Source organism: Myotis lucifugus, unplaced genomic scaffold, assembly GCF_000147115.1.
Source record: "Myotis lucifugus unplaced genomic scaffold, Myoluc2.0 scaffold_7, whole genome shotgun sequence".
Classification (NCBI taxonomy): Eukaryota; Metazoa; Chordata; class Mammalia; order Chiroptera; family Vespertilionidae; genus Myotis; species Myotis lucifugus.
Window position 1 is genome coordinate 4443339 of NW_005871055.1, and position 72089 is coordinate 4515427.

The window sequence follows — 72089 nt, forward strand, 5'->3', positions numbered from 1 at the left end:
AGGTGTGGTTATGTTATGCAAGTGAGTTCCTCAGGGGAGGGGTATTGCGGCACAGTGCCTGAGGGAATGCACGTGCAGTGCAATACCCAATTGGAAAGTTCTAGACTGGCAAGAAGCATTCTCTGGAAACAGGTCAAACCTCTGGTGCCACTGGCTGTGTTCAGCAAGATTCAACCGGAAGTGCTCAGACAAGCAGATGGCTTGTGGGGCCCAAAATTTCTTGAGACTTGGGGTGAAGATGGTTCTAGCGCCAAGGACATTCACGATTCAGAAGCTAATAGGAAGACTGTCCTGGTTCTTTCTTGGTGAAAGTGTTTATGCTCTAGCTATTTTGGAGGTCAGGCCTTACCATCAGAAGTAAGGCTTGTCCACATACAGTGGTCCTGGCAAGGCTTACAACACGGAACACCTCCATGGAGGTTCCTGCTCCCCAAAGAGGAGGGTGTAAAATAAATGCTGATGGGAAGGTTCCAGCACTGGAAAAGGTTGAAGACCGCTGTAAACACTGCTGCTACAGCTATAACTCCTTCTGCACTCCTTTTCTATCTTGGTTATAGACTTCCATAAAAAGGTGAAAATGTGCTGCTCTCTACCCCACCTTCTCCCATGTTAACTCATTCTTCCCATCTGTAGGAGACAATATTTGCCTCTTAAAAAATGTCATATAGAAATCCTTTCCTAGAAGGGAGGGTTAAGCTTCTCAAATAGAATCTGTTTCTACTCCAATCTTCCAGACCAAGGACTCATTGGCCCCTGGGAAAGTAGCCCATTTTTCTAACCATGGTTGTATCAACATCTAGACCCATATGACAGGAGGTCTATAAAAATGTTGGAGAGCTGAAAATGTTGTGGCAACGAAACATGAGTTATCAAAAACAAATGATTATTTAATAAAATTCCTATAAGTTTTGTATCATGACAACTTTTCTAATTATCAAATTTAATACTCATGTTGACATTATTATAGTTGAATATCATTTGTAAGTGGGGCTTTCTCACTTTGTAAATAATTCCTGAGTCTGAACAATTATGGAGAAATCAGAGCTTGTTTTAAATAAAAGGAGTAACTTGTAGGCAAATAATTTCAAAAGCAAAATTATAAAAATCTTGTCCAAATGTCAGATGTAAGTGCATTCCACATGTTTGATATGTGTGGTGAAGTCTGCAAAAGTAAAGCTGCTGCTGCCTGAGCCCACGGAGGCTAAACAGCTGGTCTGAGGCACCGTCTGTGTCCTTCCTGCCTGCTACACGTGGGATAAACAAATCTATTATTCCCCCCAAATTCGCCAAACTTGGATGAAGTGCTATCCTAGTTATTTATTCATAGATTACTTACAAATTATCAGGGGAAGGTGGAGAAGCAAGCAAAAAAAATGACCCTAAAGAACACAGACGTGAAAGAAAAACATCTGGCCAATGGTACCAAATGTAATTTCATGTTAGCTTAGTGTAATCATATTTATTTATGGTTTTATTATTCATAAAAAATTAGGCTGAATGTGCTTTGCGGGAATGACAGTATGTTGCTATTGCTACTGTGGTTTATTATTTTCACAGCTAGATGGCTTAAACTCAATCTAAACAAATATTGTAAAAGAATTCCCACTAGCATTGTCACATTTCTTCCTTTTGAGTCGATGAAAAAGACCTGTTTTCAAGTCCTGTGATGTTCTCACTCTTGTGCAATTCTAAATTTTATGGTTGATTATGAGATACTATTTATTATAAAATAATGGCTAAGAAAACAACTGTCAACTAGTGGTGGTTAAACAGTGCGGTGTACCAAGTGATGGCATTTGAGAAGTGCAGTGGCTGTCAACTCCAGGCCTTGCACATTGAGCCATTAGGATAATTACTCTATTACTTGCACAATGAAGTAGGCATGTATTCATGTACTGATCCAACATATCAACCTGACACACACTCTACAACACCAATAGTTTTATTAATAAGCTAAAAAAGGTTGACATAACAATATTTACATAATCAACCTTAAACTAAATGTAGCATTATTCCAGACTTCTCACAGTGCAATCTCTGCACACCAAACTCTTACTTGAATAGCAGACATCATCTTCATTCAGACATATTCCCCAAACTCTTGCTACCAATCCTAGCTACCAGCTAATTTAACTGTCCTTTTGTCTAGCAGTGAAATTTGCATGAAAATACAGTGACACAGTTCTTTTCAATCTGAGAACAAACATTAATATACATTAGGTAGATGGGAACTAATATTCTTTATAAGGACATTTTAATTTTAAAAGGTATCATTACTAACACTAATACTTGTAATGAGTTAAAAAGCTAAAGTCATAAATTACAGGAGAATATCATCCCCTTATCCCTTCCCCCAGAGGAACCCACTGGGAAAATAGCTTACTACATAACAGTCCCACATAAATTGATCTTATGAAAACTCACAACAACCTATGAGATAGATGTTATTAGCAACTTTTTACAAAAGAAGAAAAACAAAGATTCAGAAAGGTAAGACTTTGGGTCATTTACCCAAGGTCACAAAGCTAATGAATAGTAGGGCCCAGGGTTCTGTTTGTCTTGGCCTGGACCTCTATTGTTCTAGATTTGGGGAACGAAGGTTTTCTCCAGCAAAAAGGCAGACAAGGAAGTCCTTCTTGGTTTGACTGGCTCTAAAGGGAGAGGAGTCTGGGGTAAAAGGATTAATTTCTTGCCCTGGGGATGCATTCACATAACAGATGTGTATTTAATGCTTACTCAATGCAGATCACTGTGCTTGAGATCCACTATGTAATGGTGATTAAGACATAGACCCCGGCCCTGGCTGGTGTGGCTCAGTTGGTTGAGCGTCATTCTGTGCACCAGAAGTTCCCAGGTTTGATTTCCCATTAGGGCACATACCTAGGTTGATCAATGTTTTTCTCTCTCCCTTCCTTCACTCTTCAAGGTGTTTGCAAATTCAAAAGTGTTAGCAGACTTGAGCTTGCTACAGTGTGCATAATAGATACTCACAGGAGCCTGCCTCGTATAAGAAAACAACAACTAGATTCTGAATATAACTACTTATTAATGTATTGCTGGGCTTGCAGGAAGGAAGGAAAGTTACTAAGATTACTCCATCCCCCTTCCATTCCCCACAAGAAAGAAAGACAAGTAGAGGAGGAGCTGCTGTGAGCAGTAAGGAAACATGAAGCCAGAGTTGCTTGGAGGGAAAATGCCAGCATCAGCACTGCGCCAGGAGACAGCCTGCGGTGGCAAGGTAGAGCCGGCTGAGGATCCCATGTGACCAGGACCTGGAAGCTTTGTTGTCTTTGCATGGCCCTTACCCCAGGCCCGGTCAGCCATCCTAACCCCTCTACTTCAGTCATAAAAGTAGGCAAGGAAAAGAATCTGAGCAAATCAGCACAAATCACTGCCAAAAAACATCTCAAGATCCATGCTTTATTGAGTAGCACATTTTTCTTAAAGTCAGAATATTGATTGCACATTAGAGAAAAGGAGAGGGGGAACAAATGCATAAGACGTCCACCTAGGGTTGATCTGTATGTAGCCTGGGAGTTTCAATGGGCTAGAGTTTATCAGAAAATCTTACAGACGCCTTAGCCCAAACTGGGCTTAATTTTGTCTGAATACATCTATTGAGGGTAAATCTGTGGTTTAAGCTGAGAGGTTGGTATAAACATCACTGCCATCAAGGACTGCCTGGAACTCTTCTCCCTGTGCAGACAGCTCCTTCACCAACACCAACACTTCTCTCCTTAACAAAATATAATAGTGAGAGATAGGAGGGCAAGGTGGGAAGGCTGGTCAGGGCAAATGAGTGGGACGCCTGGGAGGTAAAGTCGGATTACTAACTCCTTTTCCCCGCTTTGTGCCAGAACCCCTTCCCATCCTCGTCCCACCACTTCTCCCCAACACAGTGTCTCTCACACAGCCGTCTAATTACATTGTCAGCTAGCTACACGGCAGGCCTGGCCTTGTTCTCCTTTCTGCCAGCCAACAGGAGCTAGAGAGTAGGAAGTGGAGGTACTGTGGAGCTCGGCAGAGCCACGAGCTAAGTAAACCAGAAATCCCAACTTCTAATTCCTGTTTCAAGGAAACACCAACCTACTGGAGGTTCTGGAAGCACAAGAGTCTATGTTATTGTGGGATGTACATTTGAATCAAAGTCTCACTGTGTTCTTATCAGATTCATTACCATTTGACACTTAGCTTTTTCATTCCCAGGAAAGACATTCTTAAGCCCTGAGAGCGGATGTGGGGACATCCCTTTTTCTGCCTCTCCTATTAAAAGGTGCACAGCAGTGTGGCAGCACAATTTGCATATCATAGGAGAGCTCCTGTCACAAGTTCCCTGTGGGCCAGTTTCCTGAGCTTTTCCACTTCATGCCTTCAACCCTCCTCTCACAAGTTATTTGAGGGGCTAAACGCATAACGCCCTTTGAAGAGCTGAAGGAAATGACACGTAACTGGCAACACTGTCAGACATTTTGATAGTTAAATCCAGCCCTTTAGGTAGGTTCTCATACAGGAATTCTTTCCATTACAAAATAGCAGCAAGAACCCCACCCAGGACAATTTCGTAAGCATATCTCCCCCCGCCCCCCCCCGCAAAGTACATATTCTGATCTCTCTGGTTTTTTTCTATCAGCATTTTGGTTTAATTCATTGTTGGTGCAAATGGCACCAGACTAATAAATTAGGTGGTCTGAGCCTTTGTGTGGCAGGGTTTCACTGTAGCATCGCTGTAAACTCCTGTGGTCCAGTAGCTCAAACAGAGGGGAAAGCTAGTAATCTTGCTGTCTTAATCCAGCAAACAAAATTCAGAACAACAGCCAACAACGGCAGGACATTTTGGATATGTTTTGTGCCCTTAGATCACACACCTGGGAACCAAGGAGATGAGCAGACCATTTTAGGAAGGGCAGCAAATTAAAGAGAGACTGTGAATTAATACTGAAAACGTGATGCAGAATAAAATAGAGGTTATAGTCCTATCCTTCCAATCAGAGCTGAATTGAGCACAGATTGTTTCTGAATTTGCAAGCGCCTTGTTGCGTTAAATTGCAAAATTTAGTTTATATGAGGATAAAGGTGACATCCGAAATATATTAAATGTAATCCAATGGTTATAAATTTATATATGAAATCCAGAAACGTCTATTTCCTCCCTGCCATGTGATCGCAGTTTTGGTGTATGTGCAAGCAGCGGGGCTCAACATGGAGGTAACCAAAGCAGTTGGTGCAAAGGATTGCTAATCTTGTCCATTGCAGCAGACAACATGCACAGTATTAGTAAGTGGTAGGTGACTTATGTCTCTCTCATGCGGATGGAGAGGTGTTAGAACTAGAACAGAGAAGTAGCTAAGTGAGCCAACTACTCTTCCGTTTCCTCCCTTTACTTGAAACAAAAACAATGGAGCAGCTATTAGTTAATAGCACATTTAAAGTTTGCTGAGAGGAAGAAGGTAGTAGCAGTAACAAGATGCTGCGGTTAACAGAAGATGGTCCATTTACCTACATACACTGAAACTAAATTGGTAAACTGCAGCATATTGGGTCAGATGGTCTTTCTATTTATAATTTTTTTCCTTTTTTTGTTCTTCAAAGAACACCTTTGTAGATATGGGTGTTTTAAAATTCTGATCAGAATTGGCAGTAGGAAAAGAGCTGGGGAAATAATGGAGATTCCAATACTTATGTGATACATTCACAAACCCTATGAATTTTTAATGAAGGAACCATGTCCACAATTAGATTTGAAATGAGCTTTTCTTTATGGGTGCTCTTATGGTAAGTGAGGTGTGCGTAAATTTTACTTTATATTCAGTAAATGACACAAGTGTAAAAAGCACCATGATGTAATAGAAAATAAAAGCAAATTATTGATTGTTCACAGATTTTCCTTCTCCTAGATTTACAGAAGTATGGCAGTTTTTAAATTTACATTTCATTTTATTTAAATGTCACATATATGCCAAGGAACTCAGTGCATTTTCAAACAATCATGACCTGAAGCTGTCCTTTTGTATCATATGGAAATTTTTTTTATTTGTTTAATTTGTTTAAAACTGAAAAAAAAATGTTAAAATTTAGAACTTTGGGGAGAAAGATATTAAGCTTCCCCATTTGTAAACTGAGCCATCACAATGAATATAAAAATATTTAATAGTATAGAAGATAAGAAAGTAGAGTGGGGTGATGGCAATTTAATTTGCATTTTGAGGCTAAAGCTGATCTCTTGTCTTCAGATGGCTTAAGTTTCTAGCACCACAGAAACATGCACAAACAGCTTCCCATCGCTCTTGGACGGCCTCCAAACTCCTTCAGAATCTGCCTTCTGGTCACCTTGGCAACCTCGGTTCCTACGGCTTTCTGTCCCCTAGAGCTCCCAGAACACAGGGCTTATTACTCTTCCTTGAGCCTGACAAGCATTGTCCTCCCTCAGTGACTTTGCACTGTGGTTCCTCTAGATACATGTACAACCACCCTGCTCGCTCCCCTCAGTCCCTTCTCTGCTGAAATATCACCCTGTGCAGGCAGGCCTTTCCTGACCTTCCTAAAATAGCATCGTCACTTACCTCTGTCCTTCTACCAGCTCTATTTCTCTATAGGATTTCTCAGTCTCAGAGGTCATATTACATAATTATTTCTTTGGTAAGTTGGTCTGCCATAAGGGCAGGCTGACTTTTAAAATTTTTAAATAGTTTTTCTGCAACATCACCATCAGCCAAAACAGTGTCTGGCACACAGATACCCATGCTCCCTCCCCTTCAACAAATTCACTGAGCAAATATTATGAGTGTGTATGTTGCATGTGTGTACACATTTATACATACACACACACAAACATATATATAAATACTGTATTAATTGTGTTTTCTATTTTCTGTATCTCCGGATGCTTTGCCATCTGGGGACTTGCTGACACTGGAGAGCTAGCCCATTCCTAGAGACAGCAAACAATGCGCCTGGAAGCACACCCTTCCAATGCAAACCAACTTTCCAGAGCGCATCCCCTCCATCAGCTCCTTTGTGGGGCTCACACCGGCCACTATCCCCAGGGCCAGGTCCTAGACATATAGAGTCAGCCCTGGAGTTATTCAGACTAGCCAATCCTAAACCGCATACCCTGCTTCGCCTCTGCTCTCCCTGGGAAGCCACAATAAGACCTCTGGCCAACCTTTTCCCATCACTCCCTCGACATCCTGACTAACCCTTGACCCTGGTGCCTCCGATGCGGCCTTCTGTGGTGTGGCAGGTCCTCTCCTCTTAGGAACTGTAACAAACTATCTTTTCTTTTTTTTGTTTTTGTTAATCCTCACTAGAGGATATTTTTTCCATCACTTTTCAGAGAGAGCAGAAGGAAGGGGTGGGGGCGGGGAGAAGGAGAGAGAGAAACATCGATGTGAGAGAGACACAGTGTCTGGTTGCCTCCCACACACACCCCAAACTGAGGCGGGGAGCAGACTCTTGACAGGGAATCCAACCTGTGACCCCTTGATGCATGGGCCAATACTCTAACCACTGAACACACCACCAAGGGCACAAAATATCTTTTCAACAGCAATCTTGTCCTGGTCTTTTGGCTTCACCATAATGAAGTCTGTATTTTAAAATGCACATATACAAATTTGTTGAATGACTCAATTAAACATGAAATTCACTGTATCTTTAGGAAAAGGATATGTAATCATCACCAGGAGTTATGGTTTCCCTGGACTCACAAGAAAGAAAAAGACTGTGACAATTTCAGGATTTATATGTAATTTAGCCCTCATCTTGGCTCTGAGACAGATTGTTTTTGTGGTTATTACTGTTGACTTCTATTTTGAACCTCAAGCTTTTTGGGGGGCGGGGGGCGGGGGCTAGACACTATTAACTCAAGGGAGCAGCAACCCTGCCTTGTTCTTTTTGCCAGACACAAATAATTAACAGTAGATAGCAAACACCAATAAATTGTCAATAAAACATATACAAGTTTATGCTCTTTCAATATAAGGAAATAATAAGGCCTACCCATAATTTTCTAAATTATAGCGAGCTCTAAAAATAATGAGGACAAGTCCCACCACTTGAAGTACTCAGGGAGGTTTTATTTTTGTGTTTTGTTTTTTTAAACACATCAGAGCACAGTTGTTCTCTTTTCATTCCAAGAAAATATAGTTCATGTTGTTCCGTGGCCCGTGGGCAGATGCCTCGATGTTCTCTGCTGGAACGCACCTCAGGCGGGGCTGAGCCTGGGCCTGACAGCTGTGGAAACTGATCCTGGAAACTGACCTTTGATGCCCCCTCATAGAAGCTCAGAGGAATGTGCTGGGTGGTTACCCATTCTTTGCACCTGGGAAGGTGGAAAGCCTGAGGCTGGGGTTTTCAGCACAGTCAGGAAGGGCCAGAGGGATATGAAGACATCCACAGGCATGGCAGAGAGAGCGCCCGCATGGGCTGGAGAGAGGTTCGCCCCTGTCAGTCGCTGTCTTTGGCAGGAGAGCCCTCACTGGGCTTCAACAGGCAGGGAGCCTGGCTCGCTAAGGGGGAACGTGCCATGAAGCCTCCCACTCTATGCAGCTGTCTTCCTGCAGGCACACCATTGCTCCCGTACTTACATTACACAGCTCTTTCCAACCACGGTCACCCTGCTGACAGCCACATACTCCCGATGGAGAAGCCTGACCTTGCTTAAGGTATTAGTAATATTAAGAGAATATCACCTTGCTTTCCAAATAAATTCAAGGATTAAGAATTTGCATTAGAGGAGACAGGAGCGTTCTCTCTGGCCCATCAGCCTTCCTTTCTCACCAGGGATGCACACTGCCTCCTACATGTCCTCACCCATGGCTGCTCCCTGTGAACATGGATCCCCCTTCTCTTCTCTATGCATCCTTCCCTTCAGGCTCACATCAAGGCCCACCTTGCCTGTGAAACCTTACAAACCAACTTGTTATGACTGCTTGCTCCTTCTATCTCCAGAATTCCTCAAGGGTGGTATGTCCTGGAATTTAATGTGTGACATGGAATCATTAATTTAATTTTTAATAGTTATGTTTACTTTGAGCCATGAAATTAATGTTTTCGTGGATTACAAAAATTGTCAAATATTGGCAGTTTCACATAGTTCAAATTAATATGTTCCAGAAAGAAGGGTAAGATTTTGCTGATATTACTGCTTAGAAAGAGGCTAAAATAGATACTTTCCTGAGTTTTATATAAATAAATAAGTAAATAAATATTCTATTGGTACAGATACAGCAAAAATAACTAAGCTGGTATCCACCATCAAACTACAGAACAACGGCATGTTGGCAAGCAGTGTTCTTTATGCCCTTTTCCATTTAACGTGACCCACTTTCTTGTGGTTATTTTCTATGTGCGTTTTCTCTCCGACTAGTTTCCCAGACATTGAAAGGCAGGGAGCAATCTGAATGATCAACTTCGTAGCAGTCACAGCAGACAGACCTGTGAGAGGGACTTGTGTGGTCACTTATGATGATATCTCTTTAGGAAACACGCTTTGTTCTCCTTGTTATTTATTCTCACACTGAAAACTGACGGGCCATGCTGTTCTGGCCAGGAAGCTTTAGACCAGAAGCACTTTAAAACTCAGGCCTCTGAGTAACTCAGCACGTCAGAAACTGCCCCAAAGTATTAAGATGCCGTGTGGTCTGTTGGAGGAAACATGAGTTGACCATCTGGACTCGCTATATTTAGCAGCATAATATGCAGTCTTCTCCACGTCCCAGTTCTAACAGACAATGTCACAAACAGGTGGAAGAAAAAAGACTGTGGGAGCCAGATCCTCCTAAAATATCCTCTCGGCACCTGTCCTCTCTGCACAGCTACTGACCACTGCGGCCAGCACCAGGTCCAGCTAAAGACTGTCCTGTAAACTATGCGGCCCTAAAATGTGGGGGGGGGGGGAGAATGACTCATATTTCAAGACATTAACTAATGGGACTCATACATTTCTCTTTTAAAAACGTATAACATTTTAAATGCAGTTGGTATTCTGAAAGCTATTGTAACTTATGCTGTTTTTCAAAAAATTCAGTAAAGAAAAACAAGTATTCCTATGAACCAGTCTTTATTGCCATTTACAGAATGATACGTCTCCACAGTAGGAGCCATCACTAGATGTTGAAACCAATTATGTTTTTAAGATATTGTAGAAATGCGTAATGAGGAGAAGGGAAAGCATGGTTTTCGTCTGGGTGTCAGGGAAGTACCACAGCAAAGACAAATATGGACTGAATGTTGAAAGATAAAAAAGACCTCAATAGGAAGAGGAAGAGGGAAAATGAGCAGGCATCTGAAGAAGGGACGACAAACCCCAAGGTGTGAAATAAAGAGTGTGTGGAGGCCACTGGGAGGACACAGCTGGCTCCTCACTCTCTCACATTTAAGGGAGCTTATTCAGATCACACTGCTCTTCATATCTATATAATGACAACGATAGCTTTAGTCTCTAAAAGGCTGCTTTGAGGGGAATGTCAAGGGATTTAAATTCATACTTCCTACATAAAACGTTTTTCTACATAAAGATGCTAGCTTATCAACTAGAAACCAAAGTGAGCTTTTTTATAAAAGATAGACTGAAAAGATTAAAGAAGTCTTGACAATATAAACATGTATTTACTCACCAACTCATAAAATACTAAAACTAGGATTTTACTGCTCAAAGAGTGAAGGAGATCATTTTAGTAGAAAGAAAATAAAGTACGTTTTTACAGCATAGAGAGTAATCTCAGAATTCATTAGCCAAGAGAACAAAAAATACACAAGGTATCATATATTTTAAGACAGTTTTAAATAAAGTCAGGGAGAACAGATTTAAAGTGGTTTACTTAAAAAATAGGTTAGGAATGACAGGAATCTGTTTGCAATATTTAAGGACTGGGAAGAACTACATAATAACTGTAATATTGACCAAGTGTAAAAAAAAGTCAATAACAACATGAAGATGACAGGACTCTTAGAAGAAAGTTGCTATATCAGCCTGGCATTCATAATAGTGAGGACAGATTCATGCCATTGATTTATGAAAAACACTTTAAAAAGTCAGCAAACTTTTATGGTCATAATGTAGTGAATGAAGAGGGGATGTCACTATAGAAATCACCATGTCTTTATGAGAACTTCTCTTACAAATTCTGATTCCCAAGGGAAAAAAAATAAATTGAAACAATTACAGAAAAGTAAAAACAATCACAAAAGGGCAGGAGGACAGGAAGAAGTCTTAGAACAACACTGGAGAGGCCTGGATCCAGAAGGACCGGGACTGAACATTTTGAAAAAAAATATCAGAGCTACTACTTGGAATATATTTTAAAATATCTGAAGAGAAGGAATAAGGAAAAATACAAATACCTTTTGGGAAGGCCAATAACAATAAATAACAAAGATGACAGAATTGTTCAACTCCCATTTTGTGAGTCTCTTTCTGCAAGCAAAATAATCCATAAACAATGCAATCATGAAGTGTCAGCCCGAGATGGTGGTGGGAGTGGAGAGAGGGAAGACGGTAGAGCTAGAAGCAGATATTCTCAGAACAAGCAGCAAGCTTACACTTCCAAGGTGATATGCTACTACGTCAAATGCTACTCACTCTCTTACAAATCTGAGTTTGCAGCACATTTATCAGGATTAGGTTATGAGACCTTGAGAACTGGCAACTTTGGAAACTGCCCATAATGACTATTGGAATTCCAAAGTTGGGTGTCAGTTTTGGAATGACAACTTACTAGCTTGTGACTTGGGAAAAAAAAAGATGAAAGTAATCTTCACATATTAGGAAGAAAGCTAATATAGGTGCTGGTCTAGATATTATAAGTAATATGCCAAAGAAGAATTAGAACCAATGAGTAAGGGAATGGCAAATTGGTTTCAGGTTCCTTCATTCTTTTCCCATTCACTCAGTGAATATTTAGTAAACTCCTTCTGTGGGTAGCACCATTTTAAGTTCTCTGCAAAACAAAACAAAACAAAACAAAGCTCTTTCCTAAAAAGGGAAGGCCAGACAGATAGGTCAGTATAGAGGCAGGTATGTAGGTAAATGGGGACATTAATTAAAACACAGGTTAATATAAAGAACACAATGAAAGAACCAGTCAACTCTGCCAGTGAAGTAATTTTAGATTTTCCTGAAGGATGGATGGTGAAAATCAGGGGCATAGGGATTATAAATATTAAAAAGAAATAAAAAGGTATTTTAGGCATCAACAACACTATGAGCACGGACACTTAGGCTAAAAGTGTATGGCATGATGTAGAAAAGTGAGTAGTTTTGTTTGGCTAGAGAGTTTAAGGGGCAAATGGTGAAATGAAGAAAAACGACACTGACATTGACCAGGGCCATGCTGAAAAGTTTAATTCCCATAGGCAACGGGGACCTAACAGAGTACTGTAAATCTGGAGTAACCGGATCACATTTGTAATTTAGAATGATAACCTTACAGAAATGGAGTGTAAACTCACAGGCAGAGAAGCTCGAGGAGATATAACCTTTTCCAGATAATTAGCAGAGAGCAGGCAAATTGAGGTAACAGTAGTGGAGGTGGAGGGAGCGAATAGATTTGGGAGATATTTCTGGAAATCGAAACCAATAGGATTTGAGCAATTGGAATTTGGCGATGATGGTCCAAGAAGGTATACTCAAAAACTATTCATAGCTTTCTCACTTGGGGACTTGGTAGATAAAAATAGGAGATTTCCAAGGCACAAGAACTGTTTTAAAGTGATTTCTTTAGTTCATTTTGGAATGAGGAAATGTGAGTTTTCTACAGAGCAATCATATGCTTCTATCACTGAACTTATATAATACGTGAAAGCATGTCTGTCCCCTAGCAGATATCCATTGTCTCAGTAGCCACAGAACTAGCCTCTGTGCCTGGTGCACAGCCTCTTAACGTTTCAAGGACATTAGAGTCAGTTGAGAAGGTTCTTACAAATACATATGCTGGTCTCCAGCCCCAGAAGATTCTGATTCAGTGGATCTGATGGGAGGTCCAGGTATTATTTAAAAAGCTCAAGGAGATTCTGATGTGCATCAAAATTTGATAACCACTGTCATATATATTCAATAAATAATTGATTAATTAATTAGAAAAAGAAATTGAAGGAGAGAAGGCTTCTGGAGTTCTTGAAGTAGCTGGTTGACCTATACTTAACAGTTTAGTAGTTTTTAATGTTAAATTATCTAATCTAATAATAGACAAACATGGTAATTGACCGAATCTTCGCTACGCTTCCCACTGGCTAATCAGGGCGATATGCAAATTAACTGCCAACTAAGATGGCGGTTAACCTCCAACAAAGATGGCAGCTAATTTGCATACTGCAGGCAGGGTAGGACAGCGCAAGCCACCATCCAGGCCCCGTGTGCGACCTGGGGGCGGGGGCTCAGGCAAAGCGATCGCTGATCGTCTCGCCGAGCCCTTGCCCGACCACCAGAGACACATCTCAATGTGATACGGGGGCAGGTGGGGGCTGGGGTGAAGGCAAGCGGTGCAGATCGCCTCACCCGACCCCTCACCCGCCCACTAGAGACACATCCCAATGCCACCCGGAGGTGGGTGAGGGCTGGGGCGAAGGCATGCGGTGCCCATCGCCTTGCCCAAGCCCTCGCCCGCCCACTGGAGACACGGGGCCCACTGAGAGAGAGAGACAGAGACAGAGAGAGAGAGAGAGAGAGAGAGAGAGAGACGGAATTTGGCACCCTGCATCCCTCCCTGATCGACCACTGCAATTCCAAGCCAGTGAGGGCTGCCTTCAGGCCGCAGCTCCAGGTCCCTCACCCCCACCCCAGGCCCGAGAGCACAGTGCTGGGCAGGGCACCCAGGGGTTCAGGAATGCAGCGTGAGGGGCCGGCACGATGTGGGGGGGGGGCTGTGTTTACACCGCCAAGTTCCCCACTTCTGCCCTGGCCCGTGTATGCCTCCTCCTTCCCCTCAGAGGCCCAGCTCCTGCCTACATGCTTGCTGGGCAGGCCCAACTGCACCGGGGAGTGAGCCATGGTGATCAGGATGGCCACTTCCTGGGATGGGATGGCCAGACCAAGGCGATTCATGAGGGCGATGAGGCCCGTGGGGCATGCGCAGCCCTCAGGCGGCGGGGGTGGCCGGCCAAGTTGAGTCTGGCTTCAGTGGGGCCAGTGGGAGCCCGTTGAGGCCACCCCAACCCTCACAGGTCCCAGGCGGATGGTGGCTCAGTGGAGAGCAGTGTCTCCATGCATGGTGCCCAGGGGTGGCTGTGAGCTGCTGCAACCCCACCCCACGCTTCAGGGAGGGGGAGAAGGCTCGCAGCCACCAGCACCCTAGGCTGCACCTCCTGTGCTTCAGCCTGCCCGGTTGTCAGGTTGTCAGGGTCCAGAGCAGGTGAGCTGCTCCCTTCCCCTAGTGGTAGAACAGGGAGGAGAGCGCTGGGTGCAGGGAGGGGACCTCGGCTGGGATCCTCCTGGTGTGGAGAAGGGGCCCAGCCTGGGCTGGGTGGGGAGCTTAGGAAGTCTGGCTAAGCAGGCGCTGGTTCATACCAACTCTTACTCTGCCATCTTCCTCCAGCTCTTCAAGCTAGCCCCCCTGCCCCACCTGTCTGGGGGAACCGGCTCTGGGTGACCTCCCTGAGCTCAGACTGTGGACTCAGAGACCTCAAGGAAGAGTGCAGGAGCTGGTGCAGAAGTACCAGGGCAGAGTTGCTTCAGTGTCTCGGTGAAGTTTGCAACTGACCCAAGGAGGAAACCTGAGAGGGGAAAGGCCGGGAGGCATGAATTGACAGCACTTTAGCCACTTGAAAACAGCTCCACTTGGAATGTGAGGCCTTTGTATGTTCAGCTGAGAAGTGAGGGGGCTGAACTCCACCATCACTGAGCTCCTGTCAGTCCGAGGCCCAAGCGTCCACCACGACAAGGAAAGAACAGAGTGAGGGGCCCAGAGGAAGGGAGGACAATTGAAGAAAACCGTGTCTAGACTTTCCCCAGCCCTCTCCTTCTTTCTGCTGCCTACAGGAGCCCCAGGCCCGGCCACAGTTCTGTCTCCACCTTTTAGTCCCCTATTCTCCAACCACAGAGAGTTGATAGAGTAATTTCGGTCTCTGAACGAATTAAACTCGTAAGTCAAGGCCCCACTGTGTATGTGTGTGTGTGTGTGTGTGTGTGTGTGTGATATATATATATATATATATATATATATATATATATATATATATTTAACTTTATTTTTAAATTACAGATTACATTCAATATTATTTTGTATTAGTTGCAGGTGTACAGCATAGTGGTTAGACAATCATGTACTTTATAAACTGTTCCCTCAGATATTTCCAGTACCTTCCTGCATCATACATAGTTATTGTTGACTGTATTCCCTATGCTGTACTTTACATCCCCTATTCTGTAACTACCAATTTGTACTTCTTATTCCCTTCATTTTTCTTACCCAGTCCCCCATCCCCCTCCCCTCTGGCAACCATCAGTCTGTTCTCTGTGCCTATAAGTCTGTTTCAATTTTGTTTGTTTGTTTATTTTGTTCTTTAGATTTCACATATAAATGAAATCATATGGTATTTGTCTTTCCTTGACTTATTTCACTTAGCATGCTGCCGCAAATGGTAAGAATTAAATTTTTTTAATGGCCAAGTACTATTCTGGTCTATGTATGTACCATGGCTTTTTTACAAACTTGTCTATTGATGGGCACTTGGGTTGCTTTCATATCTTGGCTATCCTATATAATAAAAGCATAATATGCAAATTGTCCCCTCAACCGGGACTTCGACTGGGAGTTTGACCAGGAGTTCAACCAGGGGACAGGGCCGGCCGACCAATCTCCTGCCCCCCCCCCTCTCTGGGCCAGTCCGGCCCTGATCGGCCCCAATCAGGGCGGGCCAGCCGGACCCACCTGTGCACAAATTCATGCACTGGGCCTCTAGTTGTAAATAACTCTGCAATGAACATAGGGGTACATATCTTTTTTTGAATTCATGTATCTGAAGAAACTCACCAGTATAGTATTGATTGGGAAATTTGCAAGATGACCTTTCAGATCTCCCAATCTTAAGGGTTCATGAATATGATGTTATGGTATCCCTGGCTTTGACTCTTACAGACAGAGCACTGGCTGGGTAATCATTAGTTTGATCAGATGAATCTTCCCTTACATCTCTTACATTATAATGGCCATCCTCTTTTATAGTAACCTGTTCTTTAACTACATAATATTTGTGTATTTGTCAATACATATTTTTCTCCATCTACAATTTTTCCGAATGTCTGCCTCTCATACTAGACTGAAGTTCCATGCATTGTTTCTTTTACTCACTATTGTGTATCTAGCACAAGGGTGGGAACCTTTTTTCTGCCAAGGGCCATTTGGATATATTTATAATATCATTCCTGGGCCATACAAAATTATCAACTTAAAAATTAGCCTGTTATATTTGGTCAAACATTTAATTAACTTACCCCTAATGCCTTGGCAGGGCCAGACCAAATGATTTCGAGGGCCTTATTTGACCAGTGGGCCAGGCCAGACATTCCCCACCCCTGACTCTAGCACTTAACTAGAAAAACACAGATTTCCAGTGAATAAATGATCGATGAGTCAGATTTTTCTTGTGAAAGTTTTTAGACCACATTGCGTCACTTTTAGTGGGCCAAAGATCTGTCCGTGAGTGAATTATAGACCCTGAAAATGGTTTCAGATAACTTAAAAAAATACAATTAGAGACAAAGCATTTTTAGATTTTTTTTGATGCTATATAAGACAGCTTCTTATATAAAACAAAAAATGGAGGATAGATATCTAATAGAGTAAAACAGGCACAGGTGTTTAACCTGAGAAATAAAATTTAAACCCTAGGGTTACTCCTTATGTAGATCTAAGAAACCTTAGCCTCAAAGTCTGATGAACCTAGGACTTTTGTATTATTTATAGGTTATTATTAGGCCTAACAATTAGGCACAAAACAAATAAATGAATAGAAAAACCAAAGCTCATATTAGTAGAATAATTAAAGTGAAAACAAGTGGGTAACTTAAGGAGCCTAATTGTGACCAATGTGCTCCTATACGTTTGAACAGTTAAATATTTGCTGCAGTACTGATTACAATATTTCACTAACCCATGACAGTTTTTGACATTTTACTTCCCTGAGACTGAATGTGAGTTTTTTTTACACAATAATGATCAAAATCAGAATTCCAGTTTACTTAAAATTTGCCATGCACCTCCCAAATACTACCACTTTCACATATATCATCTCATCTAATTCTCACAACAAATTTATAGACCAGGAACTAAAACTCAGAGTAACTTAGATGTAGGTCTAAAACTAGAATGCTGTAAAAAGTGTTCATTATAATTGTAAAAATCCTTGAAGTATCGTTTAAATTCAGATGAAAATGTATATTATATTTATAAAAGCATATTTTTACTAATACTAAACATAAACTGTAATCACTAGAATGGCTAGAATATTATGTTCTAAGTAATGATATAATTTGGACAACTAAAGAGAAAATACTATTTCAACTATATTATCAAAAAGATGTTAAAACTAGTAATAACATATATTAACATTATATGCACCCTTTGATAGAATACACTGAGAAGGGTATATCACCTCTGTGGTATTCTTGCCAAAATTACATAACCTCAACTTAATCATGAGAGAACATCAGACAAAAACAACTCAAAAACATCCTACAAATGACTAGCCAGAACTCTTGAAAACTGTCACAGCCATGAAAGACAAAGAAATAATTCGTTTCGGATACTTCTGATATATTCAGATCATCATTCTGAAGATCAGTAGTCAATACACAGTACTGGATGTGTTCATGTAGGTTTAAGAAATTGGGATAATTCCATAGCATATCCAAAATATTAGCTACATCTTATGATACAAACTTCTTTTTACATTATTTGCAAGTGTCCCAGGACAATTACAAATCAAGAAAAAGATTCCCTATGAACCAGAGATTTCTGTGAACTGGTTGCAAATTACACTGAGTTAAATTTACAAATCATCTCTTACAAAGGCTGTATGTTTCTCTACATAAGTATCTCAGCTCAGATTATTAGAGTTATGATGGTTACTTCCTTTGGACAAACAGAAAAGCAGACAAAGAAAAGCAAAACAAAAGTGCAGTGTGTGTGTGTGTGTGTGTGTGTGTGTGTGTGTGTTGTGGGGGGGGGGGCGGGAGGCGAGAATTGAAACAAGAATGAAGGAAACACATTCATTAACCTGGGAATGCTACTAGATGCTTCAGGCTAGAAGTGAGCAGCTTGCTTCTAAACAGATTTTAATTTTTAATCCAGTGGAATAGGTCAGATGCAGCTCTCCCATCTGGAGGCCCCGTCCCAGAACCTACCTGCCCTAAGGCAGTACTGCGTGTCTGCTGGTAATGGTCACCTTTGGGTAAAAGCAATCTCCAGGCAGCCACTTGGCTCTGCGTATTCTGATCCCAAGGACCAGTAATAAAACTTGGATGAACTCTCCCAACGGGGAGGAGGGCTTCTCCTTAGATATATGTTAGGAGTGAGAAAAGACATAGCCAATAAAAACATTTCTTAAAATAGCAGTGGGGGGGATATCTATGTTTGAAATAAAATTCTAATAAATAAAGATCAGCTTTACCACTTAATTAAAATTGGGTTGAGGCATATATGCCGGTCCAAATGCGATGCTCACGAGACAAAAGCTCAGACATGAGAGAGAGCTCCTGGGAAATTAAGTCGCCTGTATGGAGGGAGTATTGAACAGAGCAGGCCTCAGAGCTCCCACGCATGGAACTAAAATAAGCAAGGATGAACCGAGTCTGACTGATTTCCAAGCATTTCCCAGACCTCAGATTAGCTGGGTATTAGTGCAGGCAGGTCTCAGCTGTCCATGAAAATGAGAACACATTTTAAAAGCTGTGTTTGAATGTTAAAGGTTCTCAACATTTCTAGTATTGTTTACTGAAAAAGGTCAACACTCTAGTGTTTGATTTATGCACGCAGAACCTCAGTCTAAAAGCACTAGGTTTCCCACATGGCATTTGCTGAGAGTGTGTTAAATGCATAGTTTCAGAGCCAGGAATATTTATTTCAGTGAATGCATTATTAAGGACCTCTGCTGTGCCCACCACTGGGAGACAGGAGATGAAGCAGCAGTGACCTGCAGTCTGAAGGCCAAGGGCGCTGCCTAACTGGGTCACTCACTATAAACTCTAACAGCAATAACCCCAAACCCACACTCCTCCACACCTCTCTTCAATTCCCTTTTTACCAGTATAGAAATAAGGAAAATGAAAATGTTCAAATAAAACTCATATAGAACTTTAGTTCCAAGATGGTGGTTTGAGCCTGGTGTCTTTTTCTATATCCAGATCTATAAGCATTCACATCAGCTCTTAGTTCTTGCAAATCAAGAGTTTAACATACTGACTCCTTCCAATAGATTTGAGTTAAAATTATTATATGCCCATGCAAGTAAATTTTTATTAATTGAACCGGAAATAATGCATACCAATTTTATGATAGTGAGAGGAGTTATTCACCGTAGTAAGCCAAGAATATATGTTGTATCAATTAAAAACTTTCTTAGGAGTAAGTCCAGTGTTTTAATAGACTATGGAAAAGCATAAAATGAATGTCAGGTAAATTTTGACTGGAACACAGGAGAGCCTCCCTTTATCATTCTAGAAAACATACTTCTCTAGTACAGGCAAATTCCCTGATAAATTCAGACATTATCCTTTTTATAAATACTTTTCACTTGGAAAAGTGTTTTCTTTAAATTGAATCCTTAGTACATTTTAATACATAATTCGGTTTATACACACTAGACTTACATACAACTTTTCTAGAACACATTGTTTGCATAAAGCCAAGTGAACCTGTGATAAAAATTTATATCCCATTTAGATGTGGGGAACAGTACTCTCATATACATAGTAACATATACCTAGTTTTATATAACAATTTCTCCTTAAAAATAAGAACATAAAAAACGTAAGTCTCAGGAAATTTCAGAAGACTGTGGTGTTTAAATTATCCTTTTACTTGATACATTTTCCAAAACCTCAGAACCCTTATATTAAAGAGGTGGTGCTGACATGATCTGATTCAACCCCATGAATATGTACAGAGCCTCCTGTGCACTTCCGCCCCTGTGCTCTGTTCAGATGATGCAAGATGAACCAGGCACCGTCCACTCTGCCTGCCTCAGAGGAGGTCACCCTGGGTTGGCAGGACACACACACACAACCGGTTGTAATGCCCTGGGATTACACGCTCGTGGTATGAATAAAATGCTCTGGCAGCACAAAATAGAGTGAAGATTATGGAAGGGACATGGGAGCAGAGAGGGTAGTGCCCAGCAGAGGAGATGACATTTGAGCTGGATCTTGAAGGATGAATGGGATTAGAGCAGACAGAGGAGAGGATTCCAAGTGTGTGTGTAGGGGTGGGAGGGGAGGGGGGTGGGATCAGCCCATGCATGCCAAGTTCTTAAAATTTGACTTTTAAAAGTGTTTTACTCAAAAAAATAAGTTTTCAATGTCTGACATAAAATAAAAATCACAGACTAAATGGTTTCTCACTGGCCTGTGCTTCCTCCCAAGCACCCTACGTGTACTAAGAAGAAGGAGAGGACTTCATGCACCTGAGCCCGGTAGGCCTGGGAGTGAGGAGTGCTACCACCACTAAAAGGAGAAAAAGCAACTGCAATAATCACCTGTTTTCAGTGAGACTGAAACACAAGTTAAATTAATCTTCATGAGAAAGAGGGTCTGCTATGAAAAAAAAAAGAGTCTGCAAATCAACTGCAGGGTTTATAAGAATTTTGCTGTGTGCTGGAGAGCAAGGAAAAACTGCTCATTTTCTTGTATTAATTTAATCAAACTGGTACCCTGGGTGGAGATAAAGGCTGGCTCCTCTGCTGGCACAGAAGGAAAAGGAAGGAGGGAAAGCGAGCTCCCCTGGGTAGACCTGGAGAGAGAAGTTCTGGGAAGTCCTCGTCTTCAGTTGGGTTCTAAGTAATGGCTCTAAGCCCCAAGGATTCTAATGCTCAAGTGAAGATGACAGGTATGTATATGGCTGAGAGACTAAGACAAGGCCAAGACTGAAGGGTGTTCACAGTGCTTAGAAGCTAACTAGAGTACAATCCTCAGGGAGCCCTGGCCGGGTGGCTCAGTTGGTTATAGCATCATCTCATATACCAAGAGGTTTGATTCCTAATCAGGGCACATACCTAAGTTTTGAGTTGATTTTCAGTCAGGGTGGCAACCAGTCAATGTTTCTCTCTCTCCCCCTCTCCTCTCTCTCTCTCTCTAAAAACAAACAAACAAACAAACAAACAAAACAAAAAAACTAAGGGAAATTTGTTAGCTAGAATCCAAATATAATAAATCATATTTTGTTTTTTCATATTTTATCTAATGAAGTTCATTCATATTGCTATTTTTCAAAGATGTGTACATGTATGTGTAAGTACACCTGTGTGTGCAAGAGAGAGAGGTTAAAAAAATAAACAAACCAAGTATGTATGTAAATTATGTTCACTGTTTACTTTTCTTTGAGCCACCTACATGTAGAGTGAAGCTGTAGGAAGAATTATTTAGGAGGGCATGTCTTAGAGAGTTAACTCTTTGTTAACCCCCCATGTAAAAGAAGGCAGCTTCTGAGAGCTAAGCACTTGGGTTCTTGGATCCCCATGTTACCCTCACCGCCGCGCCCTGGGGGAAGCCTGGTGTGCAAGCTGCCGTGGCTTCCTGAGATTTGGGCTCCGGCCTCCAGTTCTGGGTCTGCCTCAGACTCAGTGTGTGAACATGGGCTGGTCAGTTTTTTCAGCTAAAAACAAAAGTCAGGGTTTGGATTAGGCACTTTTCATGGCTGTTTCCTTCTCCAATGTCCTCTGATTCAGTAGTACTATATCATGTCCTAAAGAAATGTTTCCATCCTTCTGGGTTTTATATATTCACATTTTAGAGCCACTGTAATAATAACAATGCCCCATCTAGTGCCAACACAGGGAACATTGGTACAGGAGTGCGGAGGGGGGAAGGGCTCTCTAGCTTCGGGGCTCAGCACGGCAGTCGGCACACGTGGTGGCCCGGTGAGCTTGTTATGCCCCAATGACCCAACCTGGTGATGCAGGGCATCTTTTAAGAGACTGTGTTTTACAACTTTTATGTGTGATGTACAACACTAGCACAATAGGACTTTTATTAAGGTTGCACGAAATAATCATTCCTATTATTTTTACTGGCAGCTGCCACCACAAACATAAAAGAGCCTCCAGGGGTGGGGATCGGCAGGCAGTACCTTCCTGAGGGAAGATGAGAAGGGACACGGGCTGAACCTCAGCCAGATTCTGGCATCTCACCGAGGTTTTTCAGACAGGGACCTGGGAGTTCAGCAAGGTTTTAATCCTTCACCATTCCCTTTTTATTTCTTTCTTTCCAAATGCTCTCACAAGGAAAACACTGCTGACTGGCTAACACCTCACCACACACTCTTAGAACATCCTGGGTTCCACACCACGCTGTCCCTCTTCTCACTTGATGGCATTCACAGGAAAGAAACCAAGGCAGGGAACAAACACAATTACTGTGTTCGTATGTATCATTTAAACAAAGGATGCACGTAGTTCCCCTGTGCTTATTTTTCTCCATTCAGTGCCACGGTAATTACTTTAAACTTTTTGTATTGCCATGTAGAAATCACTTTATTTTGGAACCTTCCTCCCTTCCATCTTCCCTCCCTCCTAGAAGCCAGGTGCATTCAGTGGAATATTTGTGGAGTGTCTACCGCATGCCAAACATCGTCTTAATGATGTCTGGGCTGAGAGAACATAATGAGCCCAAACTCAGAAATTCTCCATCATGCTGCCAGTCCTGCTCACAGCCCTGTGACCTAGATTAGTGGAAGCACACTTGACTTCTGGTGGCCAAACTCTCAGTGGCAAAGAGTTTTCTCCTTATTACCCCTGATGCTGATTCTTTTAATGGTTGAACCCATCCAGGAAGCTGCTTGTCTCTCAGAATACTCCCATGCCGACTGGGCTAACAGCTGGCTCTAGCTCACCTGCTTGTTAACCTGCTTTGATCTCTTCTAACCTGCTCCCTCTCTGTGACCTTCATCACCAGTCTGCCTTCTGTCCTTACCTTCTAGGGCCTAGAATCTAGGCAATCACTTGGAATTCTACCATCTAGCCCAGTGATGGCGAACCTATTGCACGCGTGTCAGAGGTGGCACGCAAACTCATTTTTTTGGTTTTTCTTTGTTAAATGGCATTTAAATATATAAAATAAATATCAAAAATATGTCTTTGTTTTACTGTGGTTGCAAATATCAAAAAATTTTTATATGTGACACGGCACCAGAGTCAAGTTAGAGTTTTTCAAAATGCTGACACGCCGAGCTCAAAAGGTTCGCCATCACTGAATTCTAGCCCAATGCCACTTCTCCCCAACCCTCAACCTGGACTTGCCAGTTTAATCTGCTTCTACTGTGATCCACATTCCAAAATCAGCTTGATCCCAGGTGTCCCAAATTGTCCTTAATTCCCTCATTACACAGCCCAATATTCCTGCACCATGATCTTCATGTCCATCCTGAGGACAATGCACCCTTTGACTGATGGTCAAAGGTTCAGAGTGATGGTCTCTGCTCAGTTCCACTGATCTCAACCCAGGTCTGGCAGCTGTGGTACTCCTGAGTACAGCTGTTACCTGGTATCCAGCAACTGAGGTAGCTCAAACTTCCCTGGAGGGCCACCAGAAGCTAGTGGTCTCTTAAAAAATACTAAAGAAAGGAAACATATAGAACAGGGCCCGGTACATGACAGGGCCTCAATTTTTTTTTGGCAAATTATGTAAGGGTATCTTTTAAATAACAAATTGCCAATGTCCAGAGTTACGATTGAATATTGTAAGCTTCAGGATAGGAAATCATTTTGGTTTATGTCTCTATCCCCAGGACCTTGCACAGTGCCTGGCATAAAGTAGGGTTGATAAACATTTGTTGAATTAAAATGACTTTGTTGAGAAAAGTATGTCAAAGCACTTTTGGAGGGTATCTAATTTCCCAGGAGTTTAGATGAGACACCTGAAGATGTCCAGACAAAACTATCAGATCTTTTGGGCCCCGACATCTACATGCTGCGGCAGTAGCGTGTGGGAGTCTATCCCACGGGCATGGACAACACAGGAGAGGAGTGAGAACTCTGCAGGACGGCCTGTGGCCTAATGTCCACTCCCTTCCTGCTGGGATCCTCTGCACCTTCAGGTTTGGCCTAGGTTGTGGGAGGTCCTTCTGATCAGCTACTTACTCATAAATAAAAACAAGAATCTGGGTTTGGCCAATCATCTCCCATGTTTGAAACACATACGAGCAGGAAACAGCCTGCTAGAGGCCCTCTAATGGAGCCCAACACAGCTGCCAGAACAGCTGGATGACAATGGGCTAAGAACGTAATTCTCTTAGTGAATGGTCTGAGGTCAGTGGAGCATTTAATTTTTTTTTTTAGTTCAAACAATCCAGAAATGTAGAGAACACTATACTTAGGTCAATCAAGGGGGCATGATTTTCAAATTATATTAGCACTCATTTCACATTAAATATAAAGCATTTGTTTTTTAAATGCTCATAGCAATCCATGAGCAAAAAAAAACAAAAAAAACACACATATATAGATACAGAAATGTTTAGTCCTAGCTGTGGTTCCTGATAGTCATCTTGAGATAAATTTCCACAACGGATGTTGCAATTAAGACAGTAATATTTATTGAAAGGTAAACCATAAATGTATAGCCCCTTGAAACATTATCGAACAGAAGTAATTTATACTACAGCTGGCGCACTGCATTTTAGCCCTGCTTTGATTTTATCAGCATTTGTCAATTAATCAACTTGAGCCTTGTAAAACATGTTCTCATATTAGTAGAAACAAGCAATTGCTTGCAGACTTTGAAGGAAAGGTCGTTTAATAATTTGCTAATTGTGCAAAGATAGATTTAAATTTTAAAAAAGGTAAACACTCATTACCACAGAGTATAAACTGCACTTTGTTTCAGATTAACCTTGCTAACTTAAATATGGTCAATGGTTTCACTTTTTTTTTTTTTTTACTGAATAGCAGACAAATTTGACAGAAAGAAATTAATCTAGCTTCAAGTTTTTAAAATTTATTTTAAGAAACTTTTTTGTTGTCACCTTTGCCATTTCAATATGTTGCTAGCCTTGAGGCTATGATTATAAACAAATCAACCATATTTTCTTGGCAGAAAGGTGAAGAGAAAAAAGACAAAGCACAAGAAATGGGAAATGGAGAAGCACAAAAGAGCCATGCAGTGCCAATGTTCCTTCTCTTCCCTTCCCTTCCCTTCCCTTCCCTTCCCTTCCCTTCCCTTCCCTTCCCTTCCCTTCCCTTCCCTTCCCTTCTCTTCCCTTTTCTGTTCTTTTTGCCTCAACTCATCCTTCCAGTAGATGAGATGTCAGCTCCCTGCTTCTGACTGCTGGTTCATTTTAGGTTCAGTATGTGGGAAAGAAGCCGAGTCAAGCTTCTCCAGCAACCCATGCATCAGCACACTCGCCAACGCTCTGGCAACCAAGAAAGCACTTTAACTCACTGCCACAGCATCACACCACCAACCACTGTGCAGTCATAAAGGACTCCACGAAGTTTAAAACGTACCTCGGAGAGCAATGTCTACACTGGGGTCTGCAGGGCTGAATCGAGAAATCCGCACCATCTTAGAAGCGGAAGTGGAACTCGAGATGAGCTGGCCTGCCTTCAGACATTCGTAAGAATATGAATTTTTCAGGGAGTTTACAGAGACAATGCTTGTTGAGTGGAGACGGGTCTTGCCAGACCCAGTCTTGGCAAACTGCTTTGCTTGCACAGCTCCTTTTATAAGAGTCCTAAGGCCCAGGGTGCTCTCTGCCTGCTCAAACTGGCTTATCAATCCATTCCATTCCATTCCATTCCATTCTGGTCTCTCTTCTAAATAAGTCATTATTACAGGCACATTTCCCTAAGCAGATGCAAACACTCTTTCCCCGTGCCACACTCCCTTGGGCAAATGAGGTTTCTTGGAAAAGGGTCAAGGAGCAAACAACATACCTACTGACAAACAAGCCTGTGGTTTCAGGGGACACTGTTACAGGCCACCAGTCAGACTGTAGACACTGCCTGGGCAGTGCAGTGACTCTAGTAGGGCCAGTTATGGGGAGCAAAACCTGACATCTGCAGCCAAAGTTTCTTTTTGTGGTCATAACAAATAGGTTTCTTTACTTATATTTTCCAGTTTTAATGAGGTATAATTGACAAATAAAAATGTATCAATTTAACGTGTGCACATGATGATGTAATATACATATACTGTATATTGTGAAATGATTACTGCAATAAAGTGAGTTAACACATATATCACCTCATGTAGTTACGTGTGTGTGTGTGTGTGTGTGTGTGTGTGTGTGTGTGTGTGTGTGTTTGTGTGTGGTGAGAAGGGTTTATTTCTTATGGAAACAATTCTGATAGTCAAGGAAATGAAAAATTTCCTTGTCTAATATTTCTAATTAAAAGCTGCTAATCAAATTCTAATTACTTAATAAGGTGGCAGCAAAGCTTTTATAAGGGAAATGTTACTATAAAATTACTATCTTCTGTTCTCATCATCTTATCTAACGAATATGGAATATTTCTGAAAAAGATAATCCTTATTGTATTTTTTTCACTTTGAGTCATAGGGAGAAAAGTCCCCTTTATCTTCTTTTACCATTTGCTTTTATTAACCTCTGCTTCAGTTAGCTCACTGCCACATACCAAGAATCTTTTCAAAACAAAGGAGATAAGAGGTAATGCCCATGTGGGAGGGAGGCGGCATGGCGACAGGAGACGTGTCCACCTAAAGCACAGATACCATATTAAGAAGCCACAGGGAAAATGAATGGATGTGGATGGCAGGTTTTCATTTGTTCCCTTAACACCGCAGAATACTGTAAGTAAGTTTGTGTGTTTCCATTCAAACGGTTCCAATATCTTGAAAGTCTTAATCATTTCTATAATCGCAGTTTCTGAAGTGTTCAAAGCTGTGCTTAAGGAGCATTATTGGTATTCAAAGTAGTCACACTACATTAAGCAGATTTACAGCCTTGTTCATGGTTATCCTTGATCATCTTTATTTAAAAGTAAGTTTAGGCTGATGAGGTGGCTTAAGCATCCTCCCATGTTTCAGCCTGTTAGTCATGCCATGCCAGAACATCTGGCTCTGCTGGGCACCCTCACACTTCTTCAAATGAAAATGAAGCTGGCAAGTTAAAGGGGGAGGGGGAGCAGGTGGCAGTGAACTAGGAAAAAATGTAAAAGGGCAGCCTTGTTTTAAAATGTACCTGGGATTTGGTTTTATTCAAATTATGGCATGTTTGCCACTGAAAAGATAGTTTGCTACTTACAGTTCCCAAGAGGAGGGGGGCATGCAATACCATGCCGAGCCACACTGGGCCACAGGGGCAGGCGCCAGAGTAGGTCAGGAGCAGAGGGAGTGAGGAGAAAACATGGCCAACAGCCTTTACTGTGGTTTCCACAGAAAAGGCAAAGCAAGGCAAGGTAAGAAGGTATAGGATTGGACAGTTTCAATAATGTCAGTGTGATTCAGTTGGTTGAGTGCTGTCCCATTCACCCAGAGGTCTCCGGTTCAATTCCCTGTCAGGGCACATGCCCTGAGATGTGGGCTCGATCCCCAGCAGGGGGCGTGCAGGAAGCTGCTGATCCATGGTTCTCTCTCATGGATGTTTCTCTCTCCCTTCCTCTCTCTCTCTAAATCAATAAAAACATTAAAAAAATAATTTCAGTGGGTTGGGGTACAGGAGTGGTTCCTGGTTTTCTAAATACTAGCCCTCTGGTGATTTAGGGAGGGGGATCATGTTCTGGACTGCAGGAGCCTGATAAGGTGAGGCTGGTGGGGACATAGACTCGGGATTGCTTGGTTTGTTTATCTAAGTGTTTGTGGTCCCAGTGTTTGCTATCTCTAGAAATTAGGGCACCCCGGGAAGGATCGTGCCTCTACCTGGGTCGCCAAGGCCCTAAGATAGCAAGTATCATAAAATATGGAAAATAAATACATGAATAATGTAAGCCTGTCTGGAACACTGCTACAAGAAGCTTAAAAACACCTGCTCAGACCTTACTGTGTGTAAGGATCACCTGGGTATTCTGTTAAAGTACAGATTCTGATTCATTAGATCAGGCGAGGCTTGAGACTGCATTTCTAATCAACTCCTTGGTGATATTGGGACCACACCTGGAGTAGTTACAGCCAAGAATACATCACTAAGAGTCTTCTATCTGAGGCACCTCTGCAGGGAAAGGGAGCCCCGCCTTGAATGAGATACTGCTAGACACTGAATACACAGACTCCATTCTGTTTTGCTTGGACAATACCCTTTGTTCATAGGAAAAATTATCCCAATTTTATAGGCAAGGAAACAGATTCAGGGTGGTAAGTAACCTGCCTGGCTCATCTACCTGAAAGTTAGACGATATAAATGTATCTGATGTAAACAACCCCCGCCGCAAGCGTAGCTACAGCTGGCACCACTGTGACAAAGAAGTGTCTGTTGGTAAAGGTCTCCTAAAACATAAAGTCCATGGACTTAAATCGTGGCCCACTTACAACTTGACTTCTACAAAGAAGAGAGATTGTGAATAGTGTTCATTATCTTAGACCCAAAAATAACTAGCGCTGACTAAATAACCTCTATTTCATTATAGCCATTTGAGGAACACTTTAAATGGGATTAAGCTAGTGTTTTTATTTTAAAAAGCGATACACATACACTGTGAGATACATACTCTCAAAGTTAGTTAGTCTCCCACCCACATACTCCTAGTTCAACTGCTCAGAGATAACTACTGCTGGGCTTGGTAGACTTCCAGAACTGTGCTGTGCAAATAATAAACTTTTTTTCCATATTCATGCATCCAGTCATTCTAAGGCACTAGGAGGAAAAACAGTAAATAAACACACAAAATACCTTGTGCAGCTTGCATACTAGTAGAGAAGATAGATCATAAACAAATGAATAAAATATATATTATGTCAAGTAGGGATAAATGCTAATGGAGAAAAAGCCAGGAACAAGAGTGGGCAGTATTTGCTATTATAAGTACAGTGGTTAAGAAAAGCTTTATTGAAAAGATGGTACTTGAGTAATGAATGACATAAAGGGGGTAATCCTATTCCACACTAACTTTTTCCTGTTGCAATGTATGTTAAAGCCCTCCCTGGATCAGATCTCATAGATTCTACCTTATTCTGTTTAATGGCTCCGCGGCACTCCGCTGTTCATACACACCATAATACTGATGGTCATTTGGTTATCTGTATGAATGGAAAGCATTTGGTAATACTGGTATAATTTGTGAGGTGATAATTTGAATGGCTATAAAGACATGTGGGGAATGTGATATAAAGTGTGATGAAATAGGACAGGGCTGAGCTTAGGAAGCTGTGGGTGCCAGCCCGAGCTGCACCTCAGTACCTAGGTGACCATGTTATACCATTGAGTGTCTATTGATTCCTTTTTATATTAGTGGTCTGGCCTCACGAGAGGTTTCCCTTTTCCCTGCTACACCTTGAGCTGTGTTACTGCCCCTCAGGTGCAAGGGCATGTCCAGGAGCTTCTCTACCTGGAGGCCAGGTGATGTCCTGCTTGCAACACTTTCCTCAGTGCCAGGTACTTGTAACCCCTGCAGAGACAAATAAAAACATCAACCTCCAGGTGACAAGTGTTTCACGTTCCTCACAGAGGCAACATGAGAACAACTTTAGGGAGCAGTTTACCCTCTGGGTTCTGAGCACGATCTTCCCCCTTAGGAGAAAGCACATAAACTGTCTTAAAATTAAAACACAAAAACCTTACCTCCAGTCCTATTTACTTACATGGATACAGATGTTTAGCATTGGGCCATATGACTGAACAGATTTCACATTTAATGAAAGATTAATTTATTCATTCAATTAGTATCTGAGTCAATACCTGGAATATGCCAGCACTCTCCCAGGCTCTATTGGAGGAACAAATATCACTGCAATATGTCACCTTCTGGCTCTTAACAAAGACAGGACAAGTTCAAAATCTACTGTGATGCAAGGCTGCTTATGGTAAGTGGTGCCAAGGGCAATACAATAGTGTTTAAAAGAAAGGGAAAGTGCTATGATACATGAGCTGAGATATGAATAGGTAGGGATGGTGGCGGAACAAGAGGAGTTTGTGAAGGGATGAGAGAGAGAGAGAGAGAGAGAGAGAGAGAGAGAGAGAGAGAGAGAGGATGTGAACAGAAGGGGAACAATAACTGCACTATAAGGAAAGGCTCCGGTGAGGGAAAGCACAGGAGTTGGAAAGGGAACACAAAGTGGCCCAGCAGAGCTTAGACACAGCATGTGGGGAGCGGTTGTAGAGACAGGAGATGTTGGCTGGAGTGAGCCTGGCAGAGGGTCCTGAGGCCCCTACTTTGTTATGAGATAAGGGACACATAGATGAGTTCTGAACGATATCAAGAAAAACACCATCACCGTCTTCCTCTGTTTTTGGTTCTGCCTTTTTTTAAAGGAGTATTTGTGTATTCTGCTTTTATAACTAAGTTCACTAATTTTTAAAACCAACTTTATACTTATCCAAGTAATATATGCCTATAGGATAAAAAGGCAACTAACATTGTAAGGCCTATAACCCAAACAGGAAACCCTTTGATTCCTCAAAGGAAACCATTTTGTTGTTTGTTCCTATGATGAAAGGTATGTATTTGACAGACTGAGTAACCATCTATATGGGTATCACTTTTGCCCCAACAATTGTTCTCAGTTTGGTTATGTAGGGGCTTGCTTAGGGCAGGAAGACTAACCAGTATCTCTAACCTAACACTCCACACCCCCCACCCCGCCCCCACACACACATGCCCCCAGGGAGGTTGAATCCTGTCATGGGAGAGGGACCTGGAGAGTATTATGCTAAGCCAAATAAGCCAGTCAGAGAAAGACAAGTATCACGTGATCTCACTCATATGTGGAATCTAATGAATAAAATAAGCTATTCAACAAAATAGAAGCATGGAACAGATTGTTGAATCTGAATTTCAGAGGGAACGCGGGAGGGGGTGGGTGTGTGGGAAGAGATCAACCAAAAAACTTGTATGAACATGAGCATGCGCATGTGCACACTCCCCCCCCCACACACACACACTAGGATGGTGGAGGGGGGTGAGGGGGGGAGAAGCCGGCTATAAGGGGTCAATGGGAGAAAAAAGGGGGCATATATAATACTTTCAACAATGAAGATTTTTTTTAAAAAGCTTTGCCTGCTAAATAAACTTCCTCAAGCACCAAAAAAATACCCCAACCATTTAAAACTTTTAAAAAAATATATGTTTATTGATTTCAGAGAGGAAGGGAGAGGGAGAGATAAAGACATTCCCAGACATACAGAAGCTGAGGGATTTTATCACCAGAAAACCTCCATTTCAGGAAATACAAAAGAGAGTTATTCTACAGGAAAAAAGAACATAAGGTCACAACACTAAGATATTATCAACAAAACACTTACAGCATAAAAAGGAATAATTTGTGAAAACAAAAATATAAACCGGAAGGGGTAAAGGTTTGAACTACCAAAGGAGGATGAATCAGATCAGATGTACTCAAAAGAAAAATACTGAATATATGCAATATGAGAAGATATTGAAACCTTAAATATAAAAGTACATCTTTTTTAATAAATAGTTTTTGCTTCCATTTTTTGGCATCATATCACTGATAAGCTGGTCAACTAGAAGCAGTCATCAGCTACTGAGGAGACATGAGAAAAGTTCTTACAGGCAATTAGTGAAAGCAATGTGAAAATGGGGGAAAGAAAGCCTGGAAAAAGATTAAGGAAAGTATTTGACTCAATATCAATTTTTTAACCTTTTTGAAACTGAGTTTACTACAAAATTAGAAAGTTGGATGAAATCCCTCCAGAAGTTCACTCTAAAGAGTTCTGTGACTAGATAATTTTGGAACATGCATGTTTTGTCTCATGTCCTCCTCCCTCCCCCATTCAATGCACCAGTTTAATTTTGTTTTACCTAGCATATTATTAACTTATTTGCCTACATATCCTCCCTACTATTTTTTTCCCTTTGCTACTACTCATTAACATATTTTAGAAATGAAGCTTACGTTGACATGCAATTTCCCATTCTACAATATGTTTCACAACTTCAGCTAAATGTTTTGGTTACAGGAAAAAAAGGAAAACATAATATATCAGAAGTTTTATTCACTATGCTTTCTCTTATAATAGCATAGAACTTTTAGAGTGGGAGAAAAATCTACCACAATTTCAATGAAACTAGACATTTCTAAGTATAGTTTAACATCTCATCTGTGTGGTACCAACAATATCTTGGGCAGCTGATCACCAAAGCATTGGCTGAATTGCTGCTAATTCAGTGGGTTTTATTTGGTTATGAAGATAGATGATTGAGACACATCTGACAATTTTGGCAATCAATGAATGAAATAAATCAACCATGTGGTGACTGGACTGGCTTCTCAGTGATCAATGTGACTTAAACAGAAAGTAACTGTAGGAAAAATTAATCCTTAAGCTGCAGGATTATGCCATGATATCAAAATAAAATTCAAATGGGCATTCATGATAAATACTTTTTAATGCTATAATTATAAATTAAACTGTTAAACTGTTGCTGTTATTAGCCCATGTACACAGACAATAATGTGTTGAAGGCCTTGGGGGGAGGGGCAGGCTCTGGGTGGAGTGGGGCCAAAGGGGAGGGGGTGGGGGGAAATATGTAATAGTGTCAACAATAAAAAAATAGAAATAAAATTAAAAAGTGACCCTTTTCTTAAATACTGAAAAAAATTATTTATGTTATTAAAACACTTTCACTTTTTCTGTCTACTATTATCTGAAAGGAAGAGACTATGCTAAATGCTTTTGGGAATAAAAGTATGTATAATAGGAAAGAGGCCAAAGAACCTATCAGAAAAAAACCTGGGAGCCAGATGCCTTACATAAGTAACTTTTCTCATAGGCTTGAATATGTCTTGGTTTTCCTACTTGTAAAAATAACTATCTGCAAGGAGCTTATAGTTTTGTTGATTTTATTTACAAGTTTGAGATTTTCATGTAATGCCTTCTTAAACTAAAAAAAATTCTTAATTTATTTACATAGTGGAGATAAATGTGAATAAATGTTTTGATGTTCTTTAATTAATTACATGTAATAAAGTCCCACCTTCATCTTAATAGCAGGAATTCCATTAAGAACCTGTTGTAATGTTTACCCTTTTCTCTTGATATGTTTGTTTGCCCTCAAGGCTGCTAAGGTTTGAAAGTGTTCTAATTATTTCTATTTTTCCAGTAAATATTGTACCCCTTCCCCAATACTTTTCCTTCTTCTCAAAAGAAAGCTTATCAAAACATAATTCTGTAGTATCCAAAGAATGAGTGTGTTGCTTGTAGGTTGACCAACTGTCCTGGTGTGTCCAGTACTGAGGGGTTTCCCCACTGGGTAGGACTGCTCACAGTCCCTGACAAACCGAGACCATGGGTCACGCTAATTGGTAGCTTGAGAGAAGGACTGGATGTAGCAATGGATGCCTGCATCACAAGTTGCAATTTCAAGCCTCCTATTAGGAGGCTTCTTTCATTGCTAAACAGCTGTAGGAAGCAATCAAACACCCGATGGATGAATGAATTTAATGACCTTTAAGTTTCCCTTACACCAGTGGTTCTTAATTCTGGCTTTCTACTAGAATTATGTGGTTAGCTTTTTAAAAATGATACAAGTCTCTTGATATACTGGATCTGAAAGTGATTCCCAGTCATCAGATATGTGTTTGAAATTCCCCAGCTGATTCTAATGTAAGCCAGAGCTAAGAAACACTTTACATTCATTCTGATATTCAAACTAGTATAGGTCTAGCAAGAGCCATTCAAAACAGGAGGAAATCTAATTTATGATCTCTCAATTTTAAAATATTACATATGAGTTTCCACTTCACATTTAAAACAAATGAGAACCCACAAACTGACTTAAAATGTATTCACCAAGAGTTCATGATATATGAGTTTCTCCCCTCTCATATTTTCATTCTGATTATCAATCACTATCATCTATTGACATAATTTTTGCAGAAGAAACTGTATTAGGCAGTGTGGGGACACAAAGATATAGAAGTCAAGAACTCTGCCTTTAAGGTAGTTCACTGTAGAATAGATGAAAGATGCCTAAATGAACAAGCAAATGACCTTGTAAGGGGAAATGGCTGTGGCCTGAGATGGTTGAGAATTTTGCACAAAGCTGGCAGGATTTTAAGAAGGTTTTAAGGACTCGGTAAAATTCCTATGAGAGGCCATAAAAGGGAGAAAAGCAGTATTGAAGCAATCAGATCGCCAAACTTAAATATATATGCAAATAATAAAGTTCACACTGAGCAATTCAACTATATCTAGGGATGCACATAGCCCTACATGAGGCCAACTGCTGAGCAAGGGGACATAATTAGTGTGATCACTTTTTTGGTGATAACTATTCATGATATTAAAAAGAAGACAAACAGATGAAGCAGTCGGTTCAACATAGGTATGAAGACAAGCTTGGCCTCTAACTTGGAGAACAAGCCACTGAAGAGAACTGCACACGTCCCTTCCCTCTCTGAAGCTGGGCCGACTGAAGAGACCTAATCATCTGGGAATCGAGGCAAGTGCTGCAGACATCATTGCCAAACCCTTGAAGTTCCTACTCTAGTTGATAATATGATTATTTCATATTAAAGGAATACATTTAGAACATAAACCATACAAAGGTTATATGCTATCATTTGTCATGTTATGTGATTATCAATCATCAATTTATGAATTACTTTTATAATGCAATGGGCTTTTCTCTGCATTTCAGAATCAAAGCACCACTGTTCCACTTGTCTTTGCCTCCTAAAATAGTTAACTTTCATAGTTATTCCAATATCTGGTCTTCATGCAAGATGCTAACTAAATGCCAATGAGTGATCTGGATGTGCTTCATCTTAGGAAGTCAGTTGGCAAAATTAACATTTAAAAGGAGGCACCACTGGTTATTTCACACACTATTAACTTATATTACAATTCAAATAAGCTTACAGCTGGCAAAAAAAAAATCTCTTCTGTAAAGTGATCGCAAACATAATAGGCTTAATCAGAGATAAATTAAATTAGGCAGCCATGCATACTATGGCATATTAATTCTGAGTAGTTATTAAGTACATTTTCTGTTATCAGTGGTGTGAACAACATTATATGCAAACACATTCTTCAAGAGGGTAGCAAGTAAAGTTTATATTTGAGATGCTGTGTGGCTGACATGTTCCCTGCCTTCTTAAAATGTTAAATAATCTTTTCTGCTAATAATAGCACGAGGTTAAGTCCCCATAAATGAACTGACTTCCCTCCCAGGCAATTAGCAAAAGAACAGCAGACAAAACTGCCATCATGGTTTTAGATTTTTCCAAAGGGAACTTTTTTACCTTTCTATGACAATTTTTAAAAGAAGGCATTAGTGCATAGTCATAGCAAAATTGTCAAAAATATAAGCTAGTAAATGGTACATCTCATTCTGCATTTTGGGTAACCTGTGTTGCCTGAGAATATTCAAAGAAGGGGATTATTAAGGTTGAATGCTATTTTGTTATAAAGATCCAACCTTTTTCTCTTTCCTTAAATGGTAGTAATTTAAGCCATCAACTAGCACTAAACTCAATAAGTTAGCAAATGGTGCTTCTGTGAAAGAAAATAAAAAGATACATCTGAGCCTTTATACATATAAATATATATACAAACACTTACACAGGAAAGTATGTATGTGTGAGTGTATAGACACATATTACCTTTCTAGGTGTACTTTTGCCATATCATCTTGTTCTTTTATTAATCAATCAGGCCCAGAAGAAAGTCAAGTTTTGAGGTATGATACACACACCCAAGTCTAAGAAACATGTTTTACATTCTTTGTGCTTTGCACATTTAAAACTCAATGTAAGGTGACAAGAACATTAAGCTGCCCAGTGAGCAAAATGTGAAACTAATCACCATCTGTTCTTAGCTGTGGGTACAATAATTGGCAAATTAAAGTGCCTGAGAATAGCTGGGCCACCTGCATCACCTTGGAATGGCTAATGAAGACAAATGTATGCAGCTAGCTTTACTGACAACTCCTTCAAAAGCAGGAAGACTGAAAAGGCAACGTCATAGTACATATTTCATTTACTCTAAAGTGCACACCATGTAGAATTTCTGTTATTTAAAGGAATAAAACCCAATCACCCTCAATATTTTGGTTGAATTAAGACTATCACCTACTCCTGAAAATCCAAGGCTTTTCTTTTTAAGCTGGCAAACTGGGATCAACTTGCTTATTCGGATGTTAAAATTGTAGTTTTATAACAACTATATTCAAATAAATATAAATGTTACAAAAAGAAAATACCTTGACCTGGCCCGTGTGGCTCAGTGGTAGAGTGTCAGCCCATGCACTAAAGCAAGCATGTCAAACTCGTGACCAGCAGGCTGCATGCCTCGTTTATTTGGCCATGAGTTTGACATGCTTGCAAAGGGTCATGGGTTTAATTCCCAGTCAAGGGCCTATACCTGAGTTGCAGGTTCCATCCCTGGCCCTGGTTGGGGTGCCTGCAGGAGGCAAACAATTGATACGCCTCTCTCACACTGAAGTTTCTTCTCTCTCTCTCTCTCTCTCTCTCTCTCCCTCCCTCCCTCCCTCCAGTCCCTCATTTCCTCCCTTCCACCTTCTCTAAAAATCAATGGAAAAAAATATCCTTGGGTGAGGATTAACACAAAAGAATTTTTTTTAAAAAAGGAAATACCTTAGTTTCAATAAACTTGCTACTATTCATCCATCTATCCATTTATTCAACATTTACTGAATACCTACTATGTGCTAGGCACTGTGCATGATACTGGCATAGAGAGATGAGTGTAATCTGCTTTAGAAGCTTGTCCACTGTTGGAGGAAAGGTTCATGCATACGGAGATGCATACAGACAACTATGAGGGACTACAGGCTATTGTAGGAATACTTTCAGAACCCCTCTCTTCCTCTTAGAGACTTCAAAGAGGACTCTTGAGCTGAATTCTAGGAGCATGTAGAGAGGGCATAAGATGAAGAGTTTTTGAAGCTGAATAAGCTTGAGAAAAGTTTTCCAAACAAAAAGAATAGCACATGTACAATCAAGAAGAAGGTCACTGTCTGCTTGAAGAAAAGACACTGCCTTCAAATAGATGAAGGAAATAAGTACAGGAGGCAAGAGGTCAACAGATGATTAAGATGAAAGCGAGGCAAGGGTGAAAATATAAAGGTCCCCAGAAGACATGTCAAGGAGTTTGGATTAAATTCTATAGGATAGCAGTTTGCAAAACACTTACCAGGGAACCAGGGGTTCTAGGGAGGAAGGGAGGCTGACTGGGAGGTGGTGAAAGGAGTTGGGGAGAGGCCAGGCAGTCAGGACTCCGGGCCCTGCAGCTCTACTTCAATCACAGTAACTTTGCTCATTCCTGTTTTATATTGGGCCTTCTTACGTTTTTGATAACTTTTTTCTTTGGAAAACTTTAGACTTACAAAAAAGTTACCAAGATAATACACAGAGTTCCCATAAACTCCTGACCCAGTTCCCCTGTTTAACATCTTACATGGCCATGGCACACTTGTCACAACCAAGAAACCAACACTGAAACATTGCTGTTAACTAAAATCCAAACTTCATCCACATTTCACCCGTTTTCCACTGGTGTGCTTTCTCTGTGCCAGAATCCAGTCCAAGACACCACATGGCATTTAGTCATCATGTCTCTTTGGTGTGTGACAGTTTCTCAGCTTTTCCTGGTTAGTCATGACCTCGGCAGTCTTGAGGAATATTAGCCAGGTATTTTGTAGACGGCTCACATTTGGGGTGTGTCTGCTGTTTTCCTCTTGACTAGACGAGGGTGATGGGTTTTGGGAGGAATACCACAGAGACGAGGTACATTTTTCACCACAGCACATCAGGAAACACACATATCACTTGTGATAAGAACCGTGACCATTTGGCTAATGTAACATTTACCGGGTTTCTCTACAGTTAAGTTACTTTTTTTTCTTCTTTACATGCTCTCTTATTTGGAAATCGGTCACTGAGTCCAGCCCACATGGCAGCATGAGGGTAAGCTTCCTGCCTGGAGGGAGCTATGGCTACCTACATTATTAGGAATTCTTCTGTAAGAAAGATTTTCCCTTCTACTCCATTTATTTATTTGTTCAGCTATTTATATTAGAATGAACTCATGTGTATTTATTTTATACTTTGGGCTATAATCCAATATCATGTTCTCTAGTTTGTGCTCAGACTCTTCCAGCTTTCACCACTGGGAGCTATTTAGGTTGGCTCTCAAATCCCCTAACTTGCCCTGTCCTTGTGTGTATGTGTGTTTGTGTTTTACCATTTTATTGCTTTAGAGCAGTGGTTCTCAACCTTCTAGCCCTTTAAATACATTTCCTCATGTTGTGACCCAACCATAAAATTATTTTCGTTGCTACTTCATAACTGTAATTTTGCTACTGTTATGAATCGTAATGTAAATATCTGATATGCAGGATGGTCTTAGGTGACCCCTGTGAAAGGGTCGTTCCACCGCCAAAGGGGTCGTGACCCACAGGTTGAGAACCACTGCTTTAGAGTATCCAAGTTGCTCCAGGCTTATACTGTATTTTTACTGTCCCAGCCCTAGAACTAGCCATTTCTCCAAGGACCCCTAGTTCCTCTTATTTAGAAACCAAGATCTGGGCACTAATGTGCAAGGTACCACAGGGGTATCACTGCCCGGAAATACAGAGGTATATGCACATAGCTATAGTTGTTTCTATATCTATATCTATATCTATATCTATATCTATATCTATATCTATATCTATACCTATATCTATATCTATCTATGTCTATATCTATGCTAAACATGACTTCCTGCTGACATGTCCAAGTCTAGTCCAGTATCAGCCTTACCTCCTTCCTTACCTAAAAATGCCCTGACAGGGAGAAACCTGTCTCCCACCATACATTACTTATTTGTTCAATTCCAACATGTGAACTTTCTTTGAAAACAGATTTCTATTACTTTAATATAATAGGAAAAAAGCTTGAAAATAAATGCTGTAAGAAAAGGCCATTAAATTATTTAATATAGAAAAATGACATAATTATATTAATATTTTTAGAAACATTATTCTGAGACAGAGTAAGGGATAGATAGAAGGTAGCTAAGGCTTGAGGTAAGGATAATGTAAGCAATAATGCAATGATATTCCACACAGAATATTAAGAATCTAAGTAAAATAGTAGTTATGGGAATATAGAAGAAAAAAATCAATATCAAAGATATTTTAAAGTATTAATTCATAGAATTTAAATGATTGTATGTGGAAAGTGAGACAGAGATGTTGCCTGTTCTGGGCATTTCATATAAGTGGAATTATACAATGTGTGGTCTATTGTGTCTGGTTTATTTCACTTAGCAAAAGGTTTTCAAGGTTTATCCACACTGTGGCATGTATTAGTATTGCACTCCCTTTTTGGCTAAATAATATTGCATTGCATATGTACACCATGTTTTGTTTATCCATTCATCAGTTGGTGGATATTTGGGTTGCTCATACATTTGGATATTAGACTAGTATTGCTATGAACATTATTATACAAGTTTTTGTGTGAACATATATTTTCAGTTCTCTTGGGTCTGTACTTAGGCATGGAAGAGCAGGATAAAATGATAACCCTATTATTAGCTTTTAGAGGAAATGTCGAAGCATTTTCCATAGTGGCTGCAACAATTTTACATGCCCATCAAAATATGAGGGTTCCAAATTCTTCACTCCTCACCAACACTTATTATTGCCTGTCTTTTTAAATTTTTCCTATAGAGAATTGTTTATTTTTTAATATGTATTGTTGAAAGTATTACATATGTCCCCTTTTTCCCCCTACTGACCTCTTCTAGTCCCCCAACTCCTGTCCCAGGCCTTCACCACCCTATTGTCTGTGTCCATGGTTATGCATATATGTATATAAAGTCTTTGGTTGATCTCTCCTCACCCACCCATCCTCCCCTGCCTTCCCTCTGAGATTCCACAGTCTGTTACATGCTTCTATGACTCTGGATCTATTTTGTTCATCAGTTTATTTTGTTCATTATGCTTATCTTTTTATTATAGTAATCCAAGTGGGTGTGAATTGATATCTTGAAATTTTCATTTTCCTAATGATGTTGAGCATGTAAAATATTAAAAATTCATAAAATTCTTAGTGATAAATAAAACAAGAGGTATACAGGAATTCTATACTAAAAACTACAAAATTTATTGAGAGATATTAAAGAAGAGCTATATAAATATAGAAAGAGTATATGTTTATGGATTAGAAGGGTCAATATGAATAATATGTCAATTCTTCCCAAATTGAGCCCTAGATTGAGCATATTCCCAATCATATCCCCATCAAGCTGAGTATTTTTAGACACTGGAAAGCTAATTCTAAAATCTGTATAAAAATTTAAAAGAATTAGGATAGCTAAACTAATCTTGTAAAAGAAGAACAAGAATGGAGTGCTTGTACTATCTGACTTGAAGACTTACTATAAGGCTACAGTAATCAATACAGTGTGGTATTAGCATAAAGAGCAACAAAATCAATGGAACAGAATAGAGAGCTCAGAAATAGATGACCACTTATATACAGTCATTGGATATTTGAGAATAGCACTAAGGTATTCCAATAGAGATAGGCAAGTATTTTCAACAGGTTGCTAGAAGAATTAAACCTCAATTATAAAAATACAAACAACCTAACATAAAGATGGCCAAATGATTTAGTGGGTGCTTTACAAATGAAGATACATGAATAACCAGTAAACACATGAAGAAGATTTCAACATATTAATCATCAGGGAAAATGTGTATTAGATCACAATGAAATATCACTGCTAACCAGGAGATGGCCAAAGTTAGAAAACCTGACAATACCAAATGCTGAGGGTGTTTAACAATGAAAACCAGCATATATATTTTTATGGGGATATAGAATGGTGCAACTACTTTAGACCAGTGATATTCAACTTCTTCATCTCATGGCACACATAAAATAAAATAATTACTAAAATTCAGTGGCATACCAAAAAAATACTATACTTTTTGCCAATCTGACAAAAAAGAAAATAGGTATAGTTTTGATTTATTTAGACTGAATGGCTATTGTTGTGTTGGTTGTTTTCATTTTTTAAATTTGACAATTTAATGAAAAAGAGGTCAGTACCCTGACTAAATAGTCAGGTATTGCATGTTTTAAACATTTTTGCAGCCCACTGGTTAAAAATCGCTGCTTTAGACAAAGATCTAGCATTTTCCTCTAAAACTAAATATACAACTACCTATTATTAAAATTATACTCTTAGATTTTGATCTAATAGAAATGAAAGCCTATGTTCACAAAAAGACTTGTTCAAGAATGTTCATAGCGCCTTCATTCATATATTCATAATCTGGAAAGAGCACAGGTGTCCATCAATAGAAAATGAATAAACAAACTGTGACACATTCAGACACTAGAATACCACTTAGCAAGAAATAGAAAAGAGCTGCTGATAATCTCAAGAACAGATTAATCTCAAAAACATTACAATGTGAAAAAAACTGACACAAAAGATTATATAATGTATGATTCTATGAAGTTCTAGAATTCAAGTTGATTTATTCTGGGGGATATTTGCTTGGAAGGGGTGTAAGGGATCTTTCTGGCATGATACAGATTTGGGTTGGCATAGGTGTACACATTTACTGAAACTCATGAAAATATACACTTAAAATGTGTGTTTTATGTAAATACATAGATAAATTTTACCTTAAAATTTTTACTTAAAAATCATAAACTTTGAATTCTTATAATATACATATGCCAAAGTATTTAGGGGAAATTGTAGTGATGTTTATACAATTTACTTTGAAATGTATCCAGAAATAAAATGGGTTCATGGATGGATAGAAGAATGGAATGATGCATAGTGGTGGGTATATTAGTGTTCACTATAAATTTCTTTCAACTTTGCTGTACGATGAAACATTTTCAAAACAAAATGTTGCAATAGAAAAAATTTTTTAAAATGATTCACAATCTATATATATAAAAGCCAAGCAACTGGAACAATGGAACGACCAGAATGACTGGAACGACCAGTCGCTATGACATGCACTGCGGTGGCCAACCAGCCTGATTGGGGCCCCGATCGGCACTCCCAAACCTCCCACGGCCCCTCCCCCTGGCCGGCCCGGCCCCTGATTGGCCGCCCCAACCCCAATCGGGGACGGGGCCAGTTGGCCAACTGCCTGCAGCCCCTCCCCACCTCCCGACCCAGCCCCAATCGGCCCCCATCAGGGCTGGCCAGCCGGACCACACCCATGCACAAATTCATGCACTGGGTCTCTAGTAAATAAATAAATAAGTGAAAAGACAAAAAGAAGAAAGCAATCCCGGCTTCATAGTTATTAGCCATTGTGAACTTGAAAAAGTTTTTAAATAAATAGTCTACATTTATTTAGTGATAAATAAAACAAGAGGTATACAGGAATTCTATACTAAAAACTACAAAATTTGCTGAGAGATACTAAAGAAGAGCTATATAAATATAGAAAGAGTATATGTTTATGGATTAGAAGGGTCAATATGAATAATATGTCAATTCTTCCCAAATTGAGCCCTAGATTGAGCATATTCCCAATCATATCCCCATCAATAATTTTCTTATTTATAAAATGTAAATGATAAATAATATCTACTATTCAGGATTGTTAAGGAACTACACTTGCTAATACATGTAAAGAACAGTTCATGGGATAAATAAGCACTTACTAAATGTTTTAGGTACTATTTTTAGTGAGCATGGAGGGCCTGTGGCCATAAACCTACAAAATTAAAATGTCTCTGAAACTAAAGAGGAAGACAATGTTTGCACTTTGTTAAAGCACTTATTATGCTTGTTGCATAGATAAAATTAGATCCCCTGTGATTTTTTCCCCTGTGTGAATGTCATTTATTGGGATTCCTAAGTAAATAATCTAGTAGAAAGGAAATATTATATTTTTTAAAACCCATAAAACATATTTTTAGATATGGTATTTCCTTGACTTTCATTCCAGGAAAATGCTAACACATGGCATGGAGCATGCTAGGCTCAGAAAAGAAAGCATGCCAGATGCCACAGCAATAAATAGAGTACGGCTTGGAGAGGAAATGTAAGAGGAGACTTGGAGCATTAAGTCGCCACCACCCTTCCCATCTGCTAGTTAGCCCACTGAAGTTATGGGCTTTTGGGAAATTCACCTTTGTAGGTCAACTTTATTAATTTTCTTATTTATTTGTTTAGCAAAAAGTTAAATGACAGACTACTTTGGTAAATTTCTATGCATGCCCTCTAGATCCTAAGCAAAATGAAGCTGGGTAAGGTAATTTTAGAAAAAAAAAATTCTAAGTGAGAAGAGGTAAATATTGCCACCTCCTTTTTCAATATTTGTTTTAAAAACACAATTTTCAATCAAGAGATAAAGCAACAGCATATTTTTATAAATCATGGGAATTCTTAGAGGAAAAAAGGTTATATAATTTATGTAGATTATGTATTACTTTGCTGAGAAGTACGTAAGTAAAAAAATATTTTTATAAATTATATTTTCTAAAGCACTTATAAGTATCATTTTTATAAATAGATATTTTAAACACAGTGGGATTTCTTAATCTGATGTCCTTTAGTTTCAATTTAGTAATGTTTCTGATAAGAAAAACTGAGCTCTAGAATGTTAACAACTGTACCATCCTATTATGATGCTGTCCTTTGTGTTGTCAGATACAAATACTTGTGATAATTCTAGGAAAATGTGATTAGTGGATTTTTACCCAGGATTTTAAAACAAAAAAAAATTCTTTAAAATGAATGGAAAATTCTATTCCTTTAATTCATCTTTATTTTGGGATTATGCATTCTCTACTAAAATTTAGAATGGGATTTCTAACCATGATGGCATTGTTCAGTTAATAGCAGTTCTCTCTGTGTGTGAAAAATTTCAAATGAATTTAAATGTTCTCAGACATTTTCTATGGAAAATGTTCCCTTAGTATTTATTCAAATGTTGTCCATATTTTCAGGAAATAATATAGAAAAATATCTTTCTATACCAAGATGGTTCTTTTTGCCAATTTAAAAAGGAACTCCTACCCTAGCCAGTGTGGCTCAATTGGTTGGACATTGTCCCATGCACAAAAAAGTTGCCCATTCAATTCTCATTCAGGACACATGCATGGGTTGTAGGCTCCATGCCAAGTAGGCAATGGGCAGTAGGCAGCCAATCAATGTTTTGCTCCCACATCAATGTTTTTCTCTCTCTCTCCCCCTCTCCCTTCTTCTCTCTAAAAATCAATATTTTTTAAAGGAACTCCTTCCCGTACTTCCAGCACACACATACATACACAAACCCTGTGCTATCAATGCAAACTAAAAATCAAATTAAAGAAACATTGGCGGCAAGCCAAATTCTGGGATAACAGGAAAGAGAAAGCTGGTCAGCAATCACCTCTCTTAGCTCTTATCTTTTCCTCCCACTTACTTCAACAGGCTAGGGGGACTGGGATGTCTATAGTCTATGATCTCTTTCTTAAGTGAAAACATAAGCTATGAATCAGGTGTCCTGCACTTTAATACTATATTATTCTTCCTCTTGAGTGGAACCTTGCTGTTGAGAGGAAATAAAATGTTATATATAAATGAAAATAGTCATTTGGAAATCATCTTTCCGGGTTTCACCACCAATACACTCGTAATTTTAAAGCACCCTTTGAATTTAAATAGTAATCAATTTGTCAAAGAACTATATTAGGAGAGTTACATTCAAAGAAAGGTTACACGGACTTTAGGTGAATCCTCTGTTTTCTAAATAAATGCAAGTTCTTTAGGAGGGCAAAAAGCCAAACTTTTTAATTCCTCCCAGTGTGAATCATCATAGAGTAAAATTCTTAGAGGGAAACTAGGGATTCATGAAACAGTATACAGGTTTTTGTTGCTGTTTGGTTGAGGTTTTTATTAGCCACAAGTTTATACTACTGTATTTACTTGAGAGTGTTTAACTGTCCTTGAAATTAATCATTACATAATTCCAACAAGTGCACTCTTTAGTTTACCCAAATTGGAGAGGCTTCCCTATATTAATTTTGTGTCGTTCACAAGCATCCTTGAGATTATTTGTCCTTAATTATTTATGTTTATGTCTCAAGCATTTAGAGCACATTGAAACATAATTTTTCTAAGTTCCCTAACACATTAGCTTTGTTTTCTGCCTAAACTGTTAACCTCAGTTTTGTCTTCAACAGTTTCTGATAATGCATTGCTTATCTTTAAATTTGGCATAGTTGTATCTGTAGTAAAGAATCCAAATTCAGGTTTTAATTTACTCAAAATGAATTTGCTGACTCTCTAATCTGAATTGAAACCACACCACACTTATTTTCTCACTCTTCTCCATTCCATTTTGAATTTTAACAGATATTTTCTCAAATCATACTTGAGAATTTTATAATCCAACATCATAACTAGTCTTATTTCTGCCAAACCATCATTGGCCTAATTATCTTTTTTTTCTTCCCTTTCTTTTAAAAATCTATGGACCCACACAGGGATTTAAACAGAAAATGTAGAAGGATGACAGTAAGCCTATTCTGGGACACATTTCCCCATTTCCCATTGCAGCTTGATCTCCTTGGCTGGTGTCAGAACCCAGCTGCTCCACTCCAGCTCCTGAGAGCATGAGCCTGCAAAGGAAGGGAGAGAAAGGCAAGAAAGGCTGCTGATCTTGTGATCATCTGAGCTGAGTCCCAATGCCGCAACTTGGAGGCAGACGGGTGGATAAAGCAGCCATTTGACTTTATAAAGAAAAATCTACCAGAAATAGTGTGCAATTTGTTGAAATTTCATCACACTTATTAACCAATAAGCCAAATGAGAAGCCATGGCTACCTGTGGATCTATTATTGCATGGACACTGATAAAAATCATACACTTCTGTTAGAAAATAGTACTAATAATATCATACTAGAACAAATTCTACTGAAGAACACGTGACTAAGATTGAATAGCATTTCTCCACTGATTCCACACATACATACAGGCTAAATAGTATGCTGATGCCCTGCAGCAGCTATAGGTACTATTTGCAAGAATTTCTGACAGAAACCCTACTTTCTGAGGTCTTACACTTAGCCACAAAGTCTGCTAAAAACTGAACTTGGCACAAATCTTAGCTGAGTAGAACTCCATCAAATACAACAAAGATGAAGATCAAAGGGGGAAAAGTTGACTTTCAGAAATGAGCAGAACATAGCTTGCAAGGGATTCCAAAGAAAATTCTCAATACTTGTTAATCTTTTCATATAGAAAATTATATTTGGCAAGTGGTAGGATCATTTACAGTCTAATAATTCCCAGTATCTTGAAGGGAATAAATAATTTAAAAGAGTTAGAATTAAACCCAGGAAAGGTTCCATCAGTTCTAGAAATAATTGCTTTTTCTCTTGAATTTTTCAAAGTTGCATTTTTTTTTAGTGGTGTCAAGTGGCTCAGTCCATAATCATATACAAAAATATAATTGACCATAAAAAGCTTTCATCTCTTAGAGTAATGAAACAGAACAGAATTTGAGAAGAGTCTAAACTCTAAGATATATAGCTCTTATAATTTTAAGGGAGTGTACACTTATTTTTTAGAGCCCTAAATCATCTGGGAACTTTAATCAGAGATTTTGATTTTAATAACTCTTGGGAGTTGATGCTCTCAGTTAACTCTTATCTTTCATTTGTTTTTAGACCTCAGTTTTTAATCACAGGAGGTCTAAATGTTGGAGTTAAGTGTTCTACCAGGTGACAGATGATTGCTAGGAACGCTAAAATACCTCCAAGTCAAATGACCATGTAACCTCTATAAATATTTACTGTAACCTCAACACATTTTTAATACTTTGTTTATGCATTCAATTGTTCAACAAAGATTTATTTAGTGCATGCTAGGGAAAACACAAAACACTCCTAAAATCTACTAAAAAGTACAAATATAGATTTACTTGAGGACTTTTTGACAGGTTCCATTTTTTGAAAGTACCAGGTACTAAACAACCATTTAACTTTAGATAGATCTTGAAATCATTAAAACTGTACCCGAGTCATGGATACCAATTGAACCTCAGAGGCTAAGGATTAGAATATATCCCTTCTTCCTTCGTTCATTCTCTCCTCTTGTTTTTGCTCTATTTCTTTTGTCTTTCCTCCCTGTTTAGATATAATGCCAGCTGATTGAGATGGATTTGGTAAAGCCACATTAGAAACTGCTCAGAGGAAAAATCAGTAGGAAAGGGCAGAGGCACATCTAACAGTAACAAAATAGAAAACTGAGTTGAGAAGAAGGAAATAAAAGGTTTTGTAGTTTAATTTAGAGAACAAATATTTCCCAAGTGCTTATTTTATGGCAGGTAGGATACAGTAGTACCACATGGTAAACGTGTGTCTACTGTGAACCATAAAGTGGGTGCAGGAAGATGGTCCAGGAAAAAAAAAGACTGCTAAATGTTCTGTTATGAGAAGGTAAACACACTTCATTTGTGGAAGACTATACAACAATTAACTACTAAGAATGAGGTCAATGTCCTCATAGTAACAGATAATTCTGAAAAAAAAATGTTCAGGAAAAGCAAGTTGTAAAGGTATAAATTGAGTATAATCACATCTGAGTAAAGTTAAAAATAATATTCTCTCTATAAATAGATAGAAATATATATTAGCTAGGGATATATTTGATATATATAGAGAGATATCCATAACTAATATTTACATATTATATTACCCATGGGGATGGATGAATTGGAAGAATAGTGAGTTTTTTTAACTTAAAAAAAATAAAGATCCAAAGCAAATATGGTGTTATCAACAAATATGGGGGTGGGTACATAGGTTTATTATTGTCTTTAAGTTTAAACTACTTCATAATAAAAATTAAGCTGAAACTAATATAATATTGTATGTCAACTGTAATTGAAATTGTTTTAATTTAAAAAATTAATATATTTTTTAAATTAATGGTTTAAAAGAAAAATGCTGTAGAAATTTGGTGATTAGAAGGAGCTGTTACAGTAAGTCCAATTTTCTTACTTTTGAGCCCAGTATATATAAGGCTGATTATTTTTGATCTTCAACAAGAGGAGCAATAGAGACTTAATGTGGAAGAAAAGACTTTTCCTGATATGATAAGTCAGTGGCAATTTTGCAAATGGATGATTATTTCCAGATAGAAGTGAATTATATGAACATAATTATACTGAATCTTTTCAAAAAGTGTTTTAACTCACATACCATCCATGCGGGTTACTCTTTTTCTTCATTACAGGGTGTGGCTGTGAGATTTAAGAGACACGGCTAATGAATGCTACATTTTGATTGCTGTTAAAAATGTATGATTAGAGTCAGGACTTTGGAATAATGATTTGTACACTTAAAGTACTGATTAGCTGTGCAAGACTACAATTGACTTTTAAAAAAACCCTCACTAAGACTTCCTTTTCCTTCAAAACTGCCACTAAACATTTTCTAAAGTAATTCCGAGGAGCTCATTGGATGGTTGGCAACTCAAACAGGAAGGGAACCCACAAACATTTTATTAACTTTGGATTACATGTAATTCTTAAAATTAATAGCAAGGAACCAGAAGTTTTTGTTTTTGGTTTTGTCATAGTGGTAAATAAGTCTGATACATTTCACTGGTGAGGCAAGAGTCACTTGAGATATATTGTTAAATATGAGGGGTGGGAATACATCATATAAACAAGTGATATTACACAGCACACATTTTTCTAAGAAAGTAGTCTCCATGCATGAGAATAAGATATATACCCACAATAAGAGGGCATATTGACCTATAATTTTCAATATTACATCCTTGTATTTTTTTAATTATATGCTATTTTTCAACTAGCAGAGGAATACAGTCTCATAAAGCTAATATTTATTCTTCCGTGTTTATGGAGCTCGTCATGCATTGCAGGAACTGGGGAAGTGTGAGAAGTCAAATATAACTTGGTGTCCTGTGCATAAAAGAAGGCAGGACAGGAGAATCACCATGTTTAAAACATCCGGCTCAGGAACTGGGTCATGAAGCTTCAAATAATTAAATCACAGGAGATAAGGAAAGCCCTTGATGTTACTATTTCTCTCTCCATAAATGTAGCTTTTTTATAGATGATAACTCTTATCACGTAGGATTCTTCACTTTACTAGAAAGCACAGAAAAGAGTCCTTTAATCCAGCTCTGCTCTTACTGCGTGTCTTGGGAAAGCTGAGGCAGATAGTAAGTGTAATCCAATACAACAACGGAGACACCTCTGCTTAGAATTGTACCTTTAGGTCATGAATTCTTCTCATTGTTATTAAGTGACATCTGTACTAGGGAATTCAATGAATTTTTATGCTAAACTCAAAGAAAATAGCAGTGAATGAGAATTTGTTTTACCATGGACCGATTGGATTGTACTTGTATTATGGTAAATGTCTCAAGAGATCAGAGCCTTAAAAGAAAGCTTCTGTGGGAGAACTTCCCGGAAGCTCATTTTTTTTCCTAAATCTTTCCTTTTAATTTATAACTTTACTTGACACTTTGGAGGGATCCAGAGGAATAAAAGTCACCGAGTCATGTCCTAATCTCTGCATGCGTAACAGACAAAGTGGGGGCCTCCAACAAGTAGTGAGGGCTAAGACAGAAACGCTGATGGAGGATAGAAGGTGGGTAGGCAAGGGAGAGAATTTCAGCTACAGTCAGGGCCCTGTGAGCCCCCCACAAACTGATCCTCAATTTCAGTGACATGGAGTAGAGAGTGGAAACTGGGCAGAGTGGTGAAAAGACAGTGAAAAAGTACTTCCTTTTCTACTTACCTTTTCCAGTTTTCTCTCAGATTTCAGATTGTCTAGCCCTCTCTACCTCAGTGACTGCACTGGGACCTTTACAACATCAGTCCCACCATTCCCTTTGGTCCAGGCCCCATCCTCTCCCTAAATCCCCAGAGTTGTCCTCTCTCTGCTATTTTCCTGCACTGAGTTCTGATATTATCTTTCCCATATTCATGTTCACATACCAAACAACAGTGATCTCCTTTAAGCACCAAACCAGAAATCATGGTCCTCCAAAAGAGCATTCATATACATACGTGTTAGTGTGCTTCTAGACAGCTAAAAGACATGTAAGCCCAGAGTAGAGGTATGATAGAGTGGGAAGGAAATGGTGCCAGAGCTCAAAGCTGGAGTCTAGGCTCAGCTCCAACCTTCATTCAACTCTGCTACTTTCAGTATTTTTAACTCTAAAAGAGGTGTTTACAGTCTGGGCGTCCTGGTCCCCAGTGCAGGGAAATGCACATCTGAATTGGTTATCACGGTGACCAGGAAGTGGGGAGTTAACTTTGGTTCCTGGGAACCAGGGCTATTAACCATTCTAAAATCCATGGTATGATCCTGCATCATAACTACTAATAGTGTCCCCTTTGAGAAATACCAGTAGATGATTTTTAATGCTCCTTCAACGAGTCTGAGCTCTTAAACTTAAGTGGAATATAGAGAACTTAAGAGACTTGGGAAAGAACAGTGAGAATACATTTTTGGATTGCACAGTTTTATAGGAAGGAAAAAAGGGTGACCCGAGTTTATGATGATACAGGAGGACTCTGACCAATAAATTCTCTCTTTCCATGGAAGAAGAAATAAATTGCTATCCTAGAGGTTAGGAATTACTTAGGCTTTCTTGACAACAAGGTCTAAGAAAGAAGAATCTGTATCAGGTTTCAAAAGAAAAGTGAGTACCTAAATATGAAGGTTTCAAAACAAATAGATTCTCACTGGATTCAGAAAGTTCAAGTGAGATCTTGTTTGCAGACTAGGGAGGAATATGTAGGTAGCTCCTCAAGTCCTGTCCAGCACTTCTGTTTCTATGGATACACTTACTAGGTTTCTACACATTACAACATTCTACCAAATTGACAGAATGGGGAGTTGAAGATGGAGGCACAAGTTCCTATCCACTTTCTCCCTAAAACACATCGTATGCCTCACACTTCAAAGCAAGTCAATCATGAGGCCCAGCACAAAGGGCGCAGTGGGAAAACTGGAATCTAGCCCAACGCCACAGTAAAATCTACTTAGAGGGAAAAGCACACACACACACACACACACACACACACACACACACACAACAGTACCACAGTAAAGGGCTTTTAGGGGAGAAAATATTTGTCACCATGGACAGAATAAAAGTTCTACCAACTGAAATAAATGTTTGTGGGAAAAGATGTGTCATTCCAGGGAAAGGGCTGTGTTCCTTTTCCCTTGCTCTTCATTTAGTTTTTGTCCATTCAACGTACCAAGCTGTAGCCTCTCCATCTATAAAAGATGCATGGATTGAATATATCCTTTGGGTAGGTCTTTTGTCAGAAAGCACTTTCAAAATAAAAGTGTTTTACTTGTACTATCTCAACAGCAAAACATGTACTTCCAAAATTGGTTTGCTAGCAAGCTTTTTCCTTGAGTAAGCAACACTATTGTTAGTAATTTTTCAAACTGTTAATATACATCCATTAAAAGAACAACCACCCTCTTCCACCATTATGAATCAGAGGGTGAGCAGCCCTTGGTAGAACTCAATGAAAGCATTCTGGCCACTGAGACTTTTTATACTTTGAAAAAAGTCATAATGATAATACTATTTGTTATTGACAAATGAAGTTTTGATTTTCAATGTTTCCATATAATTCATCCACAAGGCCTTAACTAATTGAAAGTACTTAACAAAATCTGATATATATGGGCATGCAATATAAATTTATTGAATCTGTTCAGTTAGGATTTATGAATGCAGAAATAAAATTTGTTTTAAGCCAATGTGGAGAATGTTCTATTTTTAATAGCTTATAACAGCAGAGTACAGAGTAATAAGTATGAGAAGTAGCATATCAAATTTCTTTTCATTGATATCCATCTCCCAATGACATCAAAGGATTACAATCTGTCCAAAATCTACTTCCAGAGTTCTTGTTGCAATTGAGAAGGACTATTACCCATTTTTAAATATCACTCAGAATTAATATCTTCAGCGAGAGAAATGGAAAAATTAACACAAACCTTAAGATCTCCAGCAGATAGAAGACAATGTTCTTTAGGGACTTGATTGAAGCAATGTATTCTAGGCATTCACAAAGGATGTCCCATGGAAGACAGTGTGGCTTTGACAAGCAAGGTGTTTCTGGAAGGAAAGAAAAGCACACCATTAGATTATGTCCACAGCACGAACACTGCCCGTCTCAGCCTTTGTGGTCAGAAAGCACTGTTAGCATGTATTGCTATTATTAATATAATAGTAGTAAATTCTGTTAATATTGTTCCTCCCAAGTCTCCTTATGTATAAATGTCAGAGTGGGAAATGGTAACCTTTCAGCACTGCTTTTAGAAATTTCTAAAGGTCAGATGTATTTTACTAATTAAGGGAAATACGCTTCTCCCTTTATCTAAACAGGCCGAGGATTGAAGAACTGTGGATGGTGTATGAGTCCAAAGGCAGCAACACTACAATTTACTGAGTGCCTACCTGCTGCAAGGCACTGTGCAAGAGGTTTCGTATACATGGACATTTTAACCTGAAGAACAGCCCTACAATGGAGAGTACTGGCTCCATTTTACAGATGAGAAGACTAAAGCACAGTCAGGCTTAGAACTCAGGTCTCTCAAAGCCCAAAGGCCTCAGGTACGGCTCTTACCCTCATTTCACTTGTGGCCTATGAGGTTTAGAAAAATTCTTCACAAACAAAATGTATGAGAACAAATAATGTTGCAATATACTAAATTAATTCAAATATTAATAATTTAATTAAGAAATTATTTTTTTTACCAAATATTGTCTTTTTTTTATCCTCACCCAAGAATATGTTTTCACGGATTTTTTTTAGAGAGAGAAACATCAGGTGCCTCCCATACTCTCCTCTACCTGGGATCCAACCCAAAACCTAAGTATGTGCCCTGACCAGAAACAGAACCCACAACCTTCTGGCATGTGGGACGATGCTCAGTCAACTGAGCTCAAATATTGTCTTATTCAGTCAAGCCCCACAGAATACAGACACTAAGCTTTAAGCAGTGCACTTCTCCCATTTTTCTTTCTTATGCAAAGAGACAGAACTCATTGGAAACCCAGCAGCTCCCTTGTGTTATGGGGCAGGTTTGTGTGTTGTGTCCCATCAAAGAGAGGGACACAAACATCTGGTCTTCCTACAGTCCCTCTGCATGACTCACAGACCCTTCACTGTCTCAGTGAAAGCGAATGCCTTCTTTCCCAAGGGTTTTCCTGATGCAATTAGCAATGGAGCCCCACCTTCTGTGGATATCCCTGAGTGCTACTACTGCATCTCCTCATGGCTGTCTCCATCATAATGGCTGAGAGTGACTGAGCAAGGCTCAACAGGGCTCCATCTAGATTTCTACTCCCTTTTTTAGTCAAATATCTGCATGTTTCAGGTGGTTCCAGTGCCCACACAGATAGCCCACAGCTAACCCTCCACCAGCTGTCCCAGCATCCACTCCTACTGTGTGTTTCAGGGTCACTGCCCACCAATTAATCACTTCAAAATTCCTCTTGAAGTTCCAGCCTTTAATGCCACAGACTTCTGTCTGCATCTTGGAACTTTTAGCGCATACCCACACTGCATTGGGAAGGTTAGAGAACGATGGAATAGAAAGGTCACACTTAGCTTTTTAAATTTTTTCTTTTCTTTTCTTTTCGGCACCAAAAGCTTAAGTCATGAATAAGAAACAAGGAAAAAAAGACTGATAGTATTTTCAGAGCTTTGCAGGCATGTAGTCTGGGATTATTACATTGGGAATAAAAGAAAAAAGAACAGAGCCAGAGCAGTTTATCTTTGCATAAAAGAAAGGGGAAAAGCATGACAAAAATGGGGAGGTATTTGGACAGCAGAATCTAACCTAAATGACAGGAATACAAAATAAATGGAAGCTTGTCTTAAAATGTCATATACTAGCATTCTGTTTACTTTATACAACTTAAAAACAAAGTGTCATATTATATGCCTAAACTTGTAGACCCCTTTTCCCATAAAAGCCCAATGGCAATTTTCTAGTATTCACTCAGCCACTGTTTATTGCATACTTACGAGTTCATCAATAAGTAAGAAAACTCTAGGAACACTAAAATAAACAAGATAATCTTTCCCCGAAGCATGTTACTACCTTGCAGAGAGACACAACTAGGATGTTAAAAATTTTAAGAAGGTGGTACTTGAAAGAATGGGGTCTGGACCAAACCACCTGGAGGTGTTCCTGCTTTATCACTTACTAACTGTATGACCTGGGCAAGGTACTTAAACTCTTTAACCTCAGCTTCTTCATCTGCAAAATGCAGAATGACATACTTCTGGCACAGGTGGTTGTGAGCATTAAGTAAAAATCAACACAGAGTGCTTGGCCCAGCCAGTGGCACTTGGCAAGAACTCATCAAATGTGAGGAAGATGGAGAATGAGTGCATAGCAGAACAGGATGACAATGGTGAGGCGGAAAGTGCTCAGAGTCCAGTGGGGAAGGTAACATGCATAGCCATCCATAACTAAACAGGCACAAATGATTAGGCTTTTACAGATTCTCTGATGATTATTGAAAAGCTAGACAATGTGCTCCTTTAGAAAACAATAGATCTATGGAATTAGACATTATTTCCTAGGATTTTGTGTGAAAGTAGATAACTACCATAACAATATAGCCGGAGAATGATAAAAACAAAATCTTTCTATTGCCATTAAAAAAAGACACAATATCCTGCTGGATCCTGTTCTATTCAATTGTAATCCAAAAATGACACCGTGGCTTTTAATGGAACTTGGCAAGATCTATACATACCATTTTAAAATTCAGCCTCAAATTTAAATTACTGCGCTTGTGATATCATACAGTAGTGTTTTTTTTCATTATTTATGCTTTTAGTAAGTCTTAAAATCAGGAAGAGTCCCCCAATGTTGTCATTCTTTTTTTCAAAAATGTTTGACTCAATTAAAAATATAGAGAAAAATGTGATTCTTATAAGAACTTGCATTTCCATTAAATTTTAGAACCAATTTGTTAATTTCTCAAAAAAAAAAAAAAACCACAACAACAACACACATCCCACCTTTTGGGAACCATATTCAATCTATATATTACTTTGGGAATAAAACAACATCTTCATAACACTGAGTCTTCCATTCTAGAATATGGTATCGCTCTTCATTGATTTAGGTCTTCTTCAATTTTTATCACAAATCTATATATATAAAACCCTAATATGCAAATAGACCGAATGGCAGAACAACCGAACAACCAAATAACCAGTTGCTATGACCACCAGAGGGTGCACGCGGAATGTGGCAAGCGTCGGCAGCAGGCAGCAGAGTACAGAACATGGCGGGTGTTGGCCACGGCAGGATGGAGGAGCAGGTGAGTGGGGGCGCCAGACCAAGGCAGGGTGCCAGTCACTGTCATCAGGGCGAACCTCTGGTGGTTACTGAAAAGTCTTTGCTCCTGTGCACCGCGGTCCTGCCCGGTGCACCTGCTGCCAGTGCCCAGCGTCCGTCCTGATTGCTCGGCGCTGTCAGTGGGTGTGAGCAGCAGCTCCCGACCTGATCGCCCTTCAGGGCTTCTCCACCTCCTCCTCCTCCTGAGGTGCCATCAGGGCAGCAGCCACTGCTTGCACCTGCTGAGGGCGCTGGCCCTGCTTGCATCTGCTGCTGGTGCCGGCCCCAATCACTCTGCACCTTAAGCAGGTGTGAGCAGGGCCAGTGTCTTCAGTGCATGGGAGCAGCGGCAGCAGGAGCAGGGCTGCCGGCAGAGAGGGGACCGGGGGCCATAATGGGAGGGGTCGGGCAGGGGCGCAGAGGATGGGCTGAGACCTGCCCCTGTGCCCACCACAGCCTCGTGGCCTAGAGTTCCTTTCAAGGTGCACGAATTCGTGCACTGGGCCCCAGTGTTTTATAATTTTCAGTGTACAGGTCTTGTACTTCTTCATCTAAATATATAATCTTATGGTTTGATAGTATTATAAAAGGTACTGTTTTTTCATTTCATTTTCAAATTATTTCTTAGTTTATAGAAATAAAATTGATATTTTTATATTGACCTGTATCCTGAAGCCTTGATAATTTCAATAAATTTTTGCTGTTCAAATGAAACTTTTTAGATTCCTTAGGATTTTCACAATCATGCTATTTACAAATAGAGATCATTTAATTACTTTGTCCTATCCAATATGTTACCTTTTAAAATTTATTTTTAGTGAATCCTATTGCATTGGCCAGTACAATGTTAAACAGAATTAGTGAGGGTGGATACCCATGTCTTCTTCCTGATTTAAGAGAAAAGTATTCATTGCCTTATATTGTTAGTGTAGGTTTTTCATAGATGCCCTTTATCAGATTAAGAAAAATGCCTTCTATTTCTAGTTTTGCTGAGAGTTTTTATCACCATTAGGTGCTGAATTTTGTAAATGTTTTTTCTGAGTCTACTGTGATAATCACATGATATTTCCTCTCCTTTATTCCATTTATGTGGAAATATTATTTGAATGTTAGCATATACTTGCATACCTGGAATAAATTCAATTTCATTAGGATGTATTATTACTTCTATATATCACTGTATTCTATTAATAATTATGGGTTTAATACTTATAATATTTTGGCATCTATGGTCATGGAGGATATCAATGTGTAATTTTTTTTTATAGTGGCCTTATCATGAGTTAGTACTAAAATTATACAGATTTCTGCCCTGGCCTGGTAGCTCAGTTGGTCAGAGCATTTTCCCAATATGCCAAGATTGTGGGTTCAATCCCTGGTCAGGGAATATACACAAAGCAACCAATGAATGCATAAACAAGTGGAACAACTAATCTACGTCTCTCTCTCTCTCTCTCTCTCTCTCTCTCTCTCTCTGTTTGTGTGTGTGTGTGTGTGTGTGTGTGTGTGTGTGTGTGTTTCTCTCTCTCTTTCAATGTGTATTCTCCACATTGGCTTTCTTCATGTAAGTATCAGGTAACTCATTTCAAGACTGTCTTTCTGAAAATATGATTTCCTAAGGTTTAATGCTATCTCCTATCTGGAATAACTCTTTAATTTAATTGATGGATCCTTCTTTAAGGATCCATCTCCCCTTCCTCTCACACTTTCTAAAATCAATAAATAACAAATTAAAAAAATAAAGTTATGCAGATTTCAGACAATGACTTGGGAAGTGTTGTCTCTAACTCTATTTTCTCAAGATTAATATTATTTTTTCCTGAAAAGTTTGAAGGAATTTACTAGTACTAATACCATCTGTATCTGGAATTTTCTATTTGGGACAGCTTTCAATTACAAATTCAACTAATTTAACAAATACAGAGCAATTCCTATTTTCTACTTCTTCTTGTATTAGTTTTAATAGATCTTATCTTACTAACAAGGGATTTCTCCAATTCATCAAAAATGATTTTCTTTGTCTCTTACTTTTTCTCACACCCTATAGTAACAATTCCTGCACTTAATGTCTTTTCCATTCTACTTTACTTGACTAAACTATATCCATCTCTCTGAGTCTCCTTCCTTGACATATTCCTCTAAATGATACTTTTTTCTTCTTTTCTTAGCTTTTCTAGCCCTTACTAATTTAATCTTATACTGCTTTGTATTTTTCATTATCTTTTATTAGTTTCCTTTTTTCTCTGAAAATAGATTATGGGATACTTAAAGGCAGAAATTATATCTTAACCTTCACTGTTTCATAATATCTAACAGTCTTTAACATTAAATAAATATTTATAAGATTATTGATTTGTCCACTCTTTGGGTTAATTGAACCATCCATTGTGGATGAATTTGGAGCATCTTATAGTGCCAGAAAGCATGGAAGTGTTAAAAAATAATAATAAAGCCCAGCCAGTATGGCTCAGTGGTTAAGAGTGGATCTATGAACCAGGAGGTCACAGTTCGATTTCCAGTTAGGGCACATGCCTGGGTTACAGGCTCGATTCCCCATGTGGGGCATGCAGGAGACAGTTGATCAATTATTTTCTTTTATCAGTGATGTTTCTCTCTCTCTCTCTCTCTCTCTCTCTCTCTCTCTCTCTCTCTCTCTCCCTCTCTGAAATCAATAAAAATATTTTTTAAAATAATACTCATAAGAATAAGGAACTAAACTTGGGCATGTCAAAAGGCACAGGAGTCAACCTAAAATGGCTCCCAATGGCCACAATTTAAACCACTGGAGTAACAAAACAAATAATCTTACTATTAAGATTTCTCAGTAGCATGATTATTGCACCCACTTTCAATTTTAATTTATGACATGGCATTCCCAAAGGAGTAATACTATTAAGAAATTCGATGGAAAAATGTTCCTTTTTGGCATCATCTGTTGAATCGATGGAATCATCACTCAATGCGTGAGTCAACGTTTATTTTTAAATTGCCAGTGTGCGTCATATGTACCGGCTGGTTGGTCAATCAGATGTACATGACACGGCCACTTTCTTTCAGCCTCAGAATGTCAACAAAAACTACCAAATTCACGATTGACAATGACAGATGGAAATACTAGTATACACGTGCGATTGGCGCCAGTGAGAGCTTTATATGTATCATGCATTCGCAAGTCAACATTTAATTTTAAATTGTCAGTGTGCGTCATATGTACTGGCTGGCCGGTCAGTTGGATGGTCAGATGAATGGTCACTTAGCCTTTTATATATATAGATACCTTTTATACAAGGAAAAGGTACTTTTCTCTAGAATCCAAAAGCCTCATCCATTCATAACAAAAAAAGAGGGGGAAAAAAGAGTTCTAGTCTATAAAACATTTGACTTATACTCTTCAAAACTGAAAGGTTATGAAAGACAAGGAAAAACCGAGATTGGAGGGAAGTAAGGGGACTTGATCCCTGTGGTATCCTAGATTGGATCCTGGAACAGAAAAACAAACAAACAAACACAAAACAGAATTGAAAAACTGGTGTAGTCTGTTTAAAGGTATAGCTAATTGTACTGTACCAATGTTAATTTCTTTGTTTCAATAAATGTACTATAGTTAGGGAACCACAACTACCATTGAGGGAAGCAAGGTGAAGGATATACAGGTACTCTCTGTATTGTCTTGGTAAATCTAAAATTATTTCAAAGTCAGAAGTTTTTTAAATGAAAAAATATCTATTACTTCATTCCACACATTTATGTTCGGATTTACTGGTAGTCTGTGCTCCTTGTGTTTATATTAATAATTGAACTTAGGTTCCCTTTTATGATAGAGTAATTTGGATTTATAATTAAACATAAACTAATTTTATAAAATGAGCTAAACAAGAGTAATTTATCAGTAACATTATAATTTACTAGTAATATTACTAATAGCCATGTTAGTAATAGCCATAACAACTGCTTCCAAGAAGACACAGGGTACCATAAGGGAAGTAAATAATAAAGGTCAATATCCATTACCACTCTTACTTTAAAAATAATGGATATAATACTGATTCTCTAAGAAAATAAATGATGAAATGAAACATAGCTATCCTTTAGTGAGGTAGTACCAAATTACTTCACACTGTAACTTCTTAAGCAACTGTAAAAAGACATGAGATCTATACTGGTTTCCAGCTCAAGATGGTAAACAGATCTCATCAGTTTATTCCATGCATTCTTAGGTTCCCATTAACATTAAAGTCAAGAATACAAATTTTCATAAATCTATAAAAACAAAGAAAATGGGAACTGATGAAACATTCCAGCAAAATTCTAGATAATAGAATTGAACAGAGACTGATAACTTGGATACATGTGAGAAGGGAGGATGATCAAAAGAAAGCAGAATCGTAGAGACCCTGCTGGAAAACACAGTAGAAAGTAAGATCCTGGGCCATCATCTCTATGATCCTGAGTTCCCAGTCAAATTTTCATTCTTAAATATATTTGGATAATGACTATTGAAAGACATTTGAAGAAAGTTGGAAAGATTAAAGAAAATATCTACTATAAGCAAGCAAACAAATAAATAAAAATGACCTTGAGGAAACCTGAGTAATTTTGGGAACAAACAGGAATTTAAAAAACTTTAATAAACAAGAACAGAATTCTATAAAAAGAAGGAACAGAAAATAGGAAAGAGTACTAGAAGATTAAAAGTATAATAGTAAAAAAAATTTTTAAATCAATATAAGGTAAGAAAATAGTTTTGAATAAGTCTCCCAACAAGTTAAATAAAATATTGAAAGAAAAATGGAAAACACAAGAGAAAAGATGTACAGAATCCAACCTGGAGGCCCAACAACTAAAATTTCTAAAGAGAATTCCAAACACGAAAAACAGAGGAGAAAGATTAATCAGAGAAAAAATTTAAAAGAAATTCCCACCACTAAAGGTCACAAGTTTTCAGAATGAAAGGGCCCATTAACAGGCCCATCAAAAGGGCCTATCAAGCAAAGAACTATACTTAGATATATTTTACTCAGAAATCCTAAAAATAAGTTTCTAAAAATCGAGGGGAGAAAAAGCAACTTTCAAAGGAACAAGAATCAGATTTCTTATCAGCAATACTGGATGTTAAAAATAGGGCAATGTCTCCAAAATTCCTAAAGAAATTTATTTTAAGCTATACTTCTTGATTTAGCAAAAACATTAATCAAGTCATTTTTAGATATGTAGACATTTAGAATATTTACCTCCTGCATGCCCTTTATTTGCAGATTCCCGAGGATATGCTTCGGCAGCACATGGAAATAAAGTGAGAAAGAGGAAGACATGGACTCAGGGGAAATCAGTGCCTAGCCAGCAGTTACTCCAGCCCGGGGCAGAGGAAGGTGCCCAGGAAAAGAAGGAATTTCAAAAATTTCATTCTACCTACTGAGAAGCTGAAGGTAGATAACAGTGCCATAAAGGTAGATGATGCAAAGAAAAATAAAAGCAATTAGGAACACTAAGAAACACAAAACACTATATGAAATAAGTCAGTGTAATCATAGTACATTACTTTGGTCAGCAGTGAATAATCCTATATAATAAAAGGCTAATATGCAAATTGACCGAACAGCAGAATGACCGGTCGCTATGACACTCACTGACCACCAGGGGGCAGATGTTCAACGCTCCATGGAAGCACTAAGGATTTCCGACTGATGGCTTAGCCCCGCTCCCCATGGGCTTCTGGAGTGCATGATTTTCATGCACTGGGTCTCTAGTAATTACATATTCATAATACATATTATTAATTTTTACCTTTAGAATCAACCTAAGATAAAATACTAAGTTTGTTTTATGGTTAAAAAACAAATTTAAAGGATATCAAGCATAATAATACAAAATTAAAAGCACAAATGAGAGTACTAGAAGGCATTGAAGAAAGAAAAAGTTATGGAAAGGGTAACATTCTCATCTTACAAAGTAAGAAATCATTAGATACTATCTACAGTTAATAAGATTGATACAGGAATAAGTGTGTTATTTAAAGCCCCATAGGTAACCAGAGAGAACTAAAAAATGAGTGTGTATTGGGAGTGGGGAAGTAGTAGTACAAACAAGCTAGAATCTTATCTATTATAATAAATCAACAGATAATATCTAAATTTCACAAATCAAGAAATGTTAATTATACACACAAACACACATACATATACTTGACTCAGCCAGTCTCACAAATATATTTAGAGCAATAAAGGCACTAACAAAAGTATAAACACAGAGACATCAAAATAATTATATTTTGCTTTTCTCTGCAATAAATTTGGAGGTGAGATCCGAGACTATAGCTTTTCATTATAAGCCTACTGTAATTTTTCAATTTATAAAGGTATATATAGCTACATTATTTTATTGATAAAATAAATGTGAAATATTTATTAACATTTTAAAAATATCTATTTGGAAATCATCCAACTAGACTATGTGCTTCATAGTATAGCCCTCCGTATTTAAATAAGGTCTTGTTGGTATTTCAGAAATTAAAATACTATACTTCAAAGTCTTAAACAGAAATGTCTTCTCCAAATTCTATCCCATGGCAGACAATATCACAAAAACATTTTAAAATACATGATAAAATAGCCTACTTCAGGGATATTATTTGCTAAAGAATTTTTTTTTAATATGGTTAAAATATTTGTGGAAACTACATGAGGTAAGTAAATGCCAGTCCTTCATACTCTCCAGGATGGGACCTAAGACATAGCAGAGGAAAGGGCCAGATCGGTCTCTTGTGCTCACTCGCACAGCAATGGAAGTTGCTTCAATTAGAACCATTCTGAAATATCCTGAGCCTGTCACTTATGTCCTATGGAATTGCCAATAAGCAAGATGACAAATGGCCCATCAGAATCAGGGTCTGTGAGCTATATCCCCAATTTTCATTTCTAGGACACAATACCTCCACCATCAAACATGATATGGCTCAGATGACTTTAGACATACTGGGACCCAACAGAACTTATGTCACTTGAAATTTGGATGTACTCGGCATGGCATGAAGTTGAATTTTCTGAATATAATAAAGATTCTGTGATACAAATTTGGAAAAAAATAAAAATGATGTGGAAAATCTTTAAAAAGAAACAAATTTCAATATAAGAAAGATTGTAGAACCTGTGGATGATACTCTCATTCATCTTTAAATTCCCTTTGCTTTGCGTTTAAACATTTCAAAGAAAGAGTTTTCTAATGTCATTCAAAATAGGCCAACATCTGAAATTCAATGACAGACTTTAAGTACTTCCCATCTTGTAGCAGCTTTAAAAATAAATGCTGGCTTGCTTTTCATAGGGAGAAAAAAAAGCAGAACCCTCCCACCCCCCTTTTCCTGAATGAGAATTTTCCAGCTGCTGCAAAGTTTCCAGACACACATTCTCAGGCTTGGGTAGTCCTACATATAAATACTCACTTTTAACAAAAATTAGGGCTTAGAAAGGTTCACAAGTAGTAACAGACTTTAGATCTCTGTTGGAAATCATGGAGTTTATCTATACATATATAGAGATAGATACTAGAGGCCCAGTGCATGAAATTCACGCACTGGGGGGGGGTCCCTCAGCCCAGCCTGCACCCTCTCCAATCTGGGACCCCTTGGGAAATGTCCGACTGCCGGTGGGATTGGGCCTAAACTGGCAGTCGGACATCCCTCTCACAATCCAGGACTGCTGGCTCCCAACTGCTCACCTGCCTGCCTGCCTGATTGTTCCTAACTGCTTCTGCCTGCCAGCCTGATAACCCCCTAACCACTCCCCTGCCAGGCTGATCGATGCCTAACTGCTCCCCTGCTGGCCTGATTGCCCCTAACTGCCCTCCCCTGCTGGCCTGGTCCCCCCCAACTGCCCTTCCCTGCTGGCCTGGTTCCCCCCAAATGCCCTCCCTTGCCAGCCATCTTGTGCTGGCCATTTTGTGACAACATGGGGGCAGCCATCATGTGACCACATGGGGGTGGCCATCTTGTGCGAGGGCGTGACAGTTAATTTTCATATTACCTCTTTATTATATAGGATAATTAGAAGAAGGAAGTTACCAAAATGTTTTTGCAATAGAATAACAAGCAATAGAATAAGTTCCATGACAGCAAGGATGTTCTCATTTACTTCTAGATCCCATTATCTAGAAGATAATCCTACATGTAATAAGTATTCTATAAATGACTGTAAATAATTTTATTGTAAGAGCAAAGGAGCAAGTGCAGGTGAGAGTGCTTTACAAATTCTAAAACATTCTAAGAGTTTAGTTTTCACTGTTGTTATTTCACATAATTCTATCCCCTGTCCGGGCCCTAGCAAGGCCATTCCCTGCATGTTGAGGGCTAACACTGCCCTGTGTAATTAGTTTCACCTACAGGCGAGGCAGAATAGTGCAGTTGTTCAGAGGACAAACTCTGGAACCAGACTGTCTGAGTTCAAATTCTGCCTCTAAGTCTGTCTTACTGGCTGTATGACTTTGAGCAAGTTATTTACCCTTTTATGCTTAGCCTGTCCATCTATAAATTGGGAGAGAGTAGTGCCTAACTTATGGGAATGTGAGAATCAGATGGGTTTCTGTGTATAACTCACTGAAAACGGGCTGGCACACTGAAAGCACCAAGTGCTGTTGCTAGTGCTGATACTACTGTTTTACTACAGGATGTAGAAAAGGAAATTCAATGTTATTTTTTAACTAATGTCATATAACTTTTAACAATATGTTTTATGTTCCCGAATTCTTTAAGTTTCACCTTGATGCACCATTTGTCTACATACTTATCTGCTTAAAGAGTCCAGTGGAGTCACAATCCAGTAACTTATATGTTTTGAATACATTCTGGATGTTAGCTGAGGCATTTAATCACAGAGGCAGCTTCAGGGTCTTTATCCTCTGCATGCTTTTGAAAGCACATTGCTAAATGTTCGCTCTCTCATGAAGGCCTTTTAACGTGACTTGGACATGACAAGCTTCTTTAAAAGTAAAACAGTTTTAACTGTTAGTAAGATTTGCTTTAGGAACATTCTTAATGTTGATAAGTTAACATATTTTCAGATAATTTCATTCAGAAGAGTTTAATTATGATTTTATGAAAAAAACATATTGTTTGTTCAGTTATATTTATATGAAATCTTTGCTCCATTAGTATTGAAATCCAGATGTCAGTTTATTTCCATGTAAACACATCAGATTGATGTGAAGTTTTCTGGATACTTTAAAAGGAAAAATCCAAAATAAAACAACACACCACTTCTGAATCATATTCTGAGTTAGGAGTAAGAAGTTTCAGTTAGAATTTACTAAATTAGATCAAGGAGATCTTCTGGCAGGGAGGGGGTTGCCAAAGACATTCTGAAATTCCCAAAATAAAGCATAAAGCAATATGCCATTTCACTTGCTCTTTTATAGTGCTTTGGGAAATGTTAGACTGCTGATCTGCATCATATCACCTCCTTATAGGAGAAAAACTATCACCAGCATCTGCTTCAAAGTGTAATACTCTTGCAGGATCATACTAAGAGATGTGAGAGGAGGTCACCAGAAATTTTCTTTCCATAGGTGATGCCAGCATAAAGCTTAAAAGTGTGTGTGTATTCATATTTATGTATGTTATAATATATATACAGTATACATACAGAAGATGGTTCGTTGACTTATACTTTGACAAGATCAGGTTGAGTTTTTCTATTAGCAGTAGGTCTGAAAATGGCTGTTCAGATTTAAACTGTTACAAACAGTTCCACAAAAATCTTCCCAGAATATCAGAGCTACTTCTAACTTGCTTTCCTTCTGACTATACCGTACACTTCTAATTACACAAAACTGTTTGAGGCTCTCATACCATTTTGCATATTTTCATCCAAAAATTCAAACCTATTCCATCCTGAGAACAAAAGCTGGCAAGAAGCACTCAAGTGATGAGTGAACAAAATGCAATAAAAAAAGCAACATACTGACATAGAAATGTCATGTGAGCTGCTGCATGGCACGCAGCTCCAAAGTTTACCAAAATATTTTAAAACACTTTGCCAATGAGCATATAATTGACTGAAGGACTTGCCAGCACTATTCTAGAGATGTCTAACATACTACATAATAAAGAAAATCATTTACAATAAAAAAATTAAATGTTAGAAATACATTTTTAGAGTGCTTTAAAAACCAGTGCAGTTTGCCCCCCAATTTAAGCCAAGGAAATAACTTGATATTATCATCTTTCATATGTTGATGTTCATATTTTACTTGCTGCCTATCACTTGTATTTTTGCAAGTCAAATAAATCAGTCAATCAACCTGTATTTATTTTAAGAACCAAAGGAGTATAAATTTCCTGGTTAAATTATTAATAATAAGATCCTGATTCATGGAGCCAGAATCTGCCATTCTTTATAAGTATTATATTCTTCCATACATCCACGTACCCATCTAGTTAGTCATCCATCCATCTATCCATTTTTTTCTGACAAGTATTATTAATCAAGTACCTAAGATGTGTCAAGCATTGTGCCGATTGCTAGAGATACAGTAATGCATAAAATGAAGTTTGTGACATCATGGTATTTATAGGATATCTGGGAAGACTCACAGTAAAGGGGGAAATAATCACAATTTGTGCTCAGTACTAGGATAAAGAAAGAACAGCATGGGGAGTAGAGAGATCATAAAGGATTCCTGAAAGAAATAGCATTTACCCTGAGGCCTTATGAATGTGTAGTACTAAAAAAAAAGAAGAAGAAATAGTACTGGGTCAGAAAAAAACAAACAAACACAAAAAACCCACGAAGGGAGTGAGACCAGAGGGAACAGCACAATGAAATACTAGGAGAGGGTGTGAAATATTAAAAACTCAGAGAAGGAAGGGCTAGTGTGCAGACAACAAGGAGAGAAGTGGCAAGAAATACGACTAGAGAGATGGGCACAAGTTGAGACTATTCCTATTTTTCTGAGATTCATTCTTAGCCCTTGATGCCTCCTTTCTGATAATTTATCATTTTAATAAATATTGAACAGGGTAACTAATAATACACCCTGCAGTAGAAATAAACAATGTAAGTATTATTCCATTATTTTTAACACAATGAACTGTCTATTACTAAACACAAGCCACTATACACTTATTCCCCCAGGAAATTTTAGAGATCTTTTTAAATGATAGGTCAAGCATTGCATCCACATCTCCATCTCTGATTTACACTTCCTTTATGAGACTTATTATGATGGTGAAAAATAACATAAATGTAATGAATACATTTAAAATCAGTAAATAAAGATAGAGAAAAATCAGAAGTGCTCCTTTACCTTCAAGTAAAAGTTCTCTGTTAGCTGTTGAGAACATAGTTTGAAAAAAAATAGTTTTCAAATAAAAATATGGATCTTAACACTACAATTTTTTCAATAATTTATTATATAAACAAATATCTCCATAGAAAACATCAAAATCTTCAACTATGAAATGCATAGGCCATGCTTGTTTACATTCAGACACATTTATACACGCATTTGCAGTGCATATATTTCTCTCTGAGCAGGCAGTGAAAGGAGCAGCACTAATTAGCTTTTATCCTTGTGGGTTAAGCAGAGCAATACTACCTACTTTGTATTCAACTCCAGAGACAAAGAGGCAATTTTGGATTTCAGCCGTTTTTCCTGCTGGATTCTATTTAAATTAAAGTAGAATAAAATATACTTCAAACCAGTTTTATATATCCTAAATTTCCAATTGAGAATTTAAAAAAAATTTTTTAGTCCTAAATATTTTGTTCCATCATGTGAGTCCCTAGGGGTAGTTGCTAAATTTCTAAAGCAAAACCAACTATATTTTAGGAAAATGTTTATATATAACACCAAATACATTTTTAATATTATTAAATTATAAAATGTCTCTCCAATCCTTATTTTTTTCCTAAATCCTCTCTTTTCACTTTGGCATGTGAACTTGTAGCTGCAGCTAAACATGACTTGAGAGGGAATGTGATACTTTGCCAGCCAATCCTCTTCTGTGCTCTCTCCCCCCAAGTTCTGGGTTCAGGTCCCACTCAATCCTGTTCTAATGAACATTTCCACAACTCAATTGTTCTAAAACGATATGCAGAAATCTACTGGCAGGCCCATTTTGGCTTAATATGTACAACTTTCTTACAAGCAGAGCTGTCTCATAATGGGATTGTTTGCCTTATGAAGCAATAACTCCCTTTACCTATGCCTGCTGAGTGCTGGAATACTAGCTGGATAATCAATCAAGATGTCATAGGTGGATTCTACGAAGAAAAGTGGCCCAGCTTCAATAACCCTCCCCCACACTCCACAATCCTAAACTCACCTTGTTATCAAGACTGAGGCTTCCTGTCTGCCCAACTGTGGGTTCAGGCACCCTCATTTCTAATAACAATACCACTTAAAAATGGCCAGTTCCCTGGTGCCTTTCAGATACACATTACATTGCATTTTTATACAGTGCAATGATATTCCCAAGTAACGGGATGTGCATAGCTTTAACTGACTTGTCTGAGGTCACACAACCAGGAAGTGGCAGAGTTGGGACAGAACACAGGTCTGCTGAGTCCCTGTGGCTCACAGGCTCCAAAAACTCAGGAAATACCTCAAAAAGATCCTGGGATCATCTGCTTTAAAAAAATCACTATGGGTGATTTTTAAACTGCACATTCCTGTATCCCAGCCAAGAGCTAGAAACTAGATTCTTGAAGGGTGGGGACAACAATCTGCATTTTAATACTCTCCCGGGACAATTGCTATTCACAGCAGTTAGAGAATTACCACTCCAAGTCTTTTCTTCTATCTCTAAACTTTGGAGAGTTAGTCAGCTTTCATTGGGAACATCTCTGGGATTTTTTAAAATTCATTGTTTAAGTGTCTTTTATGAGCAGCCACTGCCCTGACCCTCCTGGCCTCACATTTTTTATTTAACAAATACTTACATAGTATTTACTACATGGAAGGCTCTGTTACGTGATTAAATTCTCACCACGACCTTATGGGGTAGATAATATTTTTACAATACTCATGTTATAGATGAGGAAACATGCATAGAGAGGCCAAAGGGACTAGCTTCAAATGATGGCAAGATGTGATTCTTGGCTGTCTGGCTTAAGTTCACGGGCCAACCACAGCACTATGCTAGACCTGCAGCTCCAAACAAAGATTTGCAACCACCATGAGAAGTGCTGGATGTCCTCCTATCCCATCCTGCTGGGCCTTCACCAGTTCTGTTTCCTCTGCTAACACTTCCTGAGTGCCCCTTCCCCTTATTTACATGGTTAATTCCTCCTCCTCTGACAAAACCTGGACACTCTCGCTGGATGACCAAGATGACTTAGATTCTCCTTTTCTGCACTCCCAGGGCGCAGTGCACATTGGCCTCGGGGCACTAATGACACTGAACTGTACCCATAGGTCTGCTCCCGGCTTCCACTGGAGTCTGTACACACCCTGAGGGCAGAAACCAAGCATTACTTATTTCCTGCCCAGTTGTCTGGTGGTCAGCAGGAGCTCCTTAGGTGCTTGAGGCACAAATGAACAGTTGTACCGTATACAAGGTAAGAAATGGTTATTTGCTTTATAATAGAATTTACCACTGGTTTCCAAACCCCCACTTTCATTTACATATCATTAATTTCTGGACAGAAAGCCTGGAGGGCAGAAAGTTAAAGCTACTGCCAATTGGAGATCAATTCAAATTTCAGATAAAATATCTCTGAAATTATAATTTAAATCAGTGGGAAATTCTCTACTGATCTATAAAAATGTGAATTAGACACAAGGTTTTCTGGGATTCTCTTGCTGCATAGAGGGAGGTGTAAACATTAGCACGCTGGCTTCAGGGCTAGAAATGCATAAGCAGATGGGGGCTGTGAAGCTTGGCTTGTGAATTCAGTCCTTTCTTCTCCAGCTGGCAGAAGCAAAGAATTTTTGAGAGCTCTGTTCTCCTGGCTGCTGAGGGATCAAGTTCCCCTGCTCTGTGATGACCAATGAAGCCATCTGGGGAAAACAAACTTCTTTCATACAAGAACACAGGGAGCAGGGGGGAAGCTGTAATACTTTGGTTCTTTGACACCTGCTTCTAAAAAAGGCTAGTTGGTGTTTTATCCAACTTATCTCCCAGTGACCTAGTAAATCAAACAAGATAGTTGCAAAATGTTCTATATTCTCAGGGTAAGAATTTCTTGCATGCGCAGAAAGCCACCCCAGTTATAATGAAATTCCTTAAACAAGCAAAGCAGCCCCAAACACAGAATATTAGCTTCCTCATCTTGTACAGCTTACTAAATTCTTACTATTTTACACATGCTAAACAGACTAGCCAACATTTTTTTCCTTTTAAAGAAATTTAGTATTTTCCCTCACATCAAAGAAAGTATATCAAAGAGAATTCATGATTAGTAAAAACAGACCATATTAATTTTCCCTTCTAAACAATACTCTTAAGACAAAAGCAGGCTAAAGCCATTATGCTGATTCCATGATGGAGTGCTCAGATTACCACACAAATAAGCAATGTGTTTCAGATAAAACAGTGCACTGTACCTCACAATTACATTTTATGATGGAAAATATGCCTATGAAGCTTTTGGCCTGGCAACTTTAAGGAAAATACCCTCAAGTTTTAAGTCCCTACATGTTTCATGTGAAAATGCAGGTCTGTGAAACCCATATTTTATGAAATAAAGCCCAGTCAACGTCTTTGACCAAAAGTTCCGGAGTGAGTGCTCTCTGCCATGGCTGTAAGTTTGATCAACTCTTCTGGGCCAAATATCTCTGCTCTGTCCCACGGTTAGAAACACACTATTATTTCTCTTCAAAATGGATCTCATGGGATGAGTCAGGGAGCTCTGGGACATGACCAAAGGGAGCATCTCCAAAACAAAACCAATCTAAAGAATGCACTCCTCACCAGGAAGAGCTATCAATCATATCAGTAAGGTTCCTCGCCTTTAATGCCTCCCCTCCATACCTTCACTCAGTTCACTCTCAGAAAGTGTGTTGTGGAACTGATCTGAGCCCATTTGATCATTCATTGATAGTAGGCTCTGTCAGATGGATGACACCTGTAGGTCTTCTCTCCCACAACCTTGCTACGAAACTCTGCCACATATGCAAACATCTATTAGCAAGTAGGTATAAAATAGCTATGTAATTATTTCCATGAGAAGTCTCTCTCTGTGTTCTTTTTGGTGTTCCAACAGCATTTTGGATCAAAAGTTTAGTACTGGTAGATATCAGAATATTCTTGAAGCATAGTAACCTCCATCTTGTGTAAAAACTACTGTTTGAAATTTTAACCCTGATATTTTGGCTTCTATAAACACGTGCTTGCTTAAATAATAGGGAAAATAAGACTACTGCCATTCCAGAGAGCCCATAACTATGTCCCAGACAGAGTTGTCGGTGCTGGCGCCAGGCCAGGCCTTCAGATATGGTCTCATGGCCCCTTCCCAGCATGCAGGGCTTCTTTCTCAGAAGATCCGGAAGTCTCATTCCAAATTTGGAAGACAAAGGACTGAAAAAAGTATAAATAGAGAGAGCTTTCTCCATGTTTTTGCTTAGACTTTGGATACAATATTCCTCTAAGCCTGCCAGTATAATAAAGGACTCCAAAATTTGGCTTATTTAGGCATCTCACATCAGCACACTGATTTACAATATAACATTCTCATGCAGCACTCAGCTAACTCTTTTAGTTATTTAGAACTATCTTGCATATAAGATTGTGGAGAACTATACATCTATGGTCATATTCAAAAGGTGACTAGATTTCCAATATTTGCTTTACTAGATTCTTACATGCACTTGGTATAGAATCTACAAATCTTGAACCCCACTCATTTTACCACTGGGGGCAGGGGTTCTAAATCCTCCTTGTTGATCAAATACAAAGATCGTTGAGGCATTTGTGTTAAGCATCTCATGAATCTTTCAAATATTAGCCATGTGTTGAAACCTAATGCCCAGTGTGATATTAGAAGGTGAGACCTTTGGGAGGTGATTAGGTCATGGAGTAAAGCCCTCATCAATGGGATTAGTGTCCTTATAAAAGAGGCCTGAGAAAGATCCATTGCACCTCCTGCCCTGTGAGGTTACAGTGAAAAGACACCAGGAAATGGGCCCTCACTAGACATGGACTCTCATGGCGCCTTGATCTTAAACTTCCCAGCCTCCAGAAATGTGGGGGATAAAATTAAGTAGTTCATAAGCCACCCAGTTTAAGGCAGTTTTGTTACAGCAGCCCAAATGGCTAAGATAATTGTTAACACATATTGACTTATCTCCTGCTACGTGGAAGGAACTAGGTTAGCTGGGTGGGGTCCAAAAATGATATGACATCATCTTTCTTCTCACAGAGCTTTTTATCCAGACGGATATGTACCCAGGAACAAAACCACCAGCAAATGAGCTACACAGGATGCAAGACTAGGCAGGCTTTGCTGTGGTGGCC